This window comes from Salminus brasiliensis, chromosome 2 (assembly GCF_030463535.1).
Source record: "Salminus brasiliensis chromosome 2, fSalBra1.hap2, whole genome shotgun sequence".
NCBI classification, from domain to species: domain Eukaryota; kingdom Metazoa; phylum Chordata; class Actinopteri; order Characiformes; family Bryconidae; genus Salminus; species Salminus brasiliensis.
Window position 1 is genome coordinate 18,276,998 of NC_132879.1, and position 52,788 is coordinate 18,329,785.

A 52,788-nucleotide genomic window follows, 5' to 3' on the forward strand; every position below is an offset into this window, starting at 1 on the left:
TCAGGGGTGTTGTTATTGGTCCAGCAGGCAACAGGCAACACTGTCAAGACGATTTTTATAGCAAATAAAAAATATAGACAATGCTGTCTACTTTCCTATAACGTTGCTATAACGTTATCGAGAGATCGTGCTGTTCACGTTGTCATTAGCTAGCAAGACACGTAGACTAGCTATCTAGCTACCTATTGGCAAACTCCAAGACCCACATAATCCCTATTCGGACGAGATTAGCTAGCTAGCTACAACATGGGGTCCTGGGGTACATCTCTCCTTCACATGAGCTCCTACCTTCTTCTACGTTGTCGTGCCCTCCCAAAATATCGTCAGATATTACGCTGTCACAACTTCCTGAGGTATTACGTTCAACTTTGTGACAACGTAGCTACAGAGCACCAAGCAGACAGAAGAGTGGGCACCAAAACAATAGGTGGTCGCAACGGTCACACGAGCTAGCCACGTATCCGTGTTTGCTGAGATCTCAGCTAGCTAGTTTTTTTTTTTTAAGTTAATCACACAGCGCTTGTTAATGCGTTATTCGCAAATTATGATTATAAAAAAACACAGGGGGTCCACAACATCTGTTCCAGAGCATGCCCGACCACTCCGGATGTTACATATATGTCAGCTCGCCGGATGACGCGACGTTTCACAGCACAGAAGTGAGGTGGACAGAGCAGAAGTAGATAGACGTGTTTGCGCTCTCTCGTCAATGTTTCTGTATTTTTCTTTACCGGTTTGAAATATTTAACATATATATTCGATCGACGCATCTAAGATGTCCAGAGAAAGCTAGCTGGCTAGTTTATGTTTGGCCGGACTGTCATCGCTTTAACCTGTAGATCGACTCACTTAGGTTAGGCTAGCTTGTTAGCTGGCTCGCTGTTAGTCGGTTGGCCAAATATGCCTCTCCGAGTTGGTGTGGGAGCTCGTTTGTCGTCTAGAATAGACTGATAGGTCTCACGAAAGCCCATTTTAGCACATGTTGTTAAAATGCTGTCGTGTGGGTTCGGTTTAAGAAGCTGAACGGCTCGTTCGTGGCACCTGGACAAAGCAACGAGCGCCAGTCGTGCTCTGGTTAGCTTGTGCTAGCTAGCTAACTAACAGGCTAGCAGCTGTTAAAACCACTGGGTTAGAAGATCTTGGTGGTCAACTCGACATTTGCCAGCATGGATTTCCACAGAGTGCTGTCCATGGCTTCCGAAAAGCAGGGCAGTAGCAACACTCAGGTAGGTTGATAATTCCCTTGTATGCCAGTGGCTGCATTATTTAGTATGTAATGACAAACCTATAGCTAGCTAGCATGTTTTTATAAGCCGTATATTACTGTGTATTTTGTAGATCATGCCGTCCTGGGTGATTGTGAATGAATGAGTGTGAACATGAGACAGTCAGTGTGGCTGGTGATGGTTATGTTTATCTATTGTTCAAAAGGTCCTGTCTTTTTTCTGTTTTGCAGAAGAGGTATAGCTTGAAACCTGGCCCACCCAAAAAAGACCCGAAAGTAAAAGGTGTCAATTCAGCTGCAGTGCAGGCTTTCTTAAAGAAGCAAGAGACTGAGCAAAAAAAGAAAGGTAAGACTCGATGATGGCTTAGTCTTAATGACGCTCTGCATTATGTCTGTAATGCATTATGTATTCATCCCTTTCTTCATGTTGTTCACTTTCAGAGCAGGAGAAAAAAAGGCAGAAAGAAGATCTTCTTGCTAAGAGAGTTGAATTGAAGTCTGACAGAAAGGCCCGTGCCATGGCTTCTCGCACCAAGGACAACTTTAGGGGCTACAATGGCATACCTATTGTGGAACAGCCCAAGAAAAGGCGGTCCAAGGGAGAAGGAGGTGATCAGGATACCAGTGACGTTTACGACGACGATGAGGACAATTATGAATATGCCGAAACCGATTCTGAATCTGAGCCGGAACCCACACCGGTAAGGCCTCAACCACGCAACAATGGTTTGAGCAAAACGAGCCATGGACAGAAAAAACCTAGTGCCCCGGCAAAAGCTGGTCGGCCACCCATGAACTTTGCAGACCTTCTAAGGCTTGCCGAGAAGAAACAGTTTGAACCTGTTGAGTTAAAACCTACAGCCAAGAAAACTGAGGAGAGACTTCGCACCGCAGATGAAATTAGGGAGTTGGAACTTGAGCGCAAAGTTAAGAAACAAGACAAAGGGAGAGACAGTAAAGGAGATAGAAGTTCAGGGCAAAAAGAGGGCAAATCCACCTCAAACTCCCACAAGAAAAATGTGACTGACAGGGACAATAGGGAAGGCAAGCCACATAAGTCTTCAGGTGAAAAACCACCCAGCGGAATTAGCAAAGCGCCAAAGCAAAACATGCCCAGTGAGCGACCGCACAGTTCTGCCAAGTTCTCTCATGGAAACGGGTCCAAACATAGCTCTAGCTCCTCAGGTGCCTTAAGTGGTAAAACTGCCATGAAGGGTGGTGCCCCAGTCTCAGTCAAGCAAGCAGCACCTAGGCCCCAATCAGGCCAAAAGCCCACCACCTCAAGTGACCTTACCTCGAAGAAGGGGTATCCTGGATTACCTCAAGAAAGATCAAGTGGTTCTGGGAGCAGGCCCGGATCTGACTCAAACCCATCTAGACTGCCAGGCCCAGGGCAAGGGACCAAAAGATCTGGGCAGGTCCGACCTGGACAGAGTATGCCAAGCAAGGGAGGACCTCCTCAAAAGCCTGGAAAGGGAGAAGTGCAGCGATCTGGCGGCGCCCCTACCCCTCGACCAGGTAACAACGGACCTATGCGATCTGCACCTGGTGGCTCCTCAAAGCCAGCAGGTATGCAGCAACCAAGACCTGGAAGTAGTTTGCAGGGTCGTTCTGTGCCTGGAGGAGCAAGACCGTCAGCGAATGGACCTAGTAGGCCTGGTGGTGGTGTGCCTGCACGACCACCGAACAGCATGGGCCAAGGACCTGGAAGACCCCAGTGTACTGTTGTGTCGGAAACAATTTCATCTAAGAACTTTGCTCCCAAACCAGGAATGGCTCCAAGGCCTTCAGTTCCCCAAGGCCCCAGAACAATAATTGGACCAACAGGCCATAGAGTTTTGGTTAGACCATCTGGTAAGTGTTGTATTCCGATCCTGATTTAATTCAGAAACAAATGCAACTGATCAGCAGAATAATATTGTAGTGCTTATTTTTGCCAGTCACCAGACAGTAGCAGCTGCCTGTGACTGAATCACAGGGGACCTGTAAAAACATGTTGCTGTTAAATGACCTGTTGCATTTTTAACAGGTTTAGTCAGCTTTGAAGTCTCTGACTATTTTCACATTCTGAAATATCATAGTTCTATAATATGCTTTTATAAATATTTAATCTAGCAATTTTTAATTATTTTAAAGTTTTTATTTATTTATTTATTTGAATAAAGGAGTAGCACTACCACCAATAACATCTAGCTACAAGCGTAAGTATGACGATGAAGAAGAAGAATATGACCCTGAGATGGATGACTTCATTGACGATGAAGGCGAAGAGCAAGATGAAATTTCAAAGCATATCAGGGAAATATTTGGCTATGATCGGACCAGGTACGCTTTCTATTCGTCGGTATGAATTAAATGGTCTAAAATTAACTTTTTTAAATTTCATTTTTGTTTGTCTTTTTGGGTGGGTGGGGGTGGGGTTACATCTTCCATACAATAGAATCTTTTTTTTTTTTTTTTTTTTACCCAAACCTACTTGACCAGTCAAGACATTTGATGTCTTTTGTTCATGTTACAAGGGTTGTATATTACATAGAAGGCTGTTCTGTGTTGCTCAAAAGGATGTTGAGTTACCTAGACTTCCGTTGGAGAGCAACCTAGACTAAACGGTGGAGAGCAAACATGACATGTCTGATGATTATGTTTGGGGTAATTTTGTAAACAAATAAAGGTTTCTGGAACAGATTCATTTAATTTGAGGATGACTGCAGACACTGTTGATGCTGTTGACCATCAAGAAGTTTGACCTTTCATTGTCTCCATTTTCAGGTACAAAGATGAGAGCGACTATGCATTGAAGTTTATGGAAAGCAGTTGGAAAGAACAGCAGAAGGAGGAGGCAAGAAGGTAAACATATCAAACCTTTTTCATTTACACTGAAGAAATGTGTGCAAACCAAGATGTATTTGCCTTCTGTTTCCACCATCGTAAGTCATAATGTCTGCCTCTTTTGTCTGTTCTGCGTGCCACCTTGTGCTGATAGCCTGCGAATGGCTGTGTTCGAGGATCAGGAGGAAGAGCGTCGAGAGCTTGAAGAGATGAAACGGAAAGAAGCCAAAAGGAGAAAAATATGATTGTTGAACCTATTTGCGCGCCAGGATGGCCACAGAAACGCAGACACCACTGTTTACCTTAATGCATCTTTGTTTTTTCTCTGCTTCAGTTTACGCTTGGGTATCAAGGAAGATGAGGAGGACATGCTTTTGGAGGAGGAGGAGATGAAAAGAAAACAAGCATTGAAAACAAAACGAAAAAAGACTTGATGTGTGTGGGGTTTTTTTCTGTTTGTTTTTGTTTTTGATTGACTGGCATTGGATGAAGAGTCAGGGTTTAAAACTTCCTTGTGCCACTGTGCAGTTAATGTTACGTTATTTATTTCTGATAGCCAAAATAGGGGAGCAGTTTTGCACTATCAAGAGATCATCTCATAACTGAGCTGTAGAGAAAGTACAATATAATAATGAGTCATTAACATTTTTATATCAGTGAAGATGGAATTATGTGGTTGCCTTGGAGCACAAGCAACAACTGCTTCATTATTTGTTCAGGATTTCACACAGATTGGGAGTCTTATTTTACTACTTGTACTATTTAATTGATGACTGAAATGAGAAACTGCAATTTTTGCAATGTATTTTCCTTTTTTCTTGTTAAAGTGATTTGACAGATCTTCTTGTCCTGTTTTTTCTATGTGTGTGAGGAGAGACTTGAATGTAGCCGGTCACACAAATTCCAACTGTAGGTTAAGAGATGTATATTTACAGTCACCCCTAAAAGTAGTGGCTTGTTTTGACTCTCTCATTGATGATCAGTTTCTTTGCAGTGGGGTTTTGTATCCAAAATGGTTCAACATCACATCATTAAACATAAGCTAATCAGCAGCATTGCTAGAAACAGCCAGACTGACCCTTCCACCTCTTAACAGTACCCTTAGTGCACTTTGTCTAGGGTTATTTTCCAGCTGTTCTCCACACAAATTAATTAATAGTAATCAAATAATAATATTTAAGTAACAAGTTATTTAAATGTAGAAGAGGGCAAGAAGTTAAAGTATGAGTTGTGCTGACTGGTTATTTATTTATTTAGTTAGCAAGTAATTGTAACAATTTGGTTATCTACCACCCTATTATTCTTCCAACAAATAGAGATAGTGTACAAAATATTGGGAATATTGAGCTCATGTTTGAAGCATGAGATTAACCCAACAAAGACTTATCAGTCAGATTCATGAAAATGGCTTTTTTTCTGAAAATTAAAGGTTTTCTAAAAATATGTTAATATGTGAAATATTTTCTTTAACTTTAGCGTTATGCTTGTCTAAGACTAAGACTTCAGATATCTCAAAAATGGGCAGTAAAATGCTGAATCATTAGAATTAACGACCTGTAGATTCGGCCCCATTCACCAATGTCTTGCTAGGAAGTGTCTTTGTTTTTGAGAAAAAGTCTAAGTCAGATTAATGATGTGTTTTAAACGCTGAATTGTTCATAGCTGTGCTCTTAAACTGAAGTGGGTTTTTAATAAGAATTTCATCTTACGGACAGTTGGTGAATGGGCCAGCTGTTCTGTTCATTTCAACATTAGGAAAACAACAGTGGTGTCTAAAAACATAAACTGCATTATATTCCAGAGGGTCCTTAAACAGTGCCCTTGTGTTCTCAATCACGTGATATCGGCTAAGGGGACTTCAGTTGGTTAAACTGCTACTTTGCTTTCTAAATTGAACTAGCAAACTAAAGAACTGCAGCCATTTATCATATGATGAATGCAATCTGGGAATAAATGTGATTTTATGGTCATACAGCAGCTTTGTGTCGTGTCCACATTGTGCTGTACTGCTTGTGATGAAACTGATACTCACTACGTCCTACGCAGTTGGAAGTTCCCTTTTACTCTCTGCTGGAATCTCACTTCAAATGTCAGAATACTCTGTGTAGTCCACTTCACAGGGAACTTCTGGGGTGACTGGGTGACCTATAGTGCACTATAACAATCCCACAATGCAGTGCAATAAGGAGTGTTGGCTTACCCATAATTCATGGTGACCAACACTCATGATGTGCTCTGCTGTCGCGCAGTAATGAACTTTCGCACATAACGATAACGAAATAACATAACGAAATGTGCTCTCACACATGTCTGAAATTGATCATTACCGTGTAGACTGCTCTACATAGTGATCTACATTTTCACATGTCCACTACCCATGAACTATGGCTCTGCTGTCGCGCAGTAATGAACTCTCGCACATAACGAAATGTGCTCTCACACATGTCTAAAATTGATCACTACCTTGTAGACTGCTCTACATAGTGATCTACATTTTTACATGTCCACTACCCATGAACTATGGCTCTGCTGTCGCGCAGTAATGAACTCTCGCACATAACGAAATGTGCTCTCACACATGTCTGAAATTGATCACTACCTTGTAGACTGCTCTACATAGTGATCTACATTTTCACATGTCCACTACCCATGAACTATGGCTCTGCTGTCGCGCAGTAATGAACTCTCACACATGTCTGAAATTGATCACTACCTTGTAGACTGCTCTACATAGTGATCTACATTTTCACATGTCCACTACCCATGAACTATGGTTCTGCTGTCACACAGTAATGAACTCTCGCACATTACGAAATGTGCTCTCACACATGTCTGAAATTGATCACTACCTTGTAGACTGCTCTACATAGTGATCTACATTTTCACATGTCCACTACCCATGAACTATGGCTCTGCTGTCGCGCAGTAATGAACTCTCGCACATAACGAAATGTGCTCTCACACATGTCTGAAATTGATCACCACCTTGTAGACTGCTCTACATAGTGATCTACATTTTCACATGTCCACTACCCATGAACTATGGCTCTGCTGTCGCGCAGTAATGAACTCTCGCACATAACGAAATGTGCTCTCACACATGTTCACTACTTTGTAGGGGATAGTAAATGGGCGCATTTTCGAACACAGCTAATGGTTTTACAAATTCACACCACAGTTATCATAGTTTTATTTATCTATTTTTTTTCTAATTCCTCCACCATTCATATCAGTTCTTGTTGACTGAAATTAGAGTTTTTTATGACAGGCTGGAAAATGAAGCATAAAACAAGAAAACAAGAAAACAAGAGTGTCTTAAGATCATCTTAACAAATGATTTCTAAAAATGTATTCTCAAGAATTTTCTAAATTCTGTCTTAATAATAACTATATTCTCGATTCCTGTTTTAAAGCGCAGAATCGATCTTAACTTTGCTCTTACAATGATGAATCCTATTGCCCTCATAAACTGAACAAAACCCTAATAAGTCAAGTCAAGTCAAGTCAGATTTATTTGTATAGCGCTTTTTACAACTGTTGTCGTCACAAAGCAGCTTTACATAAATAGTGATTAATAAAAGACAGAGACAAAGAAGAAAGAAGAAAATAACCTAAGATATGAGGGATTAAAAACCCCCAGTGAGCAAGCCAATGGCGACAGTGGCAAAAAAAAAAAACCCTCAGAGCTGGAGGAAGAAACCTTGGGAGGAACCAAGACTCACAAGGGGGCCCCGACCCGTCCTCCTCTGGTCAGAACTATTTAAACATTAATGATAAAAATGAACTAATATTGGATATATGCTGCTCAAATGATAAATCTGAGTCGAATATGACGCCAAGATTTTTAGCTGCTAGACCAGGAATAATGGAGGCATCAGCCAAGTCTAACATTAAGTCTGATAGTTTATTTCTAGTGTCTTTTGGACCTAAAAGGAGAACCTCGGTTTTGTCACTGTTGAGGAGAAGGAAGTTATGTGACATCCAGAGATTTATATCCTTTACACAGTCCTCTATTTTCTGTCATCTAAATGTATCGTCAGGTTTGGCTGATGCTATATAGAGCTGTGTGTCATCTGCATAGAAATGGAATTTAACGCCATGTCTGCTTATAACTGAGCCCAGAGGTAACATGTATAATGTAAATAACAGCGGTAGCTATATAAGATAAGATAGAATAAGAAAACATTAAAAAACATAAAAAAGTCAGATTTTTTATGAGTGAGTTTTAGGAAGAGTGGAAGTGTTTTAAGTGTTTTTTTTTTTATTATTCGTAGTTTTTCGTGTGTTCTTTCGTTATTAAGCCATTTCACTTCTAAGCGTTCAGGCAGGATCCCAGCTGATGACCGCTTCAGGCTCCAGCCCTTCAGGCTTGCCGTACCTGCTCCTCCTGTGCTCATGTGAGCGTTTGCGGAAGCTGCGTGTGCTGAGAGGAGGCAGCACACGAAAACAGAGCTGAACAGCTTCAGCTAAACATGGACCTGAGCTCGGAGTCGCTTAAAAAGATTCTCTTCAAGGTGGGTTTTACTCCTGTTACCTCCTTTCGGGGTGTCATGTAATGTTTGAGGTTTGTGAGGCTGTGGTAAACAGGTTGTGTTGGGAACTGCTAGCTAGCTATTACACATTATACATGTAGCTAAGTAAGTTAGCTAGCTTACCAAAGTTGAGAGGAAAACAACCGGTCTGACCTGAACGTGCAGTAAAAAGTCAGTCTCTGTTCTTTCATTTAATTGAATTTCTTTTGTTTCTTGAGCAGTACAAATTTCGAGATGTTGCCATTGAGGAGCTTCAGAAAGTTCACCGCCTGTATCCTGACCTGAGGCTGTTGACTGGCCCTTACAGTGAGTGGTTTTCATTGTGTTGGGCAGTTTACTGAATGTGATGGCTTTAGCTGGGTCTGTTTTTTAATCAAATGGTTGTCATTTGACTTTGAAGCGTTTCATGACAGCTCTCAGAGGGACCTGCTGAAGTTGGTTGGCAACATCCCGGTCAGATACCAAGGTGAGACTTGAGTGAATGAATAAGTCACACTTTCAGATGAGATGAGAGTCCAAACATGCAGCTATATGCTAGAGAAGCACAGCTCCTTATCTATGGAAATTAATCTCCGTTTTGCAGGACAGTCTTACAACTTGCCCATCCAGTTATGGCTGTTGGATTCGTTCCCCTTCACACCGCCCATTTGCTTTCTACGACCCACGTCCAACATGACGATCAGAGAGGGCAAGCATGTGGATGCCAAGGGCAGAATCTACCTGCCTGGTCTGCACAACTGGGACCATGTGAGAGTTAGCCCTCTTAATCTTTTGGTGAATTCACCCTGAGTTTATTTACACTAGTCTGGTTTCACATGGTAGTTTATTAATAATTAGAAAATCTGTAGATTATTTGTATGGGGCTGTCCCATGTAGTGGGCCCACTTATGTCCTGAAACGTTACCTCTAAGTTTGTTTGGCTCTATGAATCTCTCAAATAGCAATAAAGTGAATCCTAGTCATTTATTTTCCTCAATTGTCTGCACTTATTGAATACCCCATCAGCCAAAATCGTCTGTGACTGTGCTGTTGGAGGAGATGATTGCTAAGTTTGAAGAGGATCCTCCCTTAGGCATGAAGTCTGCAGGAGATGGAAGAGATCCCAATGAGTTGCTCGCTTTTGTGTCTCATCTAAATGTCACTGAAGGTAGGTTTGATTGAGAACACGCAACATGATGACTCATTTAAACTTACAATGCTTCACTTACTTACCTTATACTGAATGTATGTAGCCTTGTTATTTCCCAAATGTTGGTTGTAAGGATTTTTTAATAAATAATTCAAATGAAATAATGTAAATGTTATTAATAACCCAGAACAATATGCTTGTTTCCATAGGTGGGAATCGACCTGGTCAGGGTGTGAAAGTCTCCGTAATAGGAGGGGGAGACCTGGGGATGGCTGTTGTGTTGAGCATTATTGCTAAAGTAAATTTCTCAACAAAAAAAAAAAAATCTCAGTATTTTCTTAAAATCTCTGTCTTGTATTTCTTGTTTGGCTGTAAATAGTTTATTACTATATCAAACTCTTCCTTCCTCTTCTTTTGACTCCCTGTCTTTCTGAAGTGCTCTGTGGACAAACTGGTTTTGATTGACATACCAGAGAGTTCAACCAAGGGTGGTACAATGGACCTGGAGATATTCAGTTTGCCAAAAGTCGAAGTCTCAAAAGGTATGAGGTTATTTAGTGGCTTAAATAACACTCAGGGGTAACATTTGCACACAACAGTTTATCCTAAGCTCTACGTTTTGTTGGTGATCAGGGTTTTACATGGATGCTGTAGGCTTTAAGAAGTGCTTCTGTACAGGTTAACTATGTATTATTCACTGTAGAAGAGTCAGTTTTTAAAGAGCAGTCACTCTGAAATGCTGACTGCGGTGCTTTTACCACGCCTGATTTGATGTAATCATCATGCCCCTTGCTGGCTGAGTTATTTGTGTTGGAGCATAGAAAGCATTTAAAGGCACACATGCCTGAGAAGCAATAGTGTGTTATTTTTGGATCAGTCAGAACAACATCAGCTTCTCTTTACTCATCCCTCATGTTGTTCAGGATTTAGTATTTTTTCAGTCTAAAAAAAAGACAAATGTTTCCTGAAACAGCAACAGACCAATTCTTGACATAAAACCACTCACATGACTCATGTGTCTTAGAATATGCAGGCTTACATAACAGCCCCTTTCTCGCTGATTGTGTGTGTCTTCTTCCCTGCAGACCTGTCAGCCTCAGCTGGCTCCAGGGTGGTGGTGGTGACTGCAAATGCTTGGAGTGAGGAGCAGTCGTATGTGAGTGTGGTGCAGACTAATGTAGATATGTACAGGCGCATCATCCCGAGTCTGTCTCGCCTCAGCCCCACGGCAGTGCTGCTCATCGCCTCTCAACCTGGTTAGTGTGAAGACACTAAACACACTCCAGAATAAGTACTTCAAATTCTCTTTTAACTCTTACAGCATTCTGCCTGCTGCATTCGGTCAGTAAATATGCATGCAGGACAGTTATTTGTAAAGCACTTGATTGATTTCTTCCTTCAGAGAATGGAAAAAAAAGCTTCATCCCAGGTTCCTCAATGACCATGCATAGAAATATTTACAAATATGGTTCTTTATAGATCCAAAATTGGTTATTTCATGAAATCACTTGAAGAACCTTTTGCAGCACCTTGATTTTTACAAGAGTAGATAAGTGTATGCTAAATTGAGTGAACTGAGTGTGTGTGTAGTACCCTGTGATGGTCCGGTACCCTATCCAGGTGATTTTCCTGTCTTTTCCCAGTGATTCTGGGTAGGCTCCAGACCCACCACACCGCAATTGTACCTGTTCAAAGAATTCACCTTAAGGAGGAATTAGAGGTTGTGATTGAGTTGAGAAATGCAAGAATGCTCCATTACGACACTGCAAAAGACCACTAATAACCCAAATTCTAGTCCTGGCTCTTGAGCCCTACTGTTTTTACTCAGTAATGTAATGTTGCTTTTCTTGTTCGTAGTGGACATAATGACACATGTGGCGTGGAAGCAGAGTTGCCTGCCACCAACACACGTGATGGGTGCAGGCTATAACCTGGAATCACAGAGGCTGTCTTATGTCCTCAACATTGCTCTCCTGGCCAACGGAACTGACAAACAGGCCTGGGTCATAGGCGAGAAGTCTGACAAAAAGGGTGAGCCCATCTGTAATATTTTTTGACTGTCATATACATTTAAAAATTTGGCACAGCATATTTTATTTAGGTTATATATTAAATATTGCTCTAAAAAGTTTCCTCCTGTTAAGAAACAATAAGAAACAATAAGAAACAATGCTAACCAAGAGTGTGGTTCTTGATTAGTTGCTGTATGGGGCAGTGCGGCAACAAGTGGGGACAGTCAAGTGCTGTCCCCAGTGACCAACTCCACAAAGCCACTGATAGAGAGGTAAGAACCGTTGAGCACTGCAGACATGTGAAGCTGCTGAAGGCATCTGGATCTCTGGTGCTAAACTGTGGTCCTCCATTAACACCCTGCAGGGGGCTGGAGATATTGAAGGGAAGAGGTCAGAGATCATGGTCAGTGGGGCTGTCCATCGCTGACATTAGTCACAGCATTCTAACCGATCAGAGGAAAACGCACTCCATCAGCACTCTGGCTCAGGTCAGTCAGTCACTCCATCTTGTTTGTCGCTGCCTGTAAATGTTTAGAGAGTACTCAGACTCAGAACACGAGGACAGACTTGAGATCTAACTCCTCAGAAGAGGAGTGGTGATCTAGGATCTGTTCCTGCCAGTAAGATCACTGAAATTTGAAATTCTTAGAAGATGAGAAGCTTTGGTAGTATAGACCCTGGCCTTGTACTATGCTACTATGAGTTAAGGACATAAATGATTTCAGTCTGCTAAATATGGACCCTTCTTATTCTTTCTGAAGTTGTCTGTACTGTTCATTTGTACATTGACTGCTGTATGTTGTCTTCCTAAGACAAATCTTGAGAAGCTGTGTTTACAATTAAAACAATACAATATACCACACCTCCTTAAAAGCTAACAGAGCCAAGCAGATCCCTGACACACAGACAATAGCCTTATGCTCAGCTCATTCAGTCATTTAGAGAACTTGCCACTGACTTCAGGGTTAAGTCACAGCTCATATAACGTATGTCCTTACGTCCAGCATGCTAGGCTCTTCAGCTGTTGCTCTTATTTAAGGTGCTGTAGATCTTTGCCAGTTTTACCTGAAAATCTGTTCTTTTTCCCCCCCCACTGCATTCCACCTGATTCATATCTTGACCTTCTGCTCTGTTACCCGTCTTGCCGCATACTTGTGTGATGTTTGGTTGACTATTGGTCATCTATAATATCAATGCAGACTGTGATTGTTGTGACTGAAGTAACATGATAAATAATGGCGTTCCACAAGCATGGCTGTCTGGTCATGACATACTGTGAACCTTAAACATGATTATGTTCTCTTTCAAAAGCAAAACTCGAGGAAACGGCACTGTAAAGCGGGCCTGTTCCAAAACCTCCATCCTTAATGTTGTACTATCCTGGAGGAACAAAATTTTGCTCCACTTGCACTTAATCTTGTATAAAGGTGAAATAACAATAAAAGCCTATTGACTTGACAGCAAAGCAAGGCTAAAAAAAGGAAGGGGAAATGCTAATACTAGGCTGACCAAGTGAAGGGCTGCCTGGAGGAAGCATGGCTGCAGATATCCCCTTCCAGATATCCCCTGGTAATGGCCAGGAAGCTGATAAAGCGAGCGGGTGCTACGCTAAAAGCTGACCCGACTGTAGGGGTGTCCAACCTTATCCACAAGTGGAATCGGGTGTGCTGCTGATTGTTTAAAATAAAGACCTACAGCCACACCAGCCCTTTGCAGATAAGATTTAGCATTCCTGCCCTACTGCTATCTCTTCAGCCAGCTAACAACATACTGTGTCAACTGGATAGTGAGAGGACAGTAGCACAGCATCTGTTAATAGCTATGCTATTGTGGTACCTCTCGATGCCGTAAACCAGCCAATAAAAGCAGAGCTTTTTTCCTACAAGCCCACTGTAAAAGGAAAGCGATGTGTGGTTGTAAATAGGCTTGTTACCAACCAAAGTCACATTGTTACTGTTTATGCTTCAGTTTACAGCTTAAATTAACTTTCATATGTAAGTTTTGCACTTGGTGTGTGTTTTGTCTTAGGGATGGGGAGGAATTGGTTCGGAAGTGTTCCTCAGTGTACCTTGCATCCTGGGAGCAAACGGCTCCACCCGCCTAGCAGGAGTGAGTCTCAGCCCAGAAGATGACGCCAAGCTGAGGGAGAGCGTCACATCTCTAAGTAACTTCTTCAAGCAGCTGAGAATATAGTTACAGAAACTGCGGAGATGCCAACATTGCTGCAAATATCCAAAGAATCCTCAAATCTTCAGGTGAAATCACGAAAGTAGCCTCTTCCAGAGACGCAGCCTCAGTTCAGTACAATAAAATGCAAGCTTAGGCTGCATGGCGCCTTCTGGCAAACAAATCATTGCCTGCATGTAAAGTAGGCGACTACAAAGATTGTGCAGGCTTGAACAGCCTGAACTCACTGTATTCCCAAAAGTGACACAATAATAATATATTATTAATATTATATTAAATATAATTATGTTGATCTGCTCGAGCACAGAATTGCACAGGTGTACCCTGGATAAACTGATGAAACTGATTGTCATTTTTCAGATATTTTTCTAACCATAAGTAATGGCAATTAGACTCAATTGTAATACTTATTTGGAGATGGTACTTATTAGACTAAATAAACTAAAAAAGGCTAAATTAGACTAAAAATATAGGTCCTGAAGGTTCTTCTATGGCATCACCTAAAGAACCCTCTGAAGCACCTTCATTTTTAAGCGTGCACTCAGACAGATGGAGCCTCACTTGCAGATTCGACTTGAAATATCTTAAGACTGTAGCAGATTGGGTGATGGAAATGTAACCTCAACTGGCACTAAGCCTTTAAGGTCTACCAAAGGTTGAATGAGATGTTTGTACAGAGCTGATGAGTTTTTATTGACTGTAACTGGGGCCTAAGGAAAGTCTTCTATAAGTAAATATTGTTACACTCCTTTTCATTAACTATATTCTTACTATTTTTTGTTTTTACACATATTTCATGTAAGTGCAATCTTTCTTTTGTCAAAGGTTTATGATATTTATGGAACGGCAAATTATATCTGAAAATGAAGTTTCTTTTTACTGTACTTAATAGGACTATGGCTACGTTCACATTACAAGCCTCATTAATCAACTCTAGATTTTTTTTTTCCTCATTTATGCACATTCATAAATGTAAAAGGCCTGTATCTGCCTGTAACGTGAACTAATCTGTCCCTGAAATGTCACGCCTGCGCATATTAATACGCCAGTTTCTTTGTCCATCAACAGATTGTCATAACCGTTCCTCTCCTCCATTCTTGTTTACATACAAAAATACACGTTCTGACTGTTCTTGTTTATGTCGCTTGCCCACAAATTGTGAACGTAGCCTAAAGCACTCTGAAATCCTTGATTTACTAAATATTACTTTTTCATACTGATGTATATTTTTTACATTTCAGTTCGCTTTGCAGAGCTGAGGACTCTAAATAGCAATAATGTACAACACTACTTGTGTTTATAGGGAGGGGGAAATATTTAATTATTTGGAAATGCCTATATTCTGCTAATCTGATTGTGCCTTGTGTTTGCACTTTGCTAAGAGTTGAAGGAGCTTTTCTTCTTGACATGCATTCATGAAAACTTGTACCTTAATACTGTGATGCACTTAATTGAACTTCTGTTTTATATAAGTACTGAAGGAAGCATGTACTGATACACTTGTGTCAGGTAGCACTGAATGCACACTGCAAAATAAAGCAATAATGTAAATGTTTGTTAAATACGTTGTGGGAAAAGCGACTTTTTTTTTTACTGGGGGGAAAAAAGAACAACAACAATTCAAGAAATAGTTTTGGTATTAATTTCAAATTGTCTCAACATAGCATCACAACCACATACAAAAGACCATCTTTGGGTAGGAATGGGATGGGAGCTGCTTTGGAAGGAAAAAGAGCTGCACATGAGGAACACAAAATCGAAAGCTCTTAAATATATATTTTAAAAAAGTGCAAATGAAATAATACAATGCTTCTCACAAGTTTACCCCAATTGTTACTTTCTGTACAAATCCACTGTAGAGACACATTTACAGGCAAAGCATTTCAGCCTTTATGGAAGATTGCATAGTTTCCCACAAGGTGGCGCTACTAATCAGCAAATTGTGATTCCTAGCTGGGGGGGACATTTCTCCCATCAGGGACACTCCCTGACTCTGTTCTGTTCAAATTAGAGACTACCCTTTCCAATCTTGATCTAAAGCATAACAATAGCAAAAAGCCTAAAAGATACAAACCATATTGGAATTGTGCATATGTGTGGAATTGTGCATATGATTATTTTTTTTCTTTAACAATTTGGTAGGCCTTTGTGCATAAAGCTTTACAGGATATGTTTAAAAGGGAACAGAAAAAACAACAACACAAAGCTGCCCAAACCAAAGCACATCACTCACACTTATATACATCCAAACTATTCACAACTAAATGAATGAGTGAGAAACATGCAGATGTCCGAGTCCTGCTGGAGTTATAGAAGTGCTAAGATGATTTATGAGCCCGTTTGCTGTGTACGAGCACAATCAGAGTGATAAGTACACCATCTACTTCATAGAATTGACCTGTGTACAAATTAGCAATCAGATTTTCAGTTCACAAGTCTTAATACTGATATCTGTACAAAGTGAAAAAGCTTAAAAAGGCACGAAGAAAAGGCCAAACAGATATAAGCACAATAATATTACTGCTCCTGAGTGGCTGTAAACACACAAACACACATAGAAGCACCATTAATGTGGCACAATTATGCTACATTAGACAAAGTTTCACAATAATAGGAACAAAATAAAATCTTACAGGGTAAAAAAAAAGCTGTACAAATCACAACAGTCTGTGGAGAAGAGAGAACGTAACAGGATGGCTTGACATTTGGAAAGTTCTAAACATCAGAGATGTAATCTTTTTCTTTTTTTTTTTAATGCAGTGGCACCAAAGGCCGCAAACGTTTCCTGTGTTAGAAGGTCACTGGCTTTGGCAGCTGTCTGTTAGGGACATGCATCCGGTTAAGGCTTGAGTCAGGCCACACCGGAGGGGGTGTAGGGGACTGTACTGCTGCTGTTTTTTTTGGGACCATGGGAGGTCGTAACTGTTTCCTGTAGGTGTCGCTCTGGCTCAGATTTGCCTGGTTAGATTTGAAAGAAAGCAGAGGGGAGGGGACTGGGGAGGTCATGTCTGCGAAGTCGGGAGGGGGCTTAGGGAAGATGCAGTCTGAAGTGACCCAGCTGTCCGGCCCCTGGTAGTCCAGCTCCTTAGGCAATGGTGGCATTGCAGCGAGGAATGGCTGTGGTGGAGGAGGTGGTGCGGAGTCAGGGATGTAAAAGAACCCCGGAGGTTGGGGCCAAGCGTGGGTGGCACTGTCCTCTGGCAGTGTGGGAAGGCTGGAGATCCCTCTGCCCGTTTCTGGGCTAGGAGGTAGGGTGGCTGCAATTTCCAGCAACTTCTCTACAGACTCCTCCTCCTCGGACAGGTTGTCGTAATGGGAGGTGTTAGAGGGGCGCCGGTCGCTTGTTGGTGGTGGTACATACAAGTTGACGGGGAACTTGCTGAGCTGTCGCTGGGCTCTGTAGGAAGATGGTGAGGAACAAGGATCCATCAGATGAGTCAATGCTGGTGGTGGCGGTAGCGCTGTGTCCTGCAGGGGTAAAAGCTCCACTCCTGGCTCTGGTAGAGGTGGAGGGGGCAGTTCAGGAAGGTTTAGAGAGTGTACACTGGACACGTCGGTCTCAGAAGGTTGGTACGGAGGCGGCCAGTCATTCGCATCTTCTTGCAGATCGGAGTCACCTGAAGGTGGCCTTTTAAGAGCACTCTCTGGTGAGAGAGTAGCTCCTGCTGAGGGAAAAGCCAGCCTCTCCTCAGCAGGACCACTTTGGCTGTTGACTCTAGTCTCTGATCCTTCAGACCCAGGTTGGGAATATGAGGTTGTGATCAGAGGTACTGAACCCTTTGCTTGTCTGTAAGGTACCACTGGGCAGGCTGGAGGAACGCAAGGTGTCTGATTCTGGATGATTGGCTCCTGTACGCGAGGATTTGCTGAACTGTCTTTGTCTGGCTGAGGGAGCACACCCTGCTCGGGCGTCATCGGAGTTAGCACGACTTCCTCTTGATCTTCTAGACCCAGAGGCATCTTTGGTAGCTCATCACCTTTTGCTGAAAGAATATTACAGAATAATAAACCATTATTCTTGCATTTACAGTATAGTGTTATGGACAGACTATACTATACTGTATACTGAATACTGTTATACATTTGTGCCCACAATATCTTACAGAAAGTACATAATAAATTAACATACCACACTAAGCAATTTGCATAATGTGAACTCGTGGTTTATATACACACTAGATTACTTTGTAGATATAGTCACCCAGTCATTTCAGGTCAAAGCTGAAGAAGCAGAAACTTCAGACACCAAACAGTCTAAACTGACCAGTTTCTTAGAAAGTATACTGACAGGAAAATTTTATTCAGGACTAGGCTTAAGCCCTGTCCAAGAAACTGGCCAAAAGTATCCAGACACACTTCCTTAATTTTGAACCCAGTTACTTTTAGATGCACCCATTGTTGACGCATCCATTCAAGTGTGCTGTCCGAATGCTGCGTTCACAAGCTTACTTGGGTCTGATCTGATCTGACTGGGTAAATGGTCCATATCTTCAGTGTAAACAACAACCTCAATTGACCTGCATGCGCTCATTCAAATCAAAATGGAATGAACCACATCTACCATGAACATCTAATGGTAGGGTGAATCCCAAATGGTTCCTTACGCCATAGTGCACTTTGTGAGCCATGAAACTTTGGCTTCTACAATAGTGCATGATATTTCCCATATCAAATATCCCACATCAAAACACTGTAATTCCAAAAAGACACAAAGAGATGCGTACATGCAGGAGGAAGATCCAGCTTCATTTTGCGCAGTTCGGTCATGGCGGCCTGCAGCTGCTCTATGACGATGTCATCGCTTTGGTAGAAGGAGGAGGAGATACTCTCTTGCAGAAACTCCCGCAGATCCTCCAAAGACATCTTAAGCAGACGCTCTGAAAGTAGAGGGCAGAGTTACATAAGTACACTTGGAACTGAGCAAACTGCAAGGAGGGTTTATGGTTCAGATCTTCAGATCTAAGGTGATCGATTTAACATGACACCGTTATAACCCTTTGTAAACCACAGGAGCAGGAAACAACTGCGGACTAACTCTGGCACTTGTCACTCGTTTGCATTTGCGGGCTGGAAGGCAAAGGTTGAACCAATATGGGAGATATACAAATAAAGATTAGCATCTCAGTAAGACGATCTATTTATATTTCAGTTGTTCTCATATTTAGTTTGAATTCACTGAAACGAGTGCGACACTATACATACTTTTGTGGATTCTTAGGGCAGTGTAGGCCATGGCAGTCAGAACCCTCTCTCCCTCCAGTATGTAAATGTCCCACAGGCGCAGAGTCAATGTGAAAGGTGTCTATTTGAAAGAAACACATAGGAGGAAGTGATAAGGGATGAGAAAAATCATGAGGACTAGCATGAATAAATGATTGTCTGTCTTGAGTCCTGGCCAAGTCCAATGAAAAATTCAGAGAGAAGTCCTGGTTTTGTTTGTTAAAACACAGTAGTGTGTGTGTGTGTGTGTGTGTGTGTGTTTATGAATGATGTAATGCTCTTCCCAGATAGACAAGAACTAAAGCATTTTCCGTGTGCAGTAACACAGGAGGTCACACCCTGTCTATTCTTTCTGCCATGTTGTCCGCAGCTCTTAAATAATGGATCACTAAAAAGCAAGGGAACTAAGAGGGGGACGGCTTTAAAACAACAAGGGCCATCAGTTATGTCCCAAAAACTGAAAATAAGTTCTGGCACAGTTTGCATTTGAATGTATGTATTATACAGTGCTGTCATACACTGCCATACCATGTTGGTCAACACACACACACACACACACACAAATATTATGACCACCCCGGCTTTAAAGTGTAAACTAAGCCAGTAAAAAGCAATGCATGAAGAGCAGAATTCCTCACTCTGTCAATGAAGCACTGCAGGAACCATTTAGTTGTGTATATACCCGTGGTCATCTGCTCCTTGTCCTGGAGAATAGAGAGACAAGGAACAGAAAAACATTGGGGGGAAAAATCAGTAATGCTTGTAAGTGCATGAGACCATTCACAGTTCCTATCCATCAAATGAACAGGGTGAGAAAATCTTACCATGTGCTTCTTGAGTTTTGGAAGGAGTTTAGCAAGTATCTGGTCATGGTGAGCCTGGAACCGCTGTAGCTTAGGAAAGCCAGGGATGAAGAATCCTGGGAATCATCATTAAGTAAGTTTACAGTTGGCATGCAACTTAATACACCTCATTCAGGTCACACAGTACAATTATGTCTAAATGATCCAACTTAAAAATAAACTTTTCAACATTTTACAACAAAAATACACAAACCTAATTCAGAACTTCACAAAGTTAAGTTGATCCAGATCTGCTTACCATGCATGGCATGCTTCTGGTTGGTGAGCAGCTGAGACAGGGCCCAAAAAGCGTCTTCCTCGTTCAGGTACATAAGCAATATAGCTGCAATCTGGCTCATGCCCTGGCAGTAGCTGACCTCCTACAGAAAACACAAAAGCTCTCTGTGACCATCACACATGTAAACAATACATTCTCATGTGTTAAAAATGCATACCTAGCAAAACGCTAAAGTGTATTAGAAGTACCACAGTCAAATACACTACAATGTATAATACATACAGCACATATAAAATATTCATGCAGTAGTGTGCAAAGGTTTGGGGGTTCTAAGCACATTGTATTGAGTGTAAAAAATATAGAAGAATACAGTAAAAATGTAACCCTTTTTTATTTTGGAAAAAGTAGCTAACTTTGAAAACATTTCTTCTGGATTTAACATAATGAAGTATTGATTTTTCAAACCTTTGTTGGATCATGACTAACACTACTGGGCTTCCCTAAGGAGAGCTAAGTAAACGGTTAAATAAACAAACACACTGCATGCCTATTATCACTACTTTGTGTAAACATGTTTATTGTATTAAGTCAAATATTGGAGTTTTAGCAAATAAACACTGCCTGAATACGTAGATTTGTACTAAAACAGTAGTTTGCTACACAAAATTAGTCTTCGACCACAAACGATCAATTGCCACAAACTCAATAATAGACTGAAGTCTACATCTTTTTCTTCCCTCCATCCCCCTACTCCATCACATCTTCTCTCACTTAAGTGACCCAGTTTCCACCACTACCACACAGAACACCACGATGATTAAGCAGCGTTTCTGTTCCTTCATTAAGGAGAACATGATGGAATTTAAACTCTGAATCTCTTGCTCTGATCACCACAGTTAAGTTTTCCAAGTACTTTAAGATCCATTCTTTCTGAACAGCACGATCCACATCCATTAGTTTTATCAGGCTTCAGGAACACCAGAGGAAAGGGAAAGTTAATGGGTCCATCACAGGCATATATATATCCTGCCATTCGTGGCCCAAACTTCACAATATCTCTGAAGGTGTCCTGTGGTAAGACATTAGCAGCAGACCAGTAGCAGCAAGTCCTGTATGAGTATCAATGAGCCTTAGGTGCCCATTTCCCTGTCTTTTGGGTATTTTGCCATAATAACCTCAATCATGGTGCAGGGCTTTTGTAAATGTACTTCACTTTTTGTCATCTCTAACTTGCAAACATGATCTGATCTGGCATTGAGGATTGGGTAAATTTTGGCTGATTTTCCATGTATAAATATGGATATCATGTATAGTTATTGTGTAACTGCTTTGTGAAATCAGTGCTTAATGATGTTAGATCAGGTGATGGTGGGGGGTATCCAGAAGAAACCTTGCTTTCTATCTTACAAGATACCAACTACTTTCTTCAAAATGAGAAATCCTTGTTACTTTTTATTGCAGTCATGTTTACTCGTATCTGTTCTAATGTGATGTGAATCTGGCAGCAGTTCTTCACATTATTTCAGAAGTGATGAATGAGTTGATAGAAATACGTAATGACTTGGGGTTTTACTCAAAATGAAAAGGTTTTTTTTCCCTTCCTAAAGTTGCTATATGTATATGTAAGCAGAACTCCAACCTTAATCTTAGCATTAAACAGTCTATCCCTATTTGCCTATTTTTTTCTACACTTACCTTGTTGTAGACCGAGTAGGCTGTCAGCACATCAAACAGGGCTTTCTGTCTGTGGGCAAAAACAATTACACTTTTAGTAACCAGTGCAGTTCTCAACCTCAGCACAAATTCATATACCTGGCTTAATTCATGGCTATGGTAACATCCTGTAAACCACTGAGATAGCTTGAATGCGCACTCACAGACAGACGCAGACACACAAACAGTTCTCATTTGTTCAAAGAAGAGGAAGAAACCAACCCAGCAACAGTGGAGGATTTTCATGCATTAACTATCACATCCAAAAGTCAAATGTGTATTAATAATAGATACTGCTGGGTGGGTAAGAAATGAAATTGGGCTCAAGCAATAAAATGATCTTTTTCTTGCATGAACACTCACGGAAAGAAATACAGACAACAGACAGATCAATAGTTTATTTGTGGGCTGAGTGGTCATTTAGGCAGAGATGTGCAAACGGGGTAGGGGCAGGGGAGGCAGGGTTTTTTTTTTCTGAAGTGAGGCAGCAGTAAGCTGCACTGATGTAATCCTCCTGCACTTCCTCCACTGTGTACAACCCAGCAAAACCACACACTAGTGTGAAACCTTGTCATGTCCTCCAGCTTTGTGTGAACCGACCACTGAATGTGACAAACGAAGTTTCAGTTTGGACATGTGGAAATATTCACCTCTTGAGCATAAAAACAACCCATGGGGTGTTTTACTGCTGTTAGTCATAACACCATGTACATACACCTGATGCCTTAACCAAGGTGTGAACCTGAATTAATCGTAGAGCACATGTACTCAACATCCTGAGGTAAAACCCTGATTTTCAGTCCCGATTTTTATCCTTCCTTTCAAAGGAGAGATTAACCCTGGACAATACACCCTTCATAGTCGCCAGCGAAATGGGAAAACTGCGGGAAATGGCTTTTCATACAACAGCAGATTTTTGTTTGGATAAAAACACACCGTTAACTCTGGGCATAATGGCAGTGAGTTGTGGGGCTGTCACTTCCTGTAAGTCCTCACTGACTTTCAGGAAGTTGAAAGAAAAAAAAAAAAGAAAAAAAAAAAGGCGGTGAGACAGAGGAAGTAGCTCTTGTTTTGGTTAGGCCTCTACAAGGTCCACACTGTTCACTTCACATGCACCTGAAGGCAAGAGGCCATGGAGCCCAGACACAATGGCAAAAGAGCTCCAGACTAAAAGTAAACAAACACAAAGAAACAGCAGTGTCTTTCTGGAGCCATGAGGCATAACATCTGGAATGCCTAGGAACGCTTTTCTTACAGAGCATCGACAGAAAAAACAAAAAAAAAAGTCTGAGGATAGCAATGAACGAATCTTATAGCGCCTATATTTTACATATCAAGCTTGATTTATTAGTGCAATTTATTTAGATGTCAATAAATGTATCCAAAATATGTATAACTGATTATATTCTCAAGTGTTTCTATTTGTATGGTTAACATTATTTTATTTGCCATTAATTCATTTTTTGCAAACTTGACACAAACTCACTCAACCAATTACAGATGCTTCTGATGCTGGCACTGTGACAACCAAGTTGACAGGTTGGCTGTGTCCAAGCAACTACAGCCTTTAAAAAAACAGCACATTGATTTGTATGTTGTTGTCGTGTTTGGCGCTTCAAAAGCAGCTCAAAAATCACCTCAAACTGAGGTATAAAGATCTGAGCTGAATCTCCTGTGTGTGGCAGTGACACACTCTGTAATGGACGTACATTAAATCTTCTTTCTTGTCTGCTTTCTTTGGCTTTTCTTGATCTGTAACGCATGTCCTTTACTTCAAAGCCATTGACAGAGCTGATTAGCATGTGGATCCACATGGCTACCAGATCAGGCGAAAATAAAGGAAAGCAGAAAAAAGTTTCATTCACAACCTTTTGGACAAAGTAATCCTTTTGCTTTTCCAATATAAAATTCTTTTGAAATTCTCTTTTGCTTATATAATAAAACAAACACACCATATATTTGTTTGTTTTATTATATTTAAAAAATGACTAAACAAACAAAAAAATAAACAAACAAAAAAGCACTGCAGTCAGTTTTTTGATATTTCCTAATAGATCAAATGTTGGTGAGTAACAGCCTTCTGAACACTTGATTTGACAACAGCCTGCAAATTCTAAGATGAATAGAACAACAACTCGTCTTGGTGAGGTTTGCAATAATAACTAGCCCAGACTTACTACCAGAGGCAAGTAAGTATGTCCATCAACTTACTTGACTCCAAATCTCTCCATGAACATAACATGATTTCTAAAAGTCCTGTTGACATCCAGGTCTATCTGTTTGATCTCTGTTGAGTGGATCTTGGCTCGTTTCTTCATTGCCTAAAGCAGACAGAGCAGTCAAGCATTATTTCCAATGGAATCACTGACATACATGACTGAAAAGATTCAGCTGGCCACTAAACCTGCAGTGGTTGGTACTGTTAGAAACACACTAGCATGACTGCCAACCACATTCTAAATTTAAAGACATCACTTTGCAGGATCATGTGTTACCCACGTCGGTCTACGAAGCCATTTCTGAATAGGTTGAGGATAATTCCCACAGGAAGGCATTACACTATATTCGTCACAAAAGGGCCATCTGCTAACCTTTAGTAATGCTGTTTTGCTTGCCTTGTTTTTTTCAGTTTCCAAACAAGAGAACTTACATTTAAGGACGAAACAAACCTTAAACAAATCATAAATAAAAAGAAAACAAACACATAATGTATGTATTCTCAAGAACAAACCTCAAGCATATCTGGCCACATAAATCATATCACTTCCCCACTTTTGTAAAACCCAAATATGCACCCTAGCACATTGTCCTACCTCGTATTTCCCCTTATTCTCCTCCTTAACCTTCTCCACTTCCAGCAGAAGAGCCCAAGCCTGGCCCCGCAGCTGCAGGGGAATCCCCTTATACACACGCTTCATCATCTGTACCACAAACACGCAAATACACGGACACACACACAGGATGAGGAAATGCTGGAACAGGATCTATTGTCTGTGCCCACGGCCACTGGAACAATGTCAAGCGGGGGTTGTCCATACCTTGTCGCTGCTCTGATACTTCTCCCATTTTTTCACCATCTTAAGCCACTTCTCCGCTCTTTCAACCTCCTGAAGCTTATGCTGGGGGCAAAGAATGGAAATGATAGGGTTAACTGTGGGACAACTAATATAAACCAATTGTACTTTACTACATTGAACATTGAATTAAATGTATTTAAAGTATTTATGATGTGTTTGGTGAAGTATATATGACGTCAAGGGCTGTAGATCTGACCTTCTCCTCCATTGCACTCGGGGTGGGCAATTCCTCCTCACTAGGCAGACAGAAGAAGCACAACAGTCAGTACACAAACCACCAACTATAGCTCTACTACTGGCTGTATGGACTGTATGACTGTATGTAACCAGGATCAGTAGCAAAAGGAACCAAACCTACATCCTTCCTTAGCAGAGTACAGGTCACAGTTATGTAAATCTCACCAAGGTGTTACAGAGAGTTAAGACAACATAGAAAGTCCAAACAGAAATGGAGATGTTTCAACTACAGATCATTTTATCTGTGATTAATGACACACAGGTCAGCCTCTGCTTTCTTTTTCCTGACTTCATCCTGAAGCTTGTACAGTAAATGCTAGACTGTCTTCTGGAAGCTGAAGAACGCTGCAGGAACTTACTGCAGGAAGCCGAAGCGGTCCATGACCTTGTAAAGGCTGTAGCTGGCATCTTCCCAAGGGTTAATGTGCGCGCCCTCTGCTCTACCCTGCAAGCATTCAAAAAAACACAGCCATCAGATGAAAAATTGGAAAGGAATAAGAGCAAAACATGGCCAGGGAAAGACAGGTTGTACTAGCAAAACCGATGGAAAACTGGGATTTAATGAGATCTTATTTGCTTACAAATATGGCTACACAATCTATAACTTGTCAATTATTTTGAGACTGGCTCTTGCAGTACTAAAGTAGCAGAAGGATCGCATCTTACCAATCAATGAGTGTACACAGTATCATGACCATTAGCAGTTCCAGATAAGTCGATGAATCAAAGTTTTATGTAATCCTACAAAAGCAAATGTTCCGAAAATAGCAGAGCCTCATGACTGCTGTGATAATAACATCACAGAACCGAGCACATCCAGAATTTGGCAATGTGGGGGACATTATTACAGAATGTGTGAGTCTATTAAATGTGTTTTATATATTTGTTTTTTCTGATATATTCACACTTTTTGTTCATGAATGCCATTTTGTACAGAAATCCTTCTAGTCAACACTTCCAGTCAACCAACAAACAAAAAAACTAACAAACCAACAAATAAGTCAACTAAAACAAACTAAAATCCAATTAAACAAACTAAACTTAAACTAAAAACCGAATATCAAACACTAAAAGACATTTAAAAAAAAAAACACTACATACCCAACAAATAAACAATCAACTAACAAACAAAATTAAGTAATTAACAAAAAAAACTCAACAACTACACACCCAACAAAATAAAAACGAAACTAAAAAAAAAACAAAAACAACTACACACACAACAAAATAACAACCAACTAAAAAAAACTAAATAACCAACCAACAACTAAGAAACTAAAAAGAAATGCAACTACATAACCAACAAACTTGAACAAAACACCTAAGAAAATAAAAACACAACTACATACCCAATAAACTAACTACGAAAAAAACAACAACTAATTACCAACAAACTAACAACAAAACAAAAAAAAACCTAAATAACCATCAAACAAAAACACCTAAGAAACTAAAAACACTACATACCCAACTAACAACGAAACAACTATGTACTCAACTAACTAAAAACCAACTAACAAACAAATCACCTAAGAAACAAAAAACACAACTACATACCCAACAAACTAACTATGAAACAAAAAAACAACAAAATAACCAACAAACTAACAAAATAAAAAAAAACTAAATAACCAACAAACAAAAACACCAAAGAAACTAAAAACACTACATACCCAACAAACTAACAACAAAACAACTACATACCCAACGAACTAAAAACCAACTAACAAACACCTAAGAAACTAAAAACAACAAAATAACTACCAAACTAACAACTAAGAAACAAAAAGAAAAAACTAAGACATTTTAAACAATAATAAAAATACTTTTTTATAACCAACACACAAAAACTAAGACACTAAGAAAGTAAACAAAAAACATCTAAATAATCAATGAGTGTACAAATCAACAAACTAAAAACAATACCAAAGAAACTACAAAACAAACCATACAAAACAAAAAAAAAGGAACAACCAAAACAACTAACTAACAAATTAACTAAATAAATAAATAAATAACTAAATAAGAAATAAATAAGAAAAAAGCACCACTGCTGCTTTTTGGTCTTTCTGTTGCCTAGCTGATTCACCACTTCCCTGATTGAGTGAAGTTAGTCACATCAGTACACAGTTGCTGTTATTACCTCATATGGACCCAGAAAAAACAGAGGTTGACAGTACAATATTGTTATGATGCACAATGTGCTTTTCTAAGCTCATTGTTCACACATCGTTTACACAGAAAGTGTATTTAATGAACACTGATGAACTGTGTAATTAGCTACATTAGTCCTATTTAACTGGATATAGACCAGCAAATATTTAACATAAAATATTGTACCAGGAGATGTTGGCATGTTAAGTATCATAAAAAATGTATTTAAGTGATATTTTTGTCAAATTACTTGCCCCTAATCATTCTTAAATAATTTCTTTCATCACCTGAACTGGTGTCATCATTTTCACTTCTCTATTTTTTGTTGTTGCAGTCACACACACACAAACCCACACACTTTTTTTAAAGGACAAATGCAAAAATCTAAAATAAAATAAATAAATAAATTAAAAAAACAAATTAGGGGAAGAAATTATATACTGTAATATAATATGAATTATTTTTTAAAAGAATCACACAATGCTGCCCCACATCAAACACCAGGAATAAAGGAGACAGTAAAACAGACAAAACAGTCCGTTTTGCTTACTTGTGTCTTGTCTTTGTACTCTTTGACAGCTTCCAAACTCAGTGTTTCTGTCTTGACTGCAATCAATGGCTGCCAAATGTGAGTGTAGATACAGTCTGACACACAGCTGTGCTCTATCACAGCAAGCATCCATCACTTCCCCCATCTCTGGGCAGAAGTTGTTCAGAGCTGTTTATCCTCTACTAGGCTCAGCTCCCCCATCTACCTCCTGACTTTAATCAAATATGACACATCAGAAAAATAAGAGCAGATCAGGGAAAAGGGGCTTCTTCCAGCACAGTTTCTCAGCTTCAGGGCAAATAGTAAGTGGGGTGATTGCCAAGGCACTGGTTCCTCTACTGAATCCATCAATCAAATTTTGAACGGTGCTTTCTTTTATAAAGAGGTTTGGTCCAATGTATGATTCTCTTAAAAAAAAAAAAAAGAAAGAAAAAAGACTGGCTCTTTTCCACAAGCTTTGATGGAAACCGGATTCTGGTCAACAGATGTGCGAGTGCTTGCTAGTGAGAACATTTTACACGTACATACTCAAAGTTCAGGGAGGCATTCTGCTCTTTGGACTATTGACGTAAGGCCTAAATCCACTCGCAAAATTGGTCAAAGCAGCATTACAGCTGCAGCAGAACTACCTCCAAGTAGCACAAGCATGGCAGACATCTGTTCCGTTTCAAGAGATTTGCTCTGTGATGCTGATATGCTAGCTGCTGCAGTGTCTGACTGAGGCTTTAATAAAATACTGTCTGAGCAGGATGACTCACAGGAAAGTTTACGATGGCGACAGACCAACTTGGCTTGTGTAAGAGCACATAACCTCATGAAGATGTGTGACTAACCTTGTCATATTTTGAGATGATTTCAGCCCGTTCTTCAGCTATTAATGCATCGATGTCCTTCTTCATCTCAAAATCTGGAAAAGGAACATAAGAGAAGAATATAAATAGAGTGTCTCCTATAGGTCACGTCTCTGCTGGGATGTGACACACTCTCTGTCCCAAAACCAAAACTTTGTGAAGTGTTTTTGGCCTTTACGGAGTCTCCCTCTACATGTGATCAAACACATGCCCAATAGTCTAACATTAGGGATGTCCATGAGTACTTTCCAGGTTCCAGAAATCAGATACTGAAGCCTGTATTCAGTTATTCATTATGTTCACTTACAAGACATCAGGGAGGAGGTATACAGGTTTAAAATTCAGAACATATAAAAGTGGCACTAGAATAGAAAACTAGTTATCTTGGCATAGTTAAATAATAAGAGTTTGGTACATGGAAGCGACAAACCGCGAACCTCAAACACTCATGTCCTTCTTTCTAAAGGAAATCCTATACAACCAACAAGAGACTGTAAAATGGGCCAAAATCCAAAACCTATTACATAACACGCTTGATTCACACCCCTTGTACTTGTATTTACACCTCTAAACTTTACATACACCCTGGCCACTAGCGAAAGCCCTTCAAGTCTAAATGCAACGGCTACAGGCACTTGATTTACATGTGCTTTACTTTGGATGTTCTCTGAATATTACTGGAGCCTGTTAGCTTGGTTAAATTTATCACAGAATATGGACAAAATACAGTCCACATAGCCCACAGAGTGCCTCTCAACGTCAGTGAAAAACAAAAACGTTAGTAATGTCTGTGTAGAAGGGGCAGAAACTACAAACTGCTGGCTAAGAGGGTGGATTTGTTTGGTTAGGGGCGTGGGACGAATAATTTTACTTCACTTTCTATACAGCTCTTCCAATCACTAGCAATGCACCCAACAGCCATGTCTCCTCTGTGAAGCATTGTTAGCTGACCAACATCACTGGGAGAGATGCGGGGAAGAACTGCCATCAACCCATTCCTTAAAGAGCAAGGCCAACTGTGCTCTCTGGGACTATGGCTGCTGATGGCAAGCAGCATGATTCAAACCAGCGATTCTCGGATCATAGTGGCTAGTCAGAGCAGCCTGTAAAATCACACTTTTTGTAAAAGGAAAATATCCCACATTTGAGACTTTACATTTTCTCATATGGTACAGTCAGTGACAAGTAACGAATACGTGACCTGGAAAGGAAAATGCTGCTTTGTTTACTTGGTATCCTTTAAGTAGACTAACATGAATATGATCTAGTATGACATATCCAAAACCTCAAAAGGGGGGGGAAACATTACAGGAGCAAAAGGAATTAAAAATGAATGTCAAGTTTTAATATGCAGCTTTGTAGCACATCTCCCCATCACACTGTGTGAACGAAGGAGACTGGAGACAACCGCCAGATTTCATGTAGTGATAAAAACAGGACAATTATAAAGGACACATGAGGGTCCACAAGTCATACTAGTTCATACAAGTGACATATGGGTCACTTACAGTCATGAATGTGAAACATCAATGCAGAAAGAATAAACCTGTCACATCTGAGCAACAGATCAGAATTGAGCAATACAGCATTAGTGTATGTCTCAGAGCCACTAGGAGGTACAGGTGAAGTTGCAGTTCATGAGTTTAGCCAGTTACATTTCTCCTGCACTGCAGACCTATTGAGACAGGCCATAATTCAGACAAGCAGTTCAGCCATTTAGAAGCAGTAAGGCTCAGTGAGACACAATGTGTTGGGCTATAATAAAAATTGGACAGTGCACATCATATCACCTTGATCTTAGAGGACATTACCAGTACCTTCACTAATGCAGGCCACCACTTCAGTTCAGACAGCGTACTATGGTTATGCATGGGTCTCTGGACAAGCTCATAAGCAAATACCTAAACAGACATGCTGGACATGCCTGAATAGTTCTTGAATGAAGCAAAGACCGGACCAGACAAAGACACAGCTAACAGGAGGCAGCAAAGCAGAATCATATGGGCAAAAAAAAAAAACTGTTTGAAGATTTCTCTAGACTGTGACCTAGATAACAGAGCACAGGGTATTAGTGTAGTCACTGTGCATGGCACATATAACTGCTCTGAGATCCAAAAAGAAGAAAGAAAACACATTTACATATTTACATTTATTCATATGCAGAAATCTGAAATCCAGTTCCATCTGTGTGTAGATGCTGCAGTTTTATGACTTATGTAGTTCACTATATAGGGAGTAAGGAGGTATGTGAGACTCAGACAGAAAAATGCATGTGTTGGGATGTTAGCATTTTCATAAAGCTCTGTTTTCCCACCAGCTACACAACAACACTAAGCGTTACCGAAAGCTCCATTCTCAGTGACTTTTTCAAACTCCCCGTTTGACTGCAAAAGACAGAGCAGAAGAGAAGGTGCACTGTTTTCCTGCATCCTCACCATGAAACTTAGCATCAGTTAAAACAAACAAGCCTGATAAATATTTTCCCCTAAACAAAAACTGAAAGAATCTTAGGTAGCTGCAAAAATGCTGTGATGTTTGCCGAAGGGGGTGTTACTAATTACTGAACATGCAGGGTGTCCGTTTGTTTTGGGCTCCATTCCTTTTCTATTATTTTAAAACACCTTTTGGAAATCATGGCACTAATACCAACAGTACTTTTCACACCACTGAACCACTACACTCAATCCAGCTGTAGTCTATACCTATACTCGAGCATAGTCTATAAGCAACAACAATGACAACAACCAGTGTGCACAAACTGCATTGTGGCAAGCAGCTGACTGGATGTTGGCTTATCGTGCCATTACTCAAATGATTCTTTACAACTGTTTAATAGTGTCCTCCCTTTACTACTAAATTGTTTTATTTAAAGCAAGCAGCTTTAAATAATGCATTTAGTCTGTTCCAACTTGTTTAAACCCTGCCAGATCACATGTAGTACCAGAGAATATGCTAATGTGCTTTAGCAGCATGGTGGTCTCGAGACAGAACAGCTTTATGGCACCTCCACTTTCCACCACCACCTTTTCCACCACCTGTCCTTTTTCTCCGTCCTCTCAACACAGCAGGTCAACTTCACAAATGACAGTAATGCAACTTTCACTCTGAGACACGGCTTTCAGTCCTTATTTGGACGTCCAGTGTTGTGACGAGTTTGATTCACTGCGTGAGTCAGAGTGGGAGTATCAGGAGTGCAGAAGGAAATGGGTTCCAGTGAACCAACAAAATGGGCCTAGTTGAACACAGCATTGCTGGAAAGGGAAAAATGTTGACTTGAAGGTTTATTACAAGCAGTACAAGCAGTTCTCTCTCCCCCTTCATGATATAATCTAATACAAATGTACATTATAAGCAATTGTTTTTGTTTTTAAACGTTGTCTGTTTATCAGCCAGGAAAGCTTGCCATGACAGCATATTTACTGGTAACTCAGTGAAAGCACATTAACCCCAAGACTTAACCAATTAATCACTCATATCATTCCTCCTCCTGTATTACAGACATATAGATATAATAAAACACATCCATATATATTTGTATATATATAAAAAAGAGAGGGATGAGTGGCATAATAAAAACATACACTATAACACTATCACAAAAAATATTAATCACAATAAACTTCACACAGTTGTAATGCCTATATAACAAAATACCTTTATGGGCTCCACTGCCTCGTCTAAAAGCTCAAAAACATCCAACCCAGAGATTCTCCGCCATTCTGCGTCTCAAGGACTGTCCAACAGCTCCACGCTGGTCTTACGGTATGGAAAGCCAAAACTCCTCCTCAAATCCTTCGGCCTCTCGCTCCTATAATCCAACAAATACTTCTGGTCACAGGCCAGATTACAACCACCACAATGCCAGCTGAGACCATCAGCATGTCGAGTGAGGGAGAATGCACTCTAGTCAGACAGGTGGCTTTTCATCTGTTGTCCACACGTTCAAAACATGCTGACAGAGATGGCTGCACTTTAACCTTAGACAGACTTAGTCAAGCTGTGTGACAGTATGTCAGGACGCGGCTGACACTCATTCTGCGGTCTGAAGCCACATGCAGCTTTCGAGACGCCAAATGTGCTGTTTTTAAATCCATCTTTAGGAAAGAAGGACATTATCTCATATCGTGATTAGATTGCAGCTAATTTTCCTATTTATGTCTACTCCTCTTATATTATATATATTTTTATTATTATTATTTTATTTAAGAATTGCTCTTTGGGTGTAACTGGGACCCTGAGATGAATTTCATTACACCCCATGTACCACATGTGACACCAATGACAGTAAAGTCTCCTAGAATCATCGAATCAGGTGATGTATTAGGAGGACTGAGTACTTAAATCAGCTAGAGAGTTTGAATTAGATAAATAAATAAATAAAAATGAACAACTACGCAATAACACATAAGCCATCAGAATGTCTATACTGGAAACCATAAACCTGATGACAATCACAATGTAAACACAACGGACCTGTCCATTCTTATGCTTGGATTGCAAAGCATGAGTGTAAAAAGCATGACTTTCCATTAAAGTAAACCTTGCAGCATGGTTGGCTGAGAGTCATTCTGAGTGCCAGTGTTTTTATATAATGCCATCTTTGACTGAACCTATTTAAAGGTGCGGTATTCAATTTCAATCCAATACACTTGTTGTAAAATTCAGCTGATGTCTGTTAGTGTACTGGAAAAAAAGTCCTATGTTCGTACTTAGCCCTGGCTCTGTAACTGGGAAACACGCAAAGCATCTCGGATCGAGAAACACAACACTATTCCAGACCATCAGCAACAGGGGTGTTCGTGCTTGTGCATAGAACAGAGGAAAGGATGGGCAAGGGTGTTGACGTGTAAACACTAGTGAGGCGTTTGAATGGTGGAGAGACCTCCGAATGTTAAAGGCATGAAAAGGAACGAGGGGACGTTGCTCTAATTCTGCTGGATAGGTGGGCAACACAGAGTTTCCCAGAAATAGTTCAGTATTGTTTTGTCCCAGTTGTAAATGTTTGTGGCGGATAATCACAACAGGTTAGCTTAGCAGCAGCAATCGCAGTAACAGTTTGCTAATCTGAGTTTAGGGCTGGAGCTTCTGAAGATGCACTGAGGGGATGGGTGTGTTTGTTTTGCTGCTGAGGTCAAATATCAACAGCTGTTTTTCATTATCGTATACCGCACCTTTAAGTATTAATCCGCTGAGGTGGAGCATCACAAAAATTGTTTATCAGTCCAAGTTTATTAGTGTTATTGAGAAACACTGGCACTCAGAATCTCTCAGCCAGTCTAACTGTGGTATTATTAAAACTCTTATTGTTTTTATTGTTACACCAACATATTAGAAAAACAATAGCATTAGTTCTCTTATTATGAAATGTACAAATATTCAGACACAGTGTATCTCTAAATGTTCAGTTTTACAGCCTATAGTCATTGTCAGTGATTTCAGCAAACCTGTATATTCCTGAAGCTGTTAGTCATTAAATAAACACCAATATTTATACATATTTATTTTATACACATTATTGTGTCATTGTAAAGGCTCCCTAGATATCTACTTATACTTATTACTTGTCTAACAATATTAATGGATGACAGTACTAGCTGTATATAAACCTCTCAGGATAGTTTGAAGATGCTGAATGTGTTACAGCTGAAAGGTGTAACTCTATAATCCTTAACCACACCTGAAATATGAATCTGATGGGACTTCCCGCAGAAGTTCTGCTGATAAACTTGAGTGTGAGCAGTACACAAGTGCTGCTAGGATGCCTTTTACTAGTGTATCTACTGTGATTCTTTTGCTGTAGTACCTTCATTCTAAACTCTGTATTGAAGGACCTTATGTTAGGAATGAGTAGAGACCATGGGAAAGGGTCAGAACTGTGGAGGCTACTCCAGCATGACTTATTCACAAAGCTGAAAAGCGCTGACTAGCTCAGGGAGTCAATGGCTGAGGTGAATGTCAGTGAATCAGAAAATTGGGAAAAATTACATGGCCAGCGTCCTCTCAGACAAGTTTGCCATTACTTCTTGTCGCTGTCACAGCCCGTTTTGAAATCACTGTTCCTCTAATGTCCTAATGACCACTTCATTTGCATATCTCCAGCCTACCACAGTTAAGCCTCGTCCACTGGTGTTCTCAGGAGTGTTTAGCACAGAGTGCTTTCTGAACTTATACAGGACAGCCAACAAGAACAGAGCTCAGCAGATCTTATCTGTCCTAAAGAAGCTGCAACAGAAACAGCTTGTTTAATTGTATAGGATACAGAGAGGTTGGAACAAGGCTTTGTCCAATAAATGATGAGCATTTTTAGAAAATAAAAATTACACAATATAAGTGGACCCTAATGACAAATACAAAATACAGGCCACAGATGTACAGCCAAAGGTAGGTTAACATGCTTACATCACACAGCAGGAGTGTGTGCAGTTTCAAAAATAGATTGGTCACAGGATTGAATCACATTCAGGGCTGGCATAATGAGGAATTAAAAAATTTAAAAATAATAAAATCAGGACAAAACTACATATTGAGATATTTAATTTGTAAAATATGTAAAACCACCAGCACTTCAGTCACATATTCAGGTTATATAGGATTGCTTCCGTTTGCACCACACGTGCCTTTTCACAGCAAAGCAAATTTTACATAAAGAAAAACAAACAAACCTGAAATGTCACTTATATATCTTCCGCATCAGAACTCGGAGCTAAGCTGAAGAAACGCTGCATACATCATACACACAGAGAGCGAGAGAGAGAGAGCGAGAGAGAGAGAGAGACACACACACACAAACATTCAATCGCAATCAGCTGACCAAGTACAGAATCAGAGTCAATGAATAATAATTAGGCACATTTCTGTGTTTCCTCATGTAGCAGAACACCAGCGTAATATTCAAGTCTTGAGGGAAGTTTCAGGTACTAAAAGGACACACTCCATGCTCATGGAGAACTGCTACATCATATCAGTGTCATGCATTTCATTATCAATATTGCAATATGCATTGCCTGTTCCGATTCTTACTTATTTCTCCCACCGATAACTCAGCCCGCGTTTTCTCCTGCCATCAGACTTATATCTGCTATCAGTCCATGGTCATCTGCCACTGTGAAATGACTACCTTGTAAAGACTTAAATGAAAAGTACCCACACTGACAAAGTACGGGGGGAGAAAGCTCAACAAACCACTACATGATCAGATCACAAGCTAAAAAAAATAACTTTCTTCATCTCTGATAGATTTCAGATGTCTGCTGCTGACCAAGCAGGGTGAAGGTCTGCGTGGTGTAAAAACAGAAACGCTATTGTGGTAAAGTGTTTGTCACACAGCGCTGACAGAGTTGGGGACACTTATTGTAGCTGATATTTTCAACACACACACACACACACACACACACACACACACACACAATGTTAAATTAGACTGCTAAACAGTACTTATGCTTTAGTGTGTCAAAGTGCATCTCTGCAGAAGATGTGTACTTAGTTTCACTTAGAAAATCTACAACACGTAATTTAATCAGGGATGTCCAAACTTTTGTAAAATGGGGCGGCCCAGCTCTAAAGACATAAAACAGAGGAAACGCTAAGGTTAGCCTAAGTGTCTAAGCACGTCCGTTTCTTCCCCGCTGGCTCAAAATAAACGAGAGAGAGAGAGAGAGAGAGAGAGAGAGAGAGAGAGAGAGAGAGAGAGAGAGAGAGAGAGATTGCACACATGATCACTTGTCATCTTGATTTTACAGTCTATTGTAGGTTGGTTAACCAGCGTGCTAATCACCAAGTTAGCTCCTCAGCTATGAGGCTGATCCAAATCCTCCACTACTCCAACCTTGGCAGTTTTATACACAGTTTTATACTAAAACTCAATGTGTCTTATTGTAATGTAACAAGTATGTAATTATCTGGTACAATTATTATTAATAGGGATGCACCGATACCACTTTTCCCATTTCTGTACCGATACCAGATGTTCAAATATCTGCCGATTTTATCCCAAATAAGACATAAAACACAAAAAGTGCTTATGCAGCAATTTCATACTGGAGTACACGTCTCTGTATGTAAAAAGGTACTAAACTTTAATGTGTGGCCTTTAAACTTAACTTTTGGTTTTAGGACCAAAAACAAACATCACATGGAAACAAAAAGTGTTGATGCAAAAGGTCCATTAAAAGTCTGTTTGATGGTAAGAACTATTTATGACTGGCTTTTACTTGTTTTTTTGTTTTTTTAACATTTGGTTTCATAACGTACGCAAAAACAAAAATGTAGGGCGTCAGTAACCTTCACGGTATCGGTGCTCTTGATTACTGATACTGAGTGTAAGTGCCAGCATCAGTGCCAATACTGATATGGTATCGGTGTGACACTAATTATTAATATTATTATTATTATTATTATTATGCTCCCATTTGAATGTTATCGTTTGAGGCAACAGTAAGTTAGTATCACCAAAGTTAGCTTACAGTGCGCTGTACTGTGCCGTGGTGAGTATAGCGTATAGCATATTTGAGTATAGTCCACTTGTGTTTGTACTGTTTATGGTAGCTGTGTTCTCCAGCCTGCTTATTTCTAAGTTAGCTCCATGCAGAGAACTGCTGCAGCTGTACACTGATTTGCTGTGCCCGAGTGTGCAGCACCATGCTCTCATCAGTGAGTCATTTTGCGAGGTGATGCAAACTGTGAACGTGTAGTGTGACTGCGGCTTAAATCTGTACGTTTCTAGGATCCGTTTTTGGTGCATTATTGTAATTTAATTTGATTAATTACATTTAGGCAGATTCACTCTCATTGTTCGTACCATAGAACTGCTCCCTCTGAAGACGCTATGAAGCTCGGGTCACAACCAGGCAGCGAGCACAGCAGTGTTGATGGATACTGGACCTTCATGCTAGTGCAAGAACATGTCTGGCTAGAACTAGCTGCACAGCAGACTGCAGGACTGAGCAGAAAAACACATGAACCGTTACACTGGAAACTGCCAGTATTCAACATAGTAGCGTTGTTCACTTTGGTGAAGTTAAAGCTGAACATTGCATACAGGACGGAGAGCAAGTCATGGTGAACCAGTGGGCTAGTTATGCTATGGTTTTCAGTTGCGTGTGGTTGACCGACAACCTACTTAATGTGTGTTCATTTTTTTTAACGTTGGACACCAGAGAAAGCCAGTCAAACGCAGAACTGATCCTCAGAACCAAGAGTGTAAGACTGTAAGGCTGTAAAAGCTACAGCTACTAGAGCCCTGGTTTCATTTCACGACTGAGACTGTTTCTGTTTACTTTAATTAAAGTCAACAAGAATCAGAAAGCATCTTTCTCCTTCCGTACTTCTTGATGTACTTACCAGTAAAACAGGACTTTCAGGTAGGAGTCACTGTAGGCGGGACCAGACTTTATTCACCGGGATTTGATTGGATGGTGAGAAGTCAGAGCTGGACGCTAGACTGCAGTCAACCATGGAGGACTCATCACCTCCTGCAACACCTGCGGCACCCCCACTGGAGGAGGGAGTCGAACTCCAAAATCTAAAATAATGCAGCTGTGAACGGAAGTGATGGCCAGCGCTCTCTTTCAATGACTGGTGGCGTTTTGTAAGGGGGAGAGAAACCATGCTCTGATATTACTGGTTCATATTAATCTTCCCTGCCTCCAGCACACAATGGCAAGGCGAGCGCCAGAAGGCGTTTAGAGGCAGGTAAACAAAGTTGTATTTTGAGTTGAGGTTGAACCAGAGTTCGTCTAAACAAGCTCCTTCAAGTCCTGTGTCAAAATGATAAGGGCTCCCAGTGGTCCAGTGGACTAAGGGGCTGCCACAATGACCCTGGTTCGAATCCTGGATAATGCTGCGTGCCGTCAGCCGTCAGCCTTTTGAGCATGTTTTGGAGAAGGCATGTGTCAGTCCTCATCCTCCCATTGTCAGGAACAGTACATGTGATGGGGAGAGTACTAATGAGTGGGCTGGGTGATTGGCTAGCTATAAATTGGGGAGGAAATTTTGTAAAAATCTAAAACTAGGGAGGGTGGAAAAAAAAATCCCAGATCATGATAAGTGGTACTTGGCTTAACATCTTAGTTTAGATGGATATCGGGCCTCAAACAGCACACACTCACACCGCAGTCTTGATAGGGAGAATGCCATCTCTGTCATCGATGCAGCCCAACTTTGGTGGAGTGTGAACAAGACCATATCTACGTAAACTCCTGTAATATCACTCCACTGCCAGGTCCATGTGTTTTTTACCTTTATCTTTGCTAGTTCTGTATAACTCAGCTTGTCAACAAATGCATGTGTACCATGAGATGGAGCTCTAAACATCAGTTGTTTTAACAGTAGTGTAGTAAAAGTGTATTACAGGAGTCCAGGAGCAAAACCTACCAGTTCTCACAGAATGCTGCCTTTAAGCTTGTGGTGTAGTTACTCCAATCATGTTCATTTAATCCAGAACTGATATTTGACCATGTATAGATCACTCTCTGAAAGAGCAGAACGTTTAGGGACATGAACAATTTTGGATATGACTCCTTCCCAATACTGGTGTCCCCTCTTTTGGGAAGTACCCAGTCAACTAGGACTGGATGCTGGCAAGCAGACCACTATAAAACACACAGTGACATATGAGGGACTAACTGTTCTATAACGTTTCTCTAGGCTGAACACAAAATCAGCCACTAGGTATAAAGGACCTAGCGGATATAAACATTTACTCTCACCAGCGGTGGACTGCCACAGGCCTAAACCCAGAGGGCCTTTACGTTTCCTCACATCTGAAAGTGTGCTCAACACAGCGAGATGTGAAACAGCCGTCATACTGGATCCCATGCAATAGCCTATAGCTTGGAGTTAAAAGAAAAGCCACCGCAACATTAGGCAAAAGTTTCAGATCAGTTCTGGACTTCCCCGTGACTATTTCACCACTAGATGTACCCTTTAAAAGGTCTTGCTCATGCACCAAAAATAAACATACATTTCCTTTAATAAACAAACTAAGACTTTTTCTCAGAATGGAAAGTTTGGATTCAAACATTTACAGAAACAAAGAACCAAAGTAATACATAATAATTAAATACACTAACAGTGATTTTTTTAAATCGTGGCCTTTGTTTGGGCTTTTCCTAATTTCACAAGCAGAAATAGGAAACCCAGTGATGCTGATACCAGGGTGAGGATTTTTTCATTTCCAAGTGAAAGTTGTTTTTTTCAGCACATATTACTTCATGCACAGCACTGCAGCTCTGTGATAACATCAGCTCTCTCAATTTTCCATAAATAAACGAAAATATATCTCACAAAATACTGCTCCCCCACTTAAAGGGAAAAATACAGGCCTGAGTTATCCTGCTATCAGATATATAGAACTACATGCCTTCTTTTTTTCCTGAGTATTTCAGGCAGTAGAACCTTTTTCTCGCTCACCGCCAATGACTGTGCCAATAACTCACTCTTAATTAAAAGAGCGGAGGTCACGAATATGTATATGTTAGCGAAAAAATAACATCACAACATTTAAATATTCTCTCAATACACAATACTTTTATCATTTATAATTTATAATTTAGGAATGTTTCAGGTCAAGTGTCCTGGTTAAAGAGCTTTTATCCAGTGTTTCATTTACAGCCTAATAAACAGGGACACGTATGCTCACTCATAATGTAATTGTGCATGGTCAGTGTTGTGGAAGTACGGACAGTGTCCATAGCATCACAAAAGTCACCAACGTAGAATGTGCGGTTATTTATCACAGTACCATTGAAATACCAGATAATAACCACTGACAGCGGGGGTCAGAATTGTTGCCAAAGGTTTCAGCAAGGTGTTCATTAAATTACAACTGAACCTGGTTTAAGTAGAGGTGCACCCATTAGAATATTTTATGGTTTATTTTTTACTGCCAAATTTAATTTACATTTTGTATTTATTTATTTATTTATTTTTATTTATTAATAATTTATTTTTTTAGACACTGGCTACGTACCAATCACATACTACACGCTAATACTATTAGGTAAATATAATATAATCTTATTATTATCTTAATGTTGCAGGTTTTGGTCACTACACGAAAATATGTTTTTTTTGATCTTGCATCAGCAGTGACCATTTTTTCCTCATTTTGCCTTAGTGATCAGCTCGTCTCTGTCTGTTTCACATTGCACTGTGGGCCAACAGTGTTCATCGTAACCACCCACAAAAAAAAGAAAGTTCTAAGTATATATCTTGGATATTTAAGTAATCTCAACTTTGACACTTCTATATTCTATCTATATTATCTATATTACAAATGACATACTCTTAAACTAGTTAGTATTAAGTAAAACCTACGCAACTGGGACGCACCCCGTGTCAACCTTTTCACAATAAATTATATTTAGCTTATTACAATATTTTGAGACACACACAAAATGCAGCAGTAGAGACAGATTTTCAACTCAACACTTGCTGCACTACTTCCAATCAAAGAGGACTAATTACACTGTTTGGAATAAAACAAACAATTCATCAGGGTTTTTTAAGCACTGACAATAACCATTATATGCTCAGAATGTCCATAGTGTATCACAATAATAACATTTGACATGATACCTAAAAATAAAGCCATACTGCCCACCGCTAGCCAATCTTGTAGGGAGAGAATACTGTTCGATAAGGATTGAGCACTGTTAGCCTAAGTGAGAGCACTCAGGAACTAACACACTAAAGACTTCTGTCCCCCGTCAAGTCAGAAAAAGACCACTCAGCAAGCGGATATACAACAGTGTTTTACAAGCATTGCGGGTACAGAGGGGTGTCAGTATTGTCCGAATATCAGTACAAATGCTGGAAAAAAATCTATAGGATGTTATGGTATTAGCTGTGTGTCTGCTTCTCTGAGGTAGTCGAGCATTTGACTAGTTTAAGCATGAGAACATCCTGAGTGCAGGACATTTTTTCATCACTATTTGAATATCAACAGGAGGAAAGCAGAAGAGGGGATACGGCATACTTGTTCTGTGGCTGCCTTCAATTTCGCTCAGCTGCCAAGTCTACTTTTACAGTTATCCAAACATCTGAACATCTACTCAAGTTGTTATTTAATCCGCTTACATGCAAGCACTTCTTGAGCTGTAATACAGTAAAAAGCAAACACTAATGCTAACTGAACAAGTATGCCTAGCTGCTACAAGTTGCATCAGTAATGGGGCCCTCAAGTAATGCAGCACGGGCCTAGCTGGCACCTGCACATGTGAAATACGACTTATCCCTCAGCTGGCCTGTCCTTCAGAACTCAGAGCTCCTTAATGAGAAACCAGAAAACAGCAGCATGACTGAATGCCAACATGCTCCATCCTGATAATCCCTTGGGCCGCATAACCTTCTGCCAGGAAAGAAACCACAGGCATGGAGGACATCTTTGGAAAACGACATTACGTCCAAAAAAAAAAAAAAAAAAAAAGTTGTAGGGAGCAGGCTTTTATGCTGTATTTTGGCTGCCCACCGCTCTGGGTGTGTGTGTGTAATCACTGCCCCGAACACATGTGTGTGTGTGAGTGTGTGTTCACTACTAGATGGGTTAAATGCAGAGGACACATTTCGCTGTACAGTGACAAATACGTGCACCTTTACCTTTTTGTTGTTGTTATGTCCTTAGTCCTTGTGTATATACTCTCCGTCTGCCATCCTACAGCAATGTTTCTACAGAGAGCATTACTATCAGCTCCTTCTTTCACACTCCGCACTGTCAGAGCAAAACTGCTGCAGACCAACATCGGTTAAGTTCACTGCCGTATTCAGGCCTTTCTGCGGGTGACGCATCTTGTGAAACCAGTCAGACAGAAGAGAGACTCTGACTCATACCACACTCATCTAAACAAAAGGGTTCACATCTCTATAATTAGGCTTTAGTTTGAGATCGGAGTTAGGTCTCAATAGCCTGAGGGACTATTGAACACGACCTACCAGCTGCATATCAGCAAAGCAGCCTGCATCACCTCTCAGCTGTAAAGCCCTAGTTCTTGGCTTTCTCTGAATTACCACAGTTGGGTGAACTGCTCTACATTTCACCAACATCTGACTGACTGACTGACCTTGCCCGACACCCTAAATAAAGGTTACATGGCCTACTTTTGATGGACACATCTTCTGAGCCTCACCAGCAGTTTTGCTAGTTTAAATGCTTTTCTTCTGAGGAGATCACCACTCCGCATACTGACTGTCTCTGATTGTTATGAGCATCTTTCAGGAAACTCTGCATCAGCGCAGACCACAGCACCGTCTGAAGCATCTCATGGTGATCTCAAAGTGTTGGAGGAGGAAAACTCCACTCAAACCTGTGCCGATTGCTGTAGCTATGAAAGATATGAGACCTGAATAGGAAACTAATGTGCCACACCCGTGTGAAATTAGGTAGTGAAGGAAATACACCCTTGTGACCACTGTGCATCCTGTGCTTCAGTGTGTTTGTGTTTATATGGAGGCTAAGCAGCAAACGGACAGAGAAATCCCACTGATGCATTACATGCTAAAGGGTGACGAGATTATCCTGATCATATTTGACCAGTTTTGTGATCACGTCCATCATAATATATTTTCTGGGGTTACTGTGGGTATCATTACATAACATTCATCAAATACATTATTATTATCATTATAAAGACTGCGCTGGACCGGTGCTGACACCCTGAATAGATATCACTGCACTTTTAAAAGGTATTTTAAGGCAATATTGGTGATGTTTTGGGTGGTCCTAGTTCCTAGTAGATCCTCATAGCTAGCTACTAATATAGCTACTATTAAATATAGCTAGTAAAAAATGTCCACAGGTACAGTTTGCCATACAGTCCATCTGTCCTAGCACTAATAAACACTGGTCTAGTTAATGTACCATTAAAGTATATGACATTTCTCATGTTTCTCTCATACTTGACAGTTAGTTTTGCAAAAGCAGTGGAGTCTGCTTTTTCAGAAGACCACAGTCCAGTTGGGGTAAAGGACCATCTATTGACTAGCTGGCAAACAAATGGTTAAAGGAAAACTTATATGTACACAGAAAGTTTTCTTTTTAAGGCGACAGAAACGTCTTTTGAAGAGTATTAAACGTTTAACTACCTCTAAACAACTATTAAAGGGGCTTTTGTTGGCTTCCCACTCTCTCGTCCCGTTCCACCTTAAAAGGCACAGTACGGGCGGCTGAGCACAGCTCCCAAACACTGCAGTAACAGCAGCGCCTTTTAAGGTGGACCGGAAAAATCTGAACGAGAAGCCAACCTCGCCCGGGTTACACTCGCTGCTCGGCTCCGCTATCAAATCAGTGGGAATAAAGACAACAGCAGCTGCTTCTAACAAAAATCTCCCGTTTAGTCAACTAAAGAAGGTCATTTTAGACCTCCGGAAACCGCGTTAGCTAGCTAGCTCAACTCCATGTCAAACTCAGCCCGAGTGTCCTGTGTTGTAGCTTGCTAGCAACTGACTCGCTCTCTCCTCCGCGACCATCCTCACCTCAAACGCGATATAAACACTGGTCTCCGAAATAAGGGGTAACTGAAGCTGCTCACCGTTCAGGATAGATCTTCCAGGCTCCAGAGACAGTTAGATGAATGGTGTTTTTCATAGTTTCCTCTCGTTCACAGACGGAGAGAAAGCGAAGTGTCCCCGAAAAGCGTCCACTCAGCTCGGCTCCATGTGAGCAGTTGAGAGTCTCACACCGGGTGTGTGTGTGTGTGTGTGTGTGTGTGTGTGTGTGTGTGTGTGTGTGTGTGTGTGTGTGTGTGTGTCTTTGCATCGATGGGGGCAGCAGAAACTTTCACCCTGACTGTAGGAGGAGGACATTTTTCCAGTATGTGGCAGAAACTCAGCTTTTGGTTAGCTAGCTACCTTAAAAAGTTTCTTCTCATAAGAATACAGCTATATTAGAAAGATTGCAAGTGACCATTTATTATTCTATGGGTTTATCATAGTTCAGCTCCGCGATTAAGCGATATACCACTTTACAAACTGAAAGGATCATATATAAAACCTGAAACTCTTAAAACATGAAAGGTAAACACCAGTTTAATGTAATTCTCGCTGTTATACAAGGATTGTAATTAATGTATGTGAGAAAATGAGCTTGCGGCGCCCTCTAGCGCTCACCATAAACTCACCTCAGTATATGCGGTCCCCCAGTGGTTCTCAACACCCACCCCTACTGTCTCAAGATTACTGACCTTAGCAGGTAACCTTTAAGCCATACATGAGCTTAGGGTAGGGGATGTTTCAAATGTTTCAAATCAGGGAATCCCAGAGCCACTGGCATACTGTACCTGGTCAGCCGGGGTCCAATTTCCCCAAAACAGCTTAGTGTAAAGATCATCTAAAGAAGTAGACAGCTAGAGAAAGTGTTTAGTGTGATGCTCACTTGACCCTGAGCTTAGATGCGGGTGGAAAACTCCCTCGAGCCTCGAGCAGTAGAGTGAAAGTGTTAGGTTATTGTAGTTCTAGTCATTAAACAGTATAAATGTTGTGTTTTGGGCTACAAATTATTGTTGAATAACAATGAATAATGAAGCACTGACAGTGAATTCTGAGGTAGTTGTGCAGTTGTCATTGCATCTCTGTCTGCCTGTTTGCTTTATATGCATTTAGTCTTTTTTAGACTAACAGATCCTCAAATACTGCATCATGCAGTCCCAGTCCCAGCATTAACTGAGTGAGTAAAAAGTGTGAGCTTTGTCAATGTTAGTGTATTGACATAGTACTTTATTTAAACATCATTTGTGTTTGTTAACTAATAATGCGCACATATTCCTACATGCTACAATCATTTATTAGTGGTGAAAAAGCTGTATCTCATGCTTTATCTTCTGGAATTTACATCCAGTGTAATCAGGACTTTAACATAATCATAATCACAGACTGGAAAAAGATTTTTTTCATTTATAGAAAAAGTGAGCAATTTATAATCTATAAAAAATAATATCTGCTGAAAATAAAGAACTAAGCCTCTGATTTGGAGGGGGAAATCTCTGCCATGCTTTGAGATTGAAATGGCCTAACTGCTATTCCATGCTTCACCATAAGAGGGCTTCTTACACTTGTGCAGAACAAGTAATTGAAAGGCAGATTAAGGGTCAGTTTTAGAGCAAATTAGGCTGTACCTGGTAAATCTCCATCAAAGATTGTTTTTTATATGAATACATTTAATCCACAGGCAGCAGGTGAGTATTTGCTTCTCTCCCTTTCCTGGGGGGTATGGGGTTCAGCCAGGATCTGTACCTGGGCTTATGTCGTTTTTGTATGTTAGCTGAGATACAATGTATTCAAACTGCATGTAGGTGAGACAGCTTAGTGTGTGCCTCCTCTTTGAAGGCAGCTCTGGGCTATTTTTTTTATTTTAAACATTATAAAAGATGCTACAGGAACAGCAAGATCTTAATCTATATCAATTATACACATCGATCACTGTGATACAAAAAATGTACTGAAAGTGGATTGGTCATCCTATGGGACTACTGGAAGAAGCCACTATAACCTGCTATTAATGTCTTATTACTTCTGGAAACCCAGATGGAAATACAGACCATCACAGGGCTGCTAAGAAAACACATCAGCTAGTTTCTCTCAACTGTAATGCTCTGGAACTTTAGCACTAATACCATTAAATCAGTTACACAGAAAATGAGAATGTCAAAACTCCCCAGAGATATAGCAGTGCTGCAGTACTCTCTAAACCAACACTGTACATTGCCGCTGTTCACTGAAAAACATCTTCAAAATGGAAACTTTACAGAAGAAGGAAAAAACTACCTAAACCTTCAATGGAAGTCAATGGTAACATATTTAATTCCATATCATTTTGGAGCATTTCTATTGGTCCATTCATCCAGACGTAATCACACAGCAGGAAGAGTAACTTCAGGGTTTAAATGATGAGGAAAACTAAAAATGGACAAAAATGGAGATACATGGTTTTCATTGGGCAGCAGCGATATGTGCATTGACGGTAGCAGGAACTACTACTGCTTTGGTGATTTTTTTAGGAGTCCAGATGAGTGAGGGGGTTAATTTGCTCTGCTAAATTGGGGAGAAATTTGGGTAAAAAGCTTTTTACTAGCAGTAAAGAGTAGCGCAGGGTCTGTACTGTGTTTACGTAATGCCTTCTGGGTATTGTAGTAAGACGGAAGTAGTATAACATCATGGATTGAGTCAAACTGACACGCCTGATGAGGTTAAGAGATGCAGTGCCGCACTACAGAATATTACATATAGCTGTTGCTACCATGACAGACTGCACTAAAGGCCAGTCTTAGGCCAAAATGCCACGTTAATGCACGTCATATTTCAGTACTGATGTTGTGAAAATTAGATTATTGTTCTTTTTTGATGTCTTATAAGGCATTAAAAGCTATACATTTGATTAAAAAAAAAACAAAAAAAACAAAAACAAATGCAAGCATCCCTGGAGAATATATCTCTCTTGTCTTTCTTTTATTCTTCTTCAAAATTTCAGTATTTTTACAAAAAATGAAAACAACAAGGACAGAACCTTTTCCAGAACATTTTTCATGTCACTCTGAGTAAAAGCCCTTTAACAAAGGGGTGTTTTGTGCTACAGTGATGGTGACTAAATTTGTGCCTGAAGAAATGTCATGTGTAATTACAGTTAATTGGAAAAACAAGTCCTTCAACAGCTTTAGATCAATACACTTTATAACACAGGCCACAAGGGCAGGTATAGAACGTTTCCATTTTTGAACAGACCACAAAGTATTGACGTAGGAAAATGACAGGACATGAAATACAGGGTTTCTTTATTGGTGGGTAGAAGGTGTACAAGGTACAAGGTGCTACTAGGTGTTACTTTTATCAATAATTTGTTTAATAGTTCTGACCAGAGGAGGAGGGGTCCCATTTGTAAGTATTGGTTCCTCCCAAGGTTTCTTACTCCAGCTTTGAGGGAGTTTTGCCACTGTTCTTGCCACTGTCACCTTTGGCTTGCTCAGTGGGGGTCTTAGGTTTTGATGTCTTGTTGAGCTCTTGTCCTCTTACTGATTCTGTAAAGCTGCTTTGTGACGTCAGGTGTAAAAAGCACTATACAAATAAATTTGATTTGATTTGATTTGTTATGGCCGTGTTTTACATGCAACATATAAAATCATAGATGTATATTTTGTCGGCTGCTCCACATTACCTACCCGCCCTTCCAAACGTTGCAGTCCTCTGTTCCAACATGCACCAGCACTGAGAAGTAAAGTGCGGCTGTGCTGGTCGAGAGGTCGAGGGCAGGTCTCTTTCTGTTCTTACTCTTCCCGCTGCCTGATGGCCAGTTCCAGTGCCCGGCAGTGGACAGGAAGTGACAGGGTCTTCAGCCTGGAGGGTATGTGTGTGTGGCGTCTCTGGATAGTCTTGTGCGTGGCTTGACATTTACCAGTAGCTTTGCTCTCAAACAGAAGATCAAATGTGATTGTGCAATGTTTAGGAATAGCTATTTTAGAATTTGATTGGATTTTCATAAGGACTCTGGGGGGGTTTGTTACTCCGTGTTTAGAACAGTTGAAATGGAGAAAATATGTATATATATATTTGGATGGTCATTAGGATGGAACATTAATAACAGAGTAATATAGCCTACAGATTATTTTGAGGATTATCTAAAAGACCAACAAATGACCCTGAGATTCCTCTGAGATTCTGCTCCATGCTAACATAACTGCATCACAAATCCTGCAGATTGTTTAGGAGCACTTTCGTGCAGTTCCTCGGTTATACCACATCCCAAAGGTGTCTTATTGACTATAAGACCATTAAAGAACACTGAACTTTTTATCACGTTCATGAAACCAGTTTCAGATGACCAACGTGGTGCGTTATATTGCTGGAAGTAGCCTCAGCTTTCTGTTCTTGGCTGCCAGAAATGGAACCTGACATGCACAGTCTTCTTCAGTGTGTAGCTCATCGTCCTGAAGGTTGGACGTGTTGTTCATTCTGAAATGCTTTCCTGATCACTACATTTGTACAGAGTGGTTGTCTGAGTTACCGTATCCTTTCTGTCTCCTCAGCACCATTCTGAGTAAAGTTTAAACACTGCTGTGCTACAAATCTCAGCTCTAGAAGTACGCAGTTCTAGAAATAATCAGAGCAGTCACTCACTCTCTATCCCTCTCCATCTCGCTCTACCTGTTGGTTCTTCTCTCTCTGCCTCTTTGTTTTTGTCTCACATTTCTCCTCTATCCTCTTTCCCTCTGCCTCTCTCTCTCTCTCTCTCTCTCTGTCTATATATAAACATATATAAATATATTTATATCTTTCTTTCTCTCTCTCCTTACATTATGGTCAGTAAGCCTGCAACCCTCTCCCCTGCCTCACATGATGATCTTTATGTCATGACAGAATCGCCAGTGTTTACATCGGAAGCTTCTATGCTGAATCCCTGTCCATTTAAATCGGATCTGCAGCTGTATCTGACGCCACGGTGACAATATTACATTATTCGCCACAATGACGGTCGGTGACAGGATCCTTTCCAGCGTGAAGGAGAAGGCCTTGTTTGTTCTGAGGGGTGTAATTTGTAAACAACAAGTTGGCTCGGTGTGCGTGGTCTGACGTGTTGGCAGATGCATAATGAGAGACACCTGCGACTGGGCCTTTTTTTTTTTCACCAAGCACACTGTAACACGACTCAGGGTAGTCTGCTTACGTCCCTTCTGCGTGACCAGCAGGCATACGCAGCGGCCTAAATGGCTGCCTGGACAAATACAAGGGGCCTGGACAAACCAGGCAATGGTGTCTGGAGGTTTTATGTGAGGCAGGGGTTCTATTTGTAGAGAGTGGACTCCTGCTGGTCAGTGGGAGGGTGTGTGTGGGCTAAGGCTGAGTGGTATTTGCTCTACACATGTGCTGATGGCTGATAACAGCTGTCACACATCCTCTGCGTTTGTCTTTTTGCAGGAGCCTGGATGGCTGTTTTCCTATCTTTAGAGTGCTGTTACTTGTTTACAGGAGCTGGTTAGTGAGGTTAGAGAGTGTATCGTTAAGAGATACAAAAGGCATTTTTCACCTGGCCAGAAACGGCAGTGTGTCGTAGGACTGGACAGTACTGATAATAGTGCCTCACTATTTTCCAAATACATCAGCTGATGTTAAACTTTTAAATGACGTTAATGAACCTGAGGCTGTTTACACCTCGCATTAACATGCCTTTTTTTAATGATCAGATCACACTTGCATATTACTAACTCAGAGGTGTTCAGAGACACTACTTGGCCATGGTAAACACTGTAGATGATCGACCACAGCTGGAAGTAATACCCCACCGTTCTTCAAAACGATCTCCCGGAGGCCGACAATCGTGATGAGAAACCTTTGGGTACAGGATGTAACAATGGAAGCATGTACATGTTGATGTGCTTTTCACATGGAAACGTTCCATCAGATCTCAGATCAGAACATGTAGATCCATATACTATGCGGATATCTAGAACACGTTAATGCCAGGTGTAAACAGGCTATCTAAGTCTACTGATACCGTAAGGGCCAGTTTCCCAGACCTAGATTAAGACTATTAAAAATGCAACACCACTACTAAGCTTGATCCTAGTCCAAGAAGCAAACCCTGCTGAATGAATCACTTACAAACCTGAGCTTGTTTGAATTAGGCCGTTTTTTTTTTTAGTTTTGTTCTCTTGAAATCTTTTTATATATTTCATATAATTAATAAATGTTTTAATGTATGTTAAATCATTTCCTCAAAACAGTCTGAAGCACTCAGCAAATGGTACTAATGTCAACTAATGCTGCTAAAATACTGCTAAAACTAAGTGTCAATACTCCTGTGTGACACCAATACAAGAATACATGACATATCATCCAGGACTTGGGCTTGTCCATTGTGGGGTCAGGTCAGGCGCTGTATTCAATGCAGTTAAAGCTAAGGACTGAGCTACATGAACATAAATGCATTTGGCTCCTCTGACTCTGTGATGTAATAACGCCTGTAGACTCCTCAGGCACTGATATCTGCCTGACCCCAGACTCCACCCGCTAGAGATGAGACAGAGATTGTGACCAGTGTGCAACACACACACACACACACACACACACACACACACACACACACACACACACACACATGCAATCAGACACCCACATATACAAACTCTGGTTTAAACAACACCCTTTGTGACCAGCTCTTTCTGTTCTGATTTTAAGAATTTCCTCCCACTCTTCCTCTTGCTTTAAGTTCTGCGATATTCCTAAGCTGAGTCTTGTGTCTGGTCTGATGGGTCTACTATTATTTTACATCATGCATAAGGCTGGAATATGCTGGAACAAGAAGTCCAATGGTCAGCAGCTCTACAATATATATATATATATATAGGTTTTTGTATGTACACACACACACTCACACACACACACACACACACACACACACACATATATATATTTATCGTGAACATGTTTCAGGAGTCCTCTATGTAGCAGTTCTACTGGCCAATTCAAATGATATCAGAAAGTAAAAAAAATGTAAATGTAAAATGTAAATAAAAATAGTAAAAATCCGCCCCAGGATTTTGTTCCAATTGTCTAGTTCTGTTAGTTTTTTCTTAAGGTGATTAAATACATGCGTAACTGCGTTAAGCTCTGCTGATTAACGTGGCTAGTCGTAAACCCTCCACTTGTCTTCTGATGAAATCTTTGGCAGTCTGTTTAAGTTCATCCTATAAAAACGTATCTAAAAGAAGATTGATTGGACATCTACATCAGAGTATCCCACTGATGCCACTATCCCACTGATATTTGCTTCCGGTGGTCTCAATAATCTAATGGCGGAATTTGCTTTAAATGAAGTGGCCAAACTTAAAAAAACACACTATTGACAAACATGGGGAGCTGAGTAAAGACAGCTTGGCCCTGCATCCCTATGGCTCTATTAGGTCCTCCTCAGCCTAAGTCAGCAGTAATGGGCTGTGTGTGTGACTTGATGAGGCCCTGAGACACTTGTGTGAGTTTGAGGGGTGGTGACACAGATGCTTGCCACAGCTGCAGCCATTATCTAGAGGAAGTGACCATCCCAGACGAGACAAACTGTGTGTGTCATGTCCACGTCACATCCCAGGAGCGAGGCGCTCTCACAAGTGTCATTGATCTGGCCTTATGGGGGCCTCAGCTCTCTAGTCACGTCAAAGCCTCAAAGGCAATTTACTCATATCTGCCCCGATAAGCAATTTCAGACATAACATCTTATTTGGATTGTTTTGTTTCATGTCTTCCCTGACAGCAGGCCTTTTAGCCCCATGCAAAAGCCATTCCGTCGCGTCTGTGTCGCTTCGGAAATGGCACGTCCCACCTGGTCATTTTACACAATTTTTCAGTCACTCAAATAGGAAATCCAGAAGGGACCAAATGAAAATCCTCCAGTATCGCCAGCACTCAGGGTCCGATTTAGAGGTGAAATTGAAAACTGTGAAACTTTTAGAGTATTGTTTAACAGCACATGTTAGGTAGGCTCTATTTGTTCTTTTAATATTCCCAGTCCATCACCTCATCATATTTCTTTGCCCTGTGTTGCAAAACTAGGAGAATAAAGTGTGCTTTGTAAGAGAAGTGATTTTCTGCTTAGTAGCGGCTAAGGCGCTGTCAAGTCTTGACTTTAGGGTGAAATCTCAACCACAAAATCAATACCCTGCTTCTCTCAGGAGGAAGAGTCATAGATTTGTCTCTGTGAATAATGTCAAACGTTTCCTCAGGGAAGGATGCTTAAAGAAAGATATTAAAGAATATTTGTCCTTGTTTTCTGTTGTTTTCGGTTATCATAAACGCCTTCTGCGATGCTGCAGCGAAAGATGAAAAAGATGTGGAGAAGATGAAGGGGATACGAGAGTGGTGAAGGCTGCACAAGCAGAGAGGAGAAAATGTCAGAGTTTAATTAGAAGGTGCATCAGTGAGCTATGGGTGCTCGTAATTATCACATCCAGCTCCAGTCTGCCCTCCAGCAGGGGCTACACATGGTGCCATTATGAAAGGTAAATTCAATAAAGCGTTCACT

General features: G+C 40.6%; 4 protein-coding genes across 8 annotated transcripts in view; 2 read left to right on the forward strand and 2 right to left on the reverse strand.

Moving 5' to 3' along the window:
- tmem86a (transmembrane protein 86A) overlaps nucleotides 1–637 on the reverse strand; it is a 12,616-nt gene extending 11,979 nt beyond the window's left edge. For both annotated transcript variants that reach the window (XM_072669187.1, XM_072669179.1), the window contains exon 1: nucleotides 1–637. This exon is cut by the window's left edge and continues 471 nt beyond it. The gene's annotated coding sequence lies outside the window, so the exon portion shown is untranslated.
- Nucleotides 416–4,894, forward strand: spty2d1 (SPT2 chromatin protein domain containing 1). 2 transcript variants are annotated; one of them, XM_072669167.1, is made up of 6 exons: nucleotides 416–1,226; nucleotides 1,457–1,571; nucleotides 1,667–3,079; nucleotides 3,391–3,550; nucleotides 3,995–4,072; nucleotides 4,209–4,481. In XM_072669167.1, exons 1-6 carry the CDS (start codon nucleotides 1,167–1,169, stop codon nucleotides 4,297–4,299), a joined length of 1,917 nt encoding a protein of 638 aa, XP_072525268.1. In that variant the 5' UTR covers nucleotides 416–1,166; the 3' UTR covers nucleotides 4,300–4,481. The 2 variants fall into 2 exon arrangements, with proteins under 2 accessions (XP_072525268.1, XP_072525260.1); XM_072669159.1 differs by having other exon boundaries at nucleotides 418–1,226; nucleotides 4,389–4,894.
- Nucleotides 4,895–8,466: 3,572 nt separating this feature from the next.
- uevld (UEV and lactate/malate dehyrogenase domains) lies at nucleotides 8,467–15,476 on the forward strand. The gene is made up of 12 exons (XM_072669225.1): nucleotides 8,467–8,568; nucleotides 8,808–8,892; nucleotides 8,987–9,052; nucleotides 9,170–9,333; nucleotides 9,592–9,733; nucleotides 9,925–10,013; nucleotides 10,152–10,257; nucleotides 10,801–10,971; nucleotides 11,573–11,746; nucleotides 11,915–11,999; nucleotides 12,092–12,215; nucleotides 13,756–15,476. Exons 1-12 carry the CDS (start codon nucleotides 8,527–8,529, stop codon nucleotides 13,918–13,920), a joined length of 1,413 nt encoding a protein of 470 aa, XP_072525326.1. The 5' UTR covers nucleotides 8,467–8,526; the 3' UTR covers nucleotides 13,921–15,476.
- LOC140546067 (uncharacterized) lies at nucleotides 15,476–44,442 on the reverse strand. 3 transcript variants are annotated; one of them, XM_072669200.1, is made up of 15 exons: nucleotides 44,321–44,442; nucleotides 32,451–32,604; nucleotides 28,779–28,852; nucleotides 25,601–25,686; nucleotides 25,201–25,240; nucleotides 24,966–25,046; nucleotides 24,741–24,848; nucleotides 24,139–24,248; nucleotides 21,910–21,958; nucleotides 20,236–20,356; nucleotides 19,959–20,053; nucleotides 19,773–19,838; nucleotides 19,117–19,216; nucleotides 18,639–18,791; nucleotides 15,476–17,897 (listed from the first exon to the last, which is right to left on the reverse strand). In XM_072669200.1, exons 3-15 carry the CDS (start codon nucleotides 28,842–28,844, stop codon nucleotides 16,705–16,707), a joined length of 2,268 nt encoding a protein of 755 aa, XP_072525301.1. In that variant the 5' UTR covers nucleotides 28,845–28,852; nucleotides 32,451–32,604; nucleotides 44,321–44,442; the 3' UTR covers nucleotides 15,476–16,704. The 3 variants fall into 3 exon arrangements, with proteins under 3 accessions (XP_072525301.1, XP_072525307.1, XP_072525315.1); XM_072669206.1 differs by lacking the exon at nucleotides 32,451–32,604; XM_072669214.1 differs by lacking the exons at nucleotides 32,451–32,604; nucleotides 44,321–44,442 and adding an exon at nucleotides 42,393–42,649.
- Nucleotides 44,443–52,788: the final 8,346 nt, after the last annotated feature.

Coding starts and splice junctions, on each gene's coding strand:
- spty2d1 (XM_072669159.1), top strand. CDS start 1,167: ATGGATTTCCACAGAGTGCTGTCCATGGCTTCCGAAAAGCAGGGCAGT. Junction 1,572..1,666: donor GACTGAGCAAAAAAAGAAAG/GTAAGACTCGAT, acceptor GTTCACTTTCAG/AGCAGGAGAAAAAAAGGCAG. Junction 4,073..4,388: donor CAGAAGGAGGAGGCAAGAAG/GTAAACATATCA, acceptor TCTCTGCTTCAG/TTTACGCTTGGGTATCAAGG.
- uevld (XM_072669225.1), top strand. CDS start 8,527: ATGGACCTGAGCTCGGAGTCGCTTAAAAAGATTCTCTTCAAG. Junction 10,258..10,800: donor AAAAGTCGAAGTCTCAAAAG/GTATGAGGTTAT, acceptor TCTTCCCTGCAG/ACCTGTCAGCCTCAGCTGGC. Junction 11,747..11,914: donor CGAGAAGTCTGACAAAAAGG/GTGAGCCCATCT, acceptor GTTCTTGATTAG/TTGCTGTATGGGGCAGTGCG.
- LOC140546067 (XM_072669206.1), bottom strand. CDS start 28,844: ATGAAGAAGGACATCGATGCATTAATAGCTGAAGAACGGGCTGAAATC. Junction 21,959..24,138: donor ATGGAGAGATTTGGAGTCAA/GTAAGTTGATGG, acceptor TTTTGCCCACAG/ACAGAAAGCCCTGTTTGATG. Junction 20,357..21,909: donor CCTACTCGGTCTACAACAAG/GTAAGTGTAGAA, acceptor TGTTTTCTGTAG/GAGGTCAGCTACTGCCAGGG.